Source organism: Patagioenas fasciata, chromosome 2, assembly GCF_037038585.1.
Source record: "Patagioenas fasciata isolate bPatFas1 chromosome 2, bPatFas1.hap1, whole genome shotgun sequence".
Classification (NCBI taxonomy): Eukaryota; Metazoa; Chordata; class Aves; order Columbiformes; family Columbidae; genus Patagioenas; species Patagioenas fasciata.
Window position 1 is genome coordinate 99922943 of NC_092521.1, and position 72089 is coordinate 99995031.

The window sequence follows — 72089 nt, forward strand, 5'->3', positions numbered from 1 at the left end:
AAACCAACTGTCTTTCCCAGTATTTTTATTTTTCTGTCTTTAAGAAAAATATAGTGTGGAAAAGAGTAGAATTTCAGGTTTGATATGGCCATAAGGAGTGGTTATGTTGATGTAAAGTGTGCAAGAGGAAGTTTCCACTCTTGCAGTAATTTTTTACTAGGCTGGAAATATTTCTTATTTTTGCCTGGATGGTCCCATCGATTTCCTCTTTTGCACTTTCAGCTATGAAGGACTGGATACATTGTCCTGCAGTGGTAAAGCAGCTGCTTGAAATTGGTCTTTTTTTGGTATACAAAGGAATAATAGTACTCTGAATATTTGGAGATCCTTAGTTGCATAGTATGTGAACCGCAGCTAGCTTATGCCCTAAATAATTAGACCTTTCTGACTGCTTGCCTAGCTTGTCTTAGTGTTCTCATTTTTGGCTTTTCTGTTTGATTCCCCTCTGGCACTTTACTAAATAGATTCAAGTTCTGGCACTGGCTAATCCAGTGGTCTCCATAGAAAGCAGTTAATCTATATCCACAAAATATTGTGAAGGCACATTGTAAACACATGAGAGTCTAGTGCCTAACACCGCCAGAAGAGGGTAAGCAGAGGTCCACTGTGTTTCCCTTGTTAAAAGCAGAATATCTGTAGGCATCACTGAGTAAAAATCATCCTGCTTTACCTTTTACAGTTAACACAAGAAAGGGAATAGTTTCTCTTAAGAAATAAATCTGTAACAACACCTAGTTCTTTCCTGCTTTCTTAAGTTTCTCTCCAGTCCCAGTGACAACTTGACTGCCTCAGAGGAGCTGGTAAACACATCCCATTTCCAGGAATGACAAGGACTCTTTGCCTTCCATCTCCCCTCCAGCTGCCTCTGTGCTGTGCACACTTGACAGGTATGTGAAATGCCGAAACACTCGTACTGCGAATGCATCCGTGTCAGCAAAGCTGGGCTTTACCCTGCACAGTGAAACTGCTGTCTGGAGCAAAACAAGCTATTCTGTTTAAAGGATAATCGCTAGTTATAAATGCCGCTGCACCAGAGGCTGATCTGGCTTTAGGTTTGCCTGAACTGCATGGGTTTCCCAAAGCTGAAACGGGTGGTACCTGGGTGGCATTGTGGTGATATCTGGACATGCACCTTCTACCTAAACAGCCAATGTTTCCACAAAGATTAAACATGTCTGCCTGTCTTATCTATCTTCCTAAACTAATTCACAACATTATTTCTGATGGCTCATTCCTCTTTATCATAGGGCTTTTTGCTCAGGCTACTTCTCCTGCAATCGACCTAGGTGGAGTGTGGGAGAAGTAGGCGGGCCAAAGAGTTCTACCAATTGACAAGCCCGAGGCACAAAGTAAGCCAGCTACATATGTCAGGAGGTATTGTGGCAGCACATCTAAAATCATTATATTTTTCATTTTGGCCAAAATATTTCAATTTTTTTAGGCATCCGAGTCTCCCACCTCCAAAGGAAAACAAACGCAAATCACGAAACACCAAAAGACCAGAACAATATAACTTAAAACAACATAGAGAATATCTGCTTCTATGTACAATTTCAACTTGTTCAAGACCGACATATTTGTTGATGGTTTTATGGAAGTTTTCAACCATTTGCAATACCATTAGATGGTTCCCAAGAATATGTTGCAGTTTTTGAACTTTTTAGAATCAATAACTTTTCTGGTGATTCCAGGTCCCTGTGAGTAGTTTATCTGGTGCTGTTTTAGCAATCCCGTCATACACTGATGGAAGGGGTATCCCATACAGAAACTATCCTGCAAAAGCATGTAAAACACTTAAGTGCCTTAACTGCAGTAACTAAGTCTCGTAACATCACTATGATGTAGATTAAAAACCTCATCTCACTTTATGGATCACCTAACTCTGACATGATCTGACATGACCAAGGTTACACTGAAAATCCATAAAAGAGCCAGGAGTGGATACAAAACTATTTGCATCTTTGTTGGTTGTTTTAGTCCTCAAAATCCAGACATTTATATGCATCTGTAACACCCATAAGCAGAAGCTCCGTTAATTTCATATTGTGTGATTACCAAGGCACAGAAAGAAAATACATGAGACAGATATTTCAAAATAACAGTATTCCCTCCTTCTTTATTCATTAGTGGATCAAACCAGTGGTATACATAGCAGACATAGAAATATGTATCTATCTATGTATATGTATGTTCAACATTATTAATGAAGAGATTTTCAGTTGTCTGCATTCCCTTTAGCCTGATAGCAGATGTAGATGTAAATATGACACAGTGAGTGTAAAGGAAATGTACTTTTATGAGGATGCATTTAGAAAAAGTATGCAAGTAATATGGAAATAATTACAGGACTTTTTTTCTTTAAAATCTGAAACCATAACCTCAATATGCATGAAGACTATCCATGTGCATTACGGATGAAAACTACAGTATTCAAGAATTTCAAGATGAACTGCCTTAATGAATCCCTCAAGTAAAATCTGCAGGATATGAGGAAATGCTCTTTATGCGTTTACTCTGTGTATGTTATTGGCATTCTCTACATCACTTCTGCATATCATAGTCTGTAGAAGCGAAAAAAATGTCAGTATAGCTTCAGTTGTGAATTTATGCACTTTCAGTATTTATGGCGGCACTGCTTGAGCATACCTGTGATTAATGATCGGTATGACCCCTCTTTGTATAAAAAAAGGCTTCCACAGTGGCAGAAATCCAGCCTATGCAATGGCGCAAATTTCAGATGACAATAACAACCAAGGCCTAGGTTAGCTTTTTCACTTTCATGTTATTCGTATCATGCAACACCACCAGTCATTATAAAAAAAAATTAGTTTTATACGGCATGTAGAAAATACTCACTTAAGGTTTTCCTAAGTTATGGTTTAAATATTACATTCAAAATATTGAAGGCCTCTTCTGAAAATCTGTATTTTACTTTCTGGAGTTTTGGCACAATGTTTTATCCCCAGCCACTTTACCATTTGTACATATGTACCTGTTTCTTAAAACTTGGGATGTAGCTGCTTGACAACTGGGATGAGCTATGGCAAACGAACAAAATTAAATAAATATAGCAACACTCTGAATGCATAGTTGAGTGCTTATAGCTGTCACTGTAGTAAATAATGTTGTAAATATTGTGCTGTCTGAAGTATAGGCATTGTCTAGTCTCTTATGATTTAAAGTACATTGAGGTTTCCTTCCTCCTATAGCACTACTTAAGCCTTCAAAAACATTGAATCAGATATTATTTTGTCATAGAGGACTTACAGACCTTACGTGATGTTTTCAAATCAACAGCACCATGATGAATTAGGAAGCAGTAAATTTATTTAGGGCATAGCTTTGAATATTGGGATTTTACTAGTTTTTACTGTAATAAAGAAGCTTCATCATATTTTACCACAAATACCTATCCATTTGGTCAAAATTTTCCAACCTAAATATATCCAAAAGTGCATTAGTAACAGAGAATAATTTCAAAGGAGGCCTTGTCTCTGTTTAGAAACTAGTATAACACCCATCACCAGAATACCAGTGTTTGTAAGAAGAGATATAGTGTCTTTTTCTTATTCCTAGACACCACGTGTTCACTGGCTATGCATGAGCTTTGCTGACAGAGAATGAAAAGGAAGAGATTAGCTTTGTCTTTATATCTAAACATGAAGATGAATGTGGACAATTTTATCTTCTGCATGCTAGGATCTGGGACATTTCTTCGTCAAACGTATTACGAGGTTGTCTTCAGTACTCCACGGACTTTTGCTATCAGGACAGGTGTCACAGGTTACTGGAGATATTTGTACTTGTGCAAAAGGGTAAAAAATAATCCCCCCATCAGCGCAAAATTGCATTGTGTTCTTGCTCTTCTTCTCAGGGATTTTTCACAAAAAGTGCAATCAGAAAACATGATTTGTGGAGTCCAAAATGCATTGTCTGAGGCTCTCCTTCTATATCAAAGGACATCCTGATGCAGGCCTGAGACCATTAGCTCCTGGACAGGTGTCTACATTCTTCCATTTGTATGGCAGACCTCCAACGTCTCTGTTTAGGCTGAAATACAGAGAATCTAGCAGTGGTAGCTCCCAATTGAATGTATCTCCATCACTTCACACCTGAACTAATAACCCTGTTTAGCAGTGTAGTGGGACATGGGCGTAGCAGCTTCCCTTGTAAGAAAACATGAAAGTTTTGGAAATTAAATTTCATTTTAGGTGAAAATCTGTTTATGCTTTGAAAACAAAAATGTCTGGAATTTTTTTTTTTTTTTGTAATATTGGATAGATTTCTAACTTCTTTAATTCCCATCCCCAATTTCTATTACACTTTTATAAGCTCCGTAATTTAGTCTATAAACAGCAAAACTGTAGACAAATGAGTAACTAAATTAGATATTTATGGGATCCTGTGTCTCATTCTTGTAGTACTCTGGGCACCTGGATGCAAGCCCTCTATCTATCTAGTATTAGTGTTGGATACATGTTGCCTGTGTGAACCCAAACAAAAAGAGGCCTCCCTCTGGCTAAGCCATTCCATGCTGTGCCAAGCTGTATTGCAGCTGGAAGTGGCTTTTTCCATATCTTCCCAATCTCATATGAATTGTTTTCTCTTCCAAAGGTTGTGAAATATCTGGGTCAGCAGGTATAATAGAAAAGCAAATGGAAAAAAAAAAATCAATTTTTGCAGTTCCTGAGCCTCATTCCCAACAATTTATTGAAATAAGATGTCATGCATGCACATGTATCATTGATTTCAGATGTATGGTAAAGTTGCCAAAGATATATTCAGCAGAAATAACTGTAATTTCTTCACATCTGCTCTTTTCCCATCAACTTGGCCTCCAGAACAAGAATTCAGCTCAGAGTGAAACATTTCATACTGCTGGGCACCTGCTGATGTGTCTCCTGTTTCTCAGCTCAGAGGGGACAGAAGGTTTGATGCAGTTATGGTATCTGCCATGAGCTGGACTTGCTCGCTTTGCACTTTACTTTTTTGCAATTCTGATTTCTTTTGTAATCATTGCTTTAGCCCTGCTCCCTATCTGATATTGAACTCTTGTGACACTGATGCAGGAGCAGCGAACAACATGCTATAGTGAGAGAAAAGGCTATTTTTCAGTGCTTTTAGCAATGTGACCTTAAGTATTGATTTATAGCCTGCTGCAGTGCTCTAGTGCAAAAGGGAACTGTTGTAATTAAGTTAGTATCTGTGCTTTCTAAAATAGTGCTGAGCTGCAACAAAAAGAGACCCTTTATTTTTCCTCTCTGCCTCTCAGTGAATGCAGATGCAGGCACTGCCCTTTGACCCTGCTGAGCTTTCTCCAGCTGCAGATTATTTTTCTCTCTCTGTGCCTTTAGGTGCTGATAGATGGAGTAGGACTCATTAATTTTTGTGTCTGACTCTTTTTCTTAGTGCAGGCAATAGAGCAAATTTCTACACTTGTACCTCACTTTTAAAATATTGTGTATCCTTATGCAGGTGAAAAAAGAACAGTGGCCAGGAAATATAGGCAGCATTAGAAAATTCAGCAGGGTGGGTGGTCGTGAAGTGGCTCGGACTTGAAAGCAAAACCTTTTGCATGAAAATTCCCACTTCTCAGCATGACACATTATTTCAAGACTCATGTATAAGGTAACAGGGTAAACACAATGAGAAATCTCTTTTGTATTCCATTACAGTCATCAGAGAAATAGGCCACAAAAGGTAATGGCAATAAAACTGAATACCTTGAAGTAAGGATGCAAATTACATGCTAATATATGCAAATTAGCACACCATGTTCAATGTCCATAAACCTAGAAAATATAGCTAATTAATGGTAGGTAAGTTGCTTCATTTTATATTCACAGAGTTACAGGGGAGGTAGTATATTTTTATAATTGTGGAACATTGGCCTTGGGGAATGCATCAAACATTCAGTTTCCCTCCTCTGGCAAATTCATCCAGTACATTGGAAGTAATTGCCTTTCCACTTCCTCACCCAAGGCCTTACTCTGAGAACGGGCTCCGAAATTAGAAGTAAAACAAAACAAAAAGGCTCCCAGTTTTACAATTACTTTCTTGTTGAGGTAGTTCTTATTAATGTTAATATGTTCTCTGCTCAGAAAAGAACCCAAATGCATTTGATATCCTTGGCATGTCTAAATGGATTTAACAACTGAATCTCCAAACGGATACAGACTTTGTAAAGCCCAGTTTTTTAGGCAATCTGTTCCCAGCAGAATTCACAGTTCAAGGTCTCAATACAATGACAGGGGAAAACAGACCACCTGAGAGGTCCAGCAAAAGCAAAGACCTAAGCATGGAGCAGAGTAACTCATCCAGGCAGAAAGGCGGAGGGAGCATGTGGGTCAAGCCCCACTTCTGGCAGAGACCAATAGCCCAAGCAGACACAAGCTCCTCTGCCCACATTCTTGAATGCTGCACAGGAAACAGCTCTGGTTTGAAAACCATTTCTATCCTGTGCCTGAAATTTATACCCACATCTTTCAGCCTATCCAGCCAACAGAGTGAAAGGAACTGGGTCAAGGTGGAGTGAAGCTCTGTTGAAGACCTGTGTGTGTGTGTGCAACCACAGAGAAAGCTGCAAAGCCAGTTGAATGGAAAAATTAGAATTTGAGGGTACACCTAAATTTCAGTACAAACAATGAGTAGCAGTGGGTGGGAATGCTGTGAAAGCTCTTTTGAGCCCCCTTTTGCTGTAAATGTGCTCACCTTGCAATTTGAAGGAGCAATCTGGGTGGCTGTCTGTTCCTGGCCAGAAGCTCTGTTCTGCCTGTGCAAAGGCAGGTCAGCTCAGCCACTTTGCAGAGCTCCAGGCATCATCCAAGCTGGAAGACATATTCTAGATACACCACCTGTGCCCTTGTACCACAAGAACTACAGGATGTGCTGCTTCCTCCTGCTGTCCTCCTGCTCCTCCTCCAGGAGACCTTCCACTGCAGTGGCTTCTTCGCTCTGCAGAAGTCCACTGCAGCAGAGAAATTAACAGTTTGGAATGAAACCCCACTTACGTGTCGCGGATGAAGACGGGATGTGTTTGTGCAGGGTCTTAGGTACCTGAGGCAGAGGTTATAATTTGCCAAATACTTTTCATGAGCCAGCGGTTCTCCTTCGGAAAAGCTATTCAGTTTCAAACCAAAACATTTGTCTTATATGCATGTATGTGTGTATATACATATATATATATATATCTATATAAAATCTACACCTGTTTGGCAGAGCAGTTGAACTTTGATCAACTTCAGGTAAACGCTTACCGTGCACTTCATGTAAAAATTAACCCCAGTGCTAAACATGTGTTTAAGTGTTTCCTGATTTAAGATGGCGTTCAGGCTTGAGGTCCTAAAGAGGACAAATGAGTGTAGCTGTTTCAGACAAAAGAAAATGGAGGCTGGCAGAAAAGAGACACTACAAAGAAGAAAAAGTACGTGACATTCTGTAAGGACTTTTAAGTAGACAAAGGAAAAGGATGTATGATGAAAGTAACAGCCTTAAAGAGGGAAGCAACATATGAAGACAAATGTCACAATAATAGAATGAGGGAAAAAAAAAAAAAAGGAAATAGAAAGTGCAAGTAAGGGCTACTGGAATGTTAATTTTAAACTTAACAACCCCCCTTAAGTTTATGATTTCAATCACAACATGCTTGACTGATACTCACAAATTCAGCTTCTACTCTTATTTGTACCCATACTGCCTCATATTTTGTCATGCTTCCCTATTTTAGGGAGTTTTGAGAAAATGTGCTTGGAAGCATCATATTGCAGGGACTCTCAATTGCAGGAGGGATACAGAAACACCTCAGAGTGCAGAGCTTTATTTTCTAAGGAATAATTGGGGTGCGGGAATAATTCTAAGGAATGGCTATCTAAGGAATAATTTTGCTCAACACCAGAAGTTTAACTATATGTAAGCTGTTTTTCAGGCTACTGAGAAAGTAAAACTGCCTTGCTGCCAGTGGGCATTGGTGCCTGTCACAGACAGCGCTGTTTGGAGGGCTGCTGATTCAACATGTGATGTGAAAAGGGCTTGAGCTGATGTAACCTAGTGACAGCTATAAAAAGCCTTTAATGACATACATACTGTAGTTTGATAGAAGAAGGAAGAATGAGAGAGAGGAGTAGAAGGATCTAACCATAACCTCCTGCAGGAAAATATTCTAGTACTCAAGCTTTTTTAATGTCTTCAGAAAGCTTCAGGCTAATCAGATACATGGAGTTATTTGCATCAGTTATTTACATCAGAGGCAATCCAGAATTAAAATTTTTTCTCTTCATCTATGTCACCTTTTCATCCTGAACTAAAACTATTAGAAAAGTCAAAGGTCCTTACAAAGGTTGTGAGCATTAACATGGTCCTTTTCTCCCCTCCTCCTCCTTTCCCCTGTTGACCCGAGTTAAATATCTTTGATAGACCACAGCAAATGTAAAACTGATGGCCTTGTTTCTTTTGCTTTTTTGGCCCAGTACAAGCTCAGTATCTGCACAAGAGAGGAGCAGGATCAGCTTGGGAAAGAAACCAGAAAGGTCTTTGCCAAAATAATAATCATAATATTAGCACACAGCTGTAGGGAGACACTTTTAGCATCCAGAGCAAATGCTACCCTCTCTCTCCCCTTCCTGTGTGACCCCATTTCTGCTTTTTATCTTTCCACTGGCTACCAAATTCTCTGCTTCCCTCAGTCACCTCTATATGCCACTAACTACCTCCACAGTCCTATTGTTGCTCCTTGGTGGTGGCAGCAGCAGAAACATCCAAAAGGACTTTGGTGTGTGTGTGTATCTTTGTAGTAATGTGAGTGCAATATTCCTGCAAACTTGAAAAGTGCTTCAAGGACCTGATACAATTATCTTGATCTTGATCTCATTCATTTGAAGGGAGGATAAGGGAGAAAGTGAGGGGGAGAGAGAGAGGGAATGCTGCTCTTGGCAGAAGATGCAGGCAATTGGCTGTTTTATGGCTTTGCCTTGATGTGTGTTTAAAAACCAGCCCAAAATTTGGCACAGAGAGAATTTTCCCACTTGTTTTACTTCTAAATAGTCTTCAAAAGGTTCCCCAGGATATAAAATATTGCTTTGATCAGATTAATATACTTTCTGCTGTTATTTCTAGTTAATACAGACTTCAATTCATATCTGCCAATTTTTTAATTTCAGATTTGATTTCTTTTTTTTCTCTAGTCTGTAGACAATGGAAAAATACAACAATTTCCCTTATGTATCATGTTATTTTACTGATGTGGGTTGAAGTTTTGGAAGATGGGGAAAGAGTGAGTGAACAAAATATTATCAAACTTGCTTCTTCAGCAAAATGTAAGCATGACCAAAAGGCTGGATGTACACAGGGAGTGTACCCCAGATGAAGAGGTTTTGGAAAAGGTTGACAGCTCGAACTTCTTTCAGGTAAAGCCCTCATATTTGCATATGTACCTAATCCTTATCTGAGCTATTTGAACTACTCACTTTTGCGAAAATTTCTGGAAATATCCAGGTATGGGCTGTCACATGTAAGTCACCATGCTTCCTGTTTGTGCTCCTGACAGTAGCCTTTGTCACATTACTTAGGACATTCATGATCTTATTTGGAGCCTAGAATGTAAACACATTGGGTTTTTCCCCTCTATTAGTGCTGGTTTTGAGTATTTCCATTACTCACTGTCCATTAAAGGTCAATAACAAAAAAAGCCCCAACACTTAAACAAATTTTAACAGTGATGCAATGAGTCTGAGCCATGAACACAGAGCTCAGATGTTTGGGACAGCATTTAATGCATGTCTCCTTGCGGTTCAGGCCATGTTACTCTCTTGAGTCTGTTGATCTGATCTTCTCTGTTACCAGCATCTCCACCTTCCACAAAGTGGATTGTTTTCTTCTTCATTCCGCCCCGAGGAGAGGATAACTTGAAAGGCCAAAGGAAGTTGTTCACAACTTTGAAGTTCTTCCCGACAGTGTATATTTCATGGATCACATCCTCCATGCAGATGATCCCAAGCTTTCCAAGGCGTTTCTGAATCAGGGAATTATCAGTAAGAGCGATGCGCTGCTTGTTGATCTTGCCATAACCACGCTTGTAGATCAATTCATGCACAGACTTCAGATTGGGATAACCCCATGCAATGTAGGGTTCAACAATCCGCAACATGTTGATAGAAGCTTTGTTGAGTTTTACAAATGCGCCATTAAAAATCTGACGCAGGCGGAGAAGCTGCAACACCTTGCGGACCTTAGGGCTGACACCATTGGTACCTCTTATCCTGATCACAAATGCCAGTTTTGGTTCTGCTGGAACGTAGTAATTACCAGCTTTCCGGGCCATCCTGGCCATACGGATCTCCTGCCTATACATGTGCCTGTACTCCTTGTGGTAAGCTTGGGCTCTTGCATAGATGAGTTTCCTCTGCGCCTTACGGGCCTTTTTTATAGCCAGAATCTTCTTCTGACGTTTAGCTTTCATAGCCGCATAAGCCTGCCGCTTTTTCAGCAGGCTTTCCGGTACAGATGGCACCTTCTTTGCTTCCTTCTCCGCCATGGTCAGCGCCGGAAGAGAGGTGTGAGGTGGGTTGCAAACTGGCTTAAAGAGAGAAGCCAGAGAGTGGTGGTCAATGGTGCGGAGTCCAGTTGGAGGCCAGTATCTAGTGGAGTGCCTCAGGGGTCAGTACTGGGGCCAATATTATTCAATATATTCATTAATGATTTAGACGAGGGAATAGAGTGTACTATCGGCAAGTTTGCTGATGACACTAAGCTGGGAGGAGTGGCTGACACGCCAGAAGGCTGTGCTGCCATCCAGCGGGACCTGGACAGGCTGGAGAGTTGGGCGGGGGATAATCTGATGGAATTTAACAAGGGAAAGTGTAGAGTCCTGCATCTGGGCAGGAACAATCCCAAGTTCCAGTATAGGTTGGGGCATGACCTATTAGAGAGCAGTGTAGGGGAAAGGGACCTGGGGGTCCTGGTGGACAACAGGATGACCATGAGCCAGCACTGTGCCCTTGTGGCCAGGAAGGCTAATGGCATCCTTGGGTGTATTACAAGGGGGGTGGTCAGTAGATCGAGAGAGGTCCTCCTTCCCCTCTACTCCGCCCTGGTGAGACCCCATCTGGAATATTGTGTCCAGTTCTGGGTCCCTCAGTTCAAGAAGGACAGGGAACTGCTGGAGAGGGTCCAGCGTAGGGCAACAAAGATGATTAAGGGAGTGGAGCATCTCCCTTATGAGGAAAGGCTGAGGGAGCTGGGTCTCTTTAGTTTGGAGAAGAGGAGACTGAGGGGTGACCTTATTAATGTTTATAAATATATAAAGGGTGAGTGCCACGAGGATGGAGTCAGGCTCTTCTCAGTGGCAAACAATGATAGGACAAGGGGCAATGGGATCAAGCTGGAACACAAGAGGTTCCACTTAAATTTGAGAAAGAACTTCTCAGTGAGGGTAACAGAGCACTGGAACAGGCTGCCCAGGGAGGTTGTGGAGTCTCCTTCCCTGGAGACATTCAAAGCCCGCCTGGACACATTCCTGTGCAACCTCACCTAGGCGTTCCTGCTCCAGCAGGGGGATTGGACTAGATGATCTTTTGAGGTCCCTTCCAATCCCAAACATACTGTGATACTGTGATACTCTCTTCTTTGTCACTCTTGCTGTTATGGAAGCCTGTGAGGAAGATTTTCCCTCACAGAGTGGTTCTTCTCACTTATTTGGCAATGCCAGCATTGCAGTTTATGTATCACCTGTGCTTTTTGGTTCATCACAAATTTAACATAGCAGTCATATACTTTTCATAGGTTGCTGAAGTCGACAAGATGCTGTTCTTTCCTGCTGCAGTCCTGGCGGCTGGTGGAATAGAGAGACAGTATTTTCGCTGAAGGACTTCTCCTCAGGGAAAGAAGGACCTTTATTTATTTTGTCTGAGGCAGTTATATATGGGATGGTTTAATATTTAGCTGTGACATCAGTCAGTAGTTCACGTAAAACCATAGTACTGTTGTAACCTAAGAACTGTAGGTCTGCTCTAAGTTTCTACACTGCTAAAGCTCTAAGAGGGAAGAACAGAGATAGGAAAACAGCAATAATAGAAGTAAATCAGTTCCAGAAAATTTCACACTGGCATCTTAAGGAAGAAAACCAGAGTTTAAATGTGTGAGCCTGTATCTTGAAACCAGTGCAAGGTAAATCAGCTGAAAAACGATCAAGCTCAGCTGAAAATTCTCTGTCCATATCTGCTAACTCTGCCAGGCTGTTCCTTAGGAACTTCCTCACAGAGCAATGCAGGGTGTGTGCCATCCACACTGGAAGATTTTCATGAGTCTCCAAGCAAGCTTGTTCTTATTACAAGGGGCTGCTTCAAGCATCTGTGCCCCACAAGCCCTCTGGTATAGTCCTTCCAGACACAAGCCCCAGACCTAATTAATGTCTATCCCACATACGTTATAGACACCGAGCTGCCTCCCTTCATGTGCATCCTACAATGCCATGCTGATCCTCTCATCCAGGGATAAAATGGTTCCTATTGGTCATATTAATGCAGGGGCTGTGATTCAAGACTAACACCCTCAATGAACACCCTGTGACAGAAAACAGTTTGACTTTATTGTGTATATTACAGTGTCCTACAATAGGAATCATGTTGTCCTCCAAATGTGGAAAAACAGAGAGCAAGAAGCTAATTCCAGACATAAAAGGCCACTTCCATGGCCCTTTACAGTAGCTTCAACACAAAGCTTGGAGAGGAAAGCGCATCCACTTCTTAGCTGCCACTCTGATCTCCTCTAAACCTGTGCCACAGCAGTTCAGCATCAACAAGTACACCATTATTTTTGTCCTTGAGGTCTGCAATGTCATGTGCTTGTGATCTGTCCTCAGCTGCCAGATTGAGACAAGTTGAATTGTACAGGCAGCACTGCAGCAGTGGAGAAGCCCAGCTGTGCCAGGGCCATAGGCAGGACAGTGTTTTCTGTTTGGTGCCCACAAGAAGGGAATTCACATTATTTAATGTTTCACCATATGCCAGGACTTTGCTGGTCAGTTCATGAGAATCACCTTGTGCTTTCCAGTATAGATGGGTGGCACACAGATGATGGGTATGCGGAACATGCCTCCTAGCTCAGCCGATCCCATAAAGGAAAGTGATATCTGCCTGGGAGTATGAGTGGTGAGGGGCATCCTGTGCAGACTGATGTTGTACGTGTTTGCAGGTGGAAGATGCTCCAGGCAATGATGCCTGACAAGGAGGTTCAGCCAAATGGTGTGCGGGGGACACTTTGGTGGGTGCTGTGAGAACTGGTTGCTCCTGGTGTTTCCCATGTGGTGTTGCAGTCAGGGCAACTCAGACAAGCTGGGAATAGAAATCAGGGATCGAAACAGCATGGATGCTCAAACCCCAAAACTGCTGCCTGAGGTGCTTTAGTAGGATGGTGTAGGCACAGGCAGCTGTTTGTTCCCAGAAGGCATTACAGATTGCTTTTACCTCTACTTGCACTTGGGGTTTCTGCTGTGGGAGCATAATACATATTTCAACGCCAAAGATATGTCACAGAAAGGTCCTAGTTCCTCCCCTCTCACCCCAGCTTTAAGCCACGGTGACCTCAGAGAGCATGAGACTGTGGTTTTTATTTTTTTTTAATCTTTGTGAAAGGAGTCTTGTTTGCTTGCTGGCCCTTACACACCAAGGCACTGTTGTGTTACTTAAAATTGTAAATTATGTCTGTTTAAGAAAATGTCAGTGTTTTTTAAAACAGAATAACAGAACTAGAAAAGACTTGGCTGTGCTGTTTGTTACACAAGTTGCAGTCAGGCAGAATGATGCATTCATCATCATGAGCAGATTCAAGGAGACTAATGACTGCTATACAATACAGCTTAAGTTCTTTCAAGTAACATGATAGCTGTTTCTTTGCTTGCCAGCAAGATTACCTGAGCAATGTTAATTTTCGTGCACTAACGTATAGAGGAACCATCAATATGGGGCTGTGTCTACCAACAATAACTCCCTGCCCCAAATTGCTAATTAAAATGACCTTTCTATCAGAAAAAAGAGGATTGTAAGATAAATACAGCTTTGATAGTGCAATATGATTTCTCTGACACCTATCATTTTGCATATGGGCACTTCTTGTACATTCCCTAGGAGTTCTGTAAAACAGGTTTTCAGCTTTAGGATAGGAATAAGTTATAATGAGTACTCGTTGTTGCCAGCCTTTGAGAGAATACAAGGAGGCTCTCTCATACTAGGTAATACCAGTAATTGTTCAAAAGCCATGTTGCTTCCAGCCTGGGTACTCACTACAAACCCCAGATCCTTCGAGAGAGAAAGTGAATTAAGAGGGGAGAAAAAAGAAAATATTTTTCTGCTTCACCACTGTCACTTTTCCTCAAAGAAATCCCTCTTCGTCCATCCCTAATGGAGACTTACTGTTCCTCAAATTAGCAATAGCAAAAAAACCCAGCTGGATCTCTGCTGTCAGTGTCTGTTTTATGCGGAACTATATACAAACACTGAGGGGCTTAGAGCAAGAACTGTTGCACTTCACACTTTTTCATCATGAAATGACACATTTGGACTCTTTCCCTGTAGTTGCATGGAGCCTCTAGCTTGGCTTTGATTCACCTTAAATATCCAGAAGAAATGGGAAGAGGTGCACTGACTTTGTAGTGGCTGCTTTGTATATTTTTGTTTGTCCACTGGTTTAGAAATACTGTGCACTGCCTCTGCTTCTCAGGGGAGATGCTGTCTTTCCTGTGTTTTTTCACCAAACGTTGAGGTTAGGCTCTGCTCCTTAGTACTGTCATTTTGGAAGCCCGTAAGTGGGGCTTCAGCCACAAGAAAATAAAAATTAAAAAATAAATAAATAATGAAAAAAAATATTACATTTATATATATGTTTTCTTACTAAATAAGGAAAAACTAACAGAAGACTGCAAACTGGATTTCTCAGTGTGGGCGGACCCTGTTCAATGTGGAACATGTTTACCAAATTTTTTTCCTATGAGAATCAAAATTTTCCCCATCTGACACTCAGGTTTCTCGTCAGAGGAACTCTGCAAATATGCTATTTTAGCCACCATTTTGATGACTCAGAGCTCTGGCCCCTCAAAGACAGTGGGTCTGAACTCTGATCACCCTTTTGTCTTTCACACTTGGCCACAGCGACTTGCCTGGGGCACCAAGGAGTACATTTTTGGTCTCTCTTTCTGCAGGTATAGGTTTTGAAAATTTAAGGTTTTCAGAAGACACCTGAGGCCTTGAAGGTCTAACGCAAGGGATGAGAAAGGGGAAAGGGACTTGACCTTTACTGAATGGTTAGTAATTATTCTTGAAATTCAGACTGCCTTTGAAATCTGAGGTTCAGATTAAATGTCCCAAAATACACCTGAAAAGTTTGGCCATGTATTTGTCTTAAGCTGACATTAGTGGGGCAATGATATGATACTTGTTTCCTAAATATTCTTCCAACCCAGAATATCTTGTCAAATTTTCATTCACAGGTGAAGGGGAAGATCTGTGTTTTTCTTGACAGATTTACAGAAATCACAGTCAACAGTACCAAATCTCCCTGAATATACTGCAAAACAGGGGGAAAAATCTTCTTTCTCTGGATAGCAGCCACCATCTAATTTTGTCTACAATTTTCAGAGGCTGTAGAGTAGGGATCAGTTCTTCCCAAAATGAGATTTTCCCAGCCTTGACCTAGACTGGACCAAGCTGCCATGTTAGTATTCACTGCTAAATTTGTTTGCGTGCAGCTAAAGCCTGATAATCTTAGGTTTCAACTAAGCCAAAGCTCTTTAACTTGTTTTACTCTGCTAGGCCACATTTAAAAAAAAAAAAAAAAAAGACAGAAATCAGCTCATTACACCTTACTATTTAAGCAGAATTGGTCTGGGTGAGTACTTCAGACACAGTATGGATGGTGAAGAAAAGGCCGTTAATGTTTCAAGAAAAGATTGTGCTTCTGGATCCCTACTGAATCAATATTTAAGCATGCCGTTCATACTAAAAAACAGAAAAATAAGGCTCTATTTATGTTTATTTGCATTTCAAGATGATTTTCACATTTTGGGGGACCTAGTTAAAGATACAATTGTATCTTGTTCTTTAAGTTCAGTTTAGGACAGTATTTGGGTATGTGATAAGAGCCTGTGATTTATAGGATGCTTGTATTATAAAGTCCTGATACTGCTCTGTTACTGTGTCTGAATATCATCCCTGCCTCCACATACACAGATGTGTGTGTATATATATATATACACATACATATATAGCTTTCAGTAGGATTCCCAACAGATTAAAGGTTATGTTTATTTTATAAGCATATTTATACTTCTTTTCACGTACAAATAAGTTTCCTCAAACTCCTGTTTGTAATTATCTAAGTAGAACTGAAGACTATAACTGAGACTGCAGATTTATTACATATTTAGAATTACTTTTAGACATGAATGCATTTTTTCCCCTCTTACTTTTTCACCTTGTAGCTGCACTCTTCAAACTATGCTGAACAAAACAGTCCATAAAGCTAGATCATAATTTCTGAAACAGATTTGGAGCATCTTCTAAAGTGCATTAATATGAAAAAAGAAAACAAAAAGAATTGTGCCTTCTGTTTTTTTGCATGGTTCTACTCCCCACCATTTTAATTCTACTTCCATTCGTCACTGAGATCCAGGAGGACATTCAGGTCTTTCATTTTATATGTGTGAAGGAAACAGCTCATATTCAAACAGCTGGCTTTTAGCTTCTTATCTCTGCTCTGACTTCAGTGCCTTGCCTCTGTCATTGGACACAATCATTTTGTTTAACAGAGTGAGAAAGTTCCACAGTTAATTATTCTGCTGTTCAGTCCCCATGTTCTTTAAGTCTGTCGTCTAATAACAAAACCTGGGATCAGACAGCCATGTGAATGCTAACTTCATTCCTCAGCTAAAATACTGTGTTTCATATGGCTGAGGGTGGGATTTCCAAAGGAGCTAAGAAGGTTAGATGGCTGAGTCTCAGTGAGATTCAGCAGACAGCTCCTGTAAAAAAAAAGAAAATCCTATTGTAAACCGCAAATCATGTGGAAATCTTTTGCTCTTGGGAAAAAAAGAGAATGTCCTTGGGAAGCTAAGTCTGATTTAAGTTTTTGACTAAAATCATGGACCACTTGGGGCCCTATTCAAAGTGTTATTTTGAATATAGATAGTCCAAGACTCTGAAAAGCCAGTAACAGGAATAGATAGGACACCAGGGCTGGAGAAAAGGTTCATGCTTGTTTTTCTAACCCCTGCTTTAAAAGTACTGAAAGTCTGTTTCTTTTTCTCTCCAGTAATCACTCTCCTTCGAATAGCTGGTGGAGACTTTTAGAAACGTCCTGCAGGACTCACTTGGGAAAAAGGGAACCTACATAGTAATCATTGGAGCAGCAGCAGGTTCCCCTCTCCCTCTGTCTGTCTGTCTGGTAGGTATCCCCATAAAGATATCAGGGGGATCACCTGTGACAATGAATACTTTTGAAAAAGAGGGTTCAGATAAATAAATATTGTTGATTGAAGTCAGGTGATCAGATGCTCATAGTATGCACATGTGTTTGTGGTTTGCTTTTATTTTTTAAGATGCATTGGCCTCAGCTCTAAGGTTGGAAAGTGCATAAGGAATTTTAATTGCCACTCCTTCTCAAAATCACATTCTTGAGCAAACGTGGCTTACTGGAGAGATTAATTTAATGTATAGACATAAAAACAAAACATGGTTTTCCAACGTTCATCCTTGGAATATGCTTGGCAAGCATATTCCACCATTTTCATTCTTTCCAGGTCAGCATTCCAGTGCTACCCCAGCTATCCCACCACAGCTGAAGAAAACTGGAGCTTAAAAAACAGGCATAAGGCCAGAGTGATATTTAGCTACTAGCCTGAATAGGAGGCAATGTGAAGTAGTCCTGTTTGGTCCACATCTCGAAAAAGGGCTTATGATTTAGGCAGGACACGTGTAATTAGACATGATACATGCTCTCCTTCAGTGACACAGGGGGAACTGCTGGGGATGAGGAGCTGGTTCCTTCCTGTTCTCCTTGGCATGGCTCCAGCTCCCAGGATAGCAGAGGGAAGGACACTGGTGTGGCTCCTGGAGGTTGTGAGGCAGCTGAACAGAGGGCTGGGAAGGGAAATGGAAGGACTGTTCTTGTGCTCCCGCACTCAGCTAGATGCCTTGCTGGGCTCAGGAACATTTAAAGCAGCTTTCTCCTGTGGCTTATTCTGATATCCATACTTCCTCTGATCAGGGGAAGTCTCACTTATGTGCCTCTCTCATCTACTTTCATAATGGTCTGAATTAATAACACATTTATATCATAAGCCTGTTTTAAAAGGTAAACAAATAGGCACTGGCACAGCTCCTAACACTGTATATTTTAGGATTGCTAGCCAAGGAGGGGCATCTTGTTGACCTCGTGAAGGCAGAAAGAAATCCAGCTCAAAAAAAAATTGCCTTGGTTTTGCTTGTTAGAAATTTCTCAAAAAGCTGGGCTGGTAAAACAGAAGTTTTACCAACCCTGGTATCCAAGTGAGCAGCAGCAGTAGCAGCAGCTAACTTCTGCCTGTCCTTTTCTGGGCAGCGACAGCTGTTTGCTAGATAAAGGGCAATCTGTGAAGCCCTTGGTGTGCTTTGCAGAAAGATGAACATCCCAGACTGAGAACAGTTTAAAGCCTTCGCCAGCACTGCACTTTCACTGGGATTCAGCTTCATGACCTTTGTGTAGTGTTAAGAGACTGGAGGGAGGGAGAGAAATGTGAGCAGGAACAGAGAAAGGCCATCCAGTGATGGGACAAGGAGAATCTCACACAATCCCACGTACATCCAGCAAGTGGATCTGTACATCCAGCTTTACCTGAAGTCAAACACCTGGTATGCGCCACAGAGGAGTCAGTACCCCTGCATATAATGGCAAGACTGTGCGTACATGACACACAGGTGTTTCAGTTTAAAGCTGCTCCCAGTCAACAGTCAGGATCTTTTTTTTGAAGGGATTATGAACAGTTGTTTCACAGAAAGAGAGAAAACACTGTTCAGAGGCTCAGAGACTGCCCTTGATGTTCTCATTACCTTGCTGGCCCACCACATCCTCTGCTGTAAATTGCTGAGGCAGATGTGTGCAACACTGAGCTCTTTGTCCTACCACTGGCACCTGAAACAGAGCTGCCAGAGAAGTCTCCCAACACCCTGTATGCATTGTCGCTGGTGATCGGAGTGCCTGCATGCTGAGACCTGTCTAGAGGTTTCTGTAGTTTGGCAGAGGACATGACTTCCTTCTTCACGTGTCCTCTGCTGGTCTTCTAGCCTTCTCAGTATGTGGACACATCTGTCTTTGTGTCCTCCACCAGCAGCCAAAACTGATCTTTATCCTTTCCCTTCCAACCTGCAGGCTGGAAATTACTTCTGGGCCCCTTGGAACCTCTTCTCCAGCTTTCATTTCCCCATCTTGCCTCGTTTCCTGGTGGCTGCGTGTCACCCCTGCTCCACCTGTCTGTGTGCACAGCTGAGAAACAGCTGCAGAGGTGGAAGCACTGCAGGCAGATGGTGCTGACAGAGAAAGAAGAAGAGAGAGTGAGCTGCTGAGCATCTGCCAAGGCAGAAGCGGCACGGAGAAGATTCAGCATAATGCTACAGTGAGAGCTATGTGAAAAAATGTCATTTGAACCTTTTAGAAATGAACACTGTTACAATATGGGGGAGCGGGTGGGGGTGTTCAAACTCAGCTCTATATGATTTCTTCTTTCATCTGGAATTATCTTTTCATTCATATCCATGCAATTGCATTTTTGGGCAAATTTGCAGTTTCTAAAGAACTTGCCAGTCTTTAGCCACAACAAAGTCTTGGGATGTTGGCCCCAGTTCCTGTTGCCTGGTACAAGAGTCTGGAAAACACGCCATCTTTCCAGAGCCAGAGTTTCCATCAGCTCTTTGGTCACAATATTATTGCTTTGATCTCCCTGAACACCCATTTAACTCGGCAATGTGGACAAATACTAATCTGGTGCTCACTGTGTCAACTTACACAAGTGCCTTAGAAGGGCATCTGGCATTTATTGCCGTCAGTAAAGCAAGCACAGAGGTTTGTCATCCTTCCTTTCAGCCTATAGTTAAGGCAGGATTTTTACCATGCAGGTACACTGGTGACTCAGATGAATGTCAGCATAGAACTGTTTTAGGGCACACGGGTAGGAGCTGGCACACGTAGGTTATATACCCAGTTCTGCCATTCACTGGGCCTATAAAACCAGTCCTATTTTCCCACTTCTTGAGAGTGCAATGTCTTCAAAATGAAGACATTTTTTTATTATAGGAAATATGGTAATATTATCAGTGATCTCAGATGAGACACTCTAGGAATTAAATCAATATAAATCAATGCTAATGCAAGTACCCAGAGACAAAATGAAGAAGACAAGGCCTGGAGGCCTTGATTTGTTGGGGATTTTTTTTTGTGGTTTGTTTGTTTGTTGGTTTTTTTTTGATGAGTTCCTAGTATATCTATTCATTTTGGAAAAAATATGGCTAACTATGGTATTCATACAACTATAGCTGCTGCTGTAATTGTTTTCATAGTCCATTTTATTACCTGGATGTTCAAGGATTGTCTGTATAAAACATTAGCTGCAACAATGTCAGTCTGTGATGACAAAGATGGAGGCATGTAGGGCAGGCTATTCCCACCCCCCCGTTTTGTTTTTTTTTTTTTTCCCAGATAATTTATGCTTGTAAACTGAAGAAGAGAAAAAAAAAAAAAAGTAAGGCGGAATAAACGTCATCTGGTCTCACAGTTTTGCATATGAAAATTTTCTCCCTCCAGTGTGCCAAGTGTCTGTTGATCTAATAAATTAATTACACTTTAGGATCAGAAAATCAGATTAGAAAACATTTATGTATGGTTCTCATTCTAGAGGTTAATCCAAAAGAGACAGGATTCTATAAGATTGCTTGAAATACCTGTTCTGATATTTATGCAACTGGTTTCTTATCATGTGGATCCTGCAGTGGTAGTTCTTTTGGATTTCTATGCTTTCTTCTTTACTTCATGTTGTTTAAAAGGATCTCCTCTGTTTTACAGTCTTCAGTGAGTTTACACACACACATATGCATATGTGTGCATGTATACATGCATAATCATTAATATGCATGTATAAGTACATTAATATATTTGTATATATACATGCATAGACACACATATACATTTCCTGCTTTTGAATAGGGCATTATCACATACTGTTTTGTTATATTTATTTGGTCATGGATTCTATAATTCCTAGGACAAAGAACTTTAGTTGAGCTTTATTCCACTCTGGTAAACTCCTGGCAGTGGTCCACGTGGAGGCACAGATACAGGCATGACTGGACATTGAGCGAGGTGTCCAGGTTGCACTGGCAGGCTCAGTATTGCACAAGGCAGCTGTGTGACTGACAGCAGATTCTTGGCTCACATTGCTACAGCTGACCTATTGGTCCTGTTTGTTTTACTCTCTGGTCTTCCAGTATGTGATGCACTTCTTCTCTAGAACTCTAGAAACAGAAAGAGCTGTGAGATCCACCAGATCTCATTTGTCTGGATAGATATACATGCAATAACTTTTCAAAAAGTAATTCAGAGTTAAATTCCTACTCAGTGCAGAGGAATTTATTTTTGTTGTTGCTATTGTTATTTGCATTTTAGGTGACACTACCCAATAACTCCATTTAGCTGGCTAGACATTTACAAATAGCTTGTGCTAGATATTGTATAAATACATAAAAGATAGCTCCTGCTCCAAATAGCTTACATAAATTTCACAGATCTAACTCATTCAACAAACTTTCTGAAATCCTTCTAAAGAAAAATACTGGTGCTTGTGTAGGATCAATAATTTTCTAGCAGTTGATGCTCAGCACTGAAGATGTGTATTTTTAAAAGGTAGGGAAGATATGCACATTTTCTTTCTTTTCATAATTTTTCTTGTCTTTCTAATTTATTCTGAACATCATTTCTGATGGTCTGTTTCCATTAAACCAATGTCCTTTGCTCCATAACCACCCACTGCTTCAACCTGTACCTACATTTTCTATTATATTCTGAGTGAAGACAGAGTATTTATGATAGGTGTAAAATGAGATGCAAACTGAAAACAGGTGAAGCACTTCACACAGAGCAGTGAAAAGTAAATCTTGGTCCCATCTGAGACGATAACCCTGCTCCCTCTTACTCAAGAGCTGCAATGTGTAGGATTCATAGCTCTGTCTTCTCAGTTTTGTCAGGTCTTTTTGGAAAAGAAGTAATCTGTATTAATCAGACAATGGGCCTGGAGGTGGAATAAGAAACATGGCCTTGCTTCCAGCACTTTCTTTTACTACACTGTAATGTTTGTTCTCTGGTTTTGGCTCCTGAATTGGTGTGTATCAGCTCTACAGGATTTCTTGCATGTGTGTTGCTTATATGGGGAAGTCGGGGGAGAACAATACAAGAGAGGCCATCTGAATGAGTCCCTTCAGTTAGTAGCCCCTGTGAAAAGGCTATCTAGATCCAAATAAAAAATTTGGTCCTGAAAAAAAGCAAGACTGAGTAATATATAACTGAGTGTTTATATAACTTTTCTTCAAGAAAGGACCATTAGAGTTCTATGCAAGGAAAGAGTACCAAACTCTGTTCAGATTAGATCAAACAGTAGAAAATATTTCACAGAAGAGCAGTATATTAAATATGCAAGCTTTTCTTTTTTTTTCTTTTTTTTTTCTTTTTTTTTTCTTTTTTTTTTTTCCCATGCATGAGGAAAGACTGCCATAGTAACTAAAGATAACTAATTTTGTTGGGGAGGAGAGTGTTCCTTTTACATTCAGCTCCCTGTGCACTTTCCTTCCATCCAAAACCACAACGCTAAGGAAGATCACTTAGGAAAAAAAGCACTTCTTAAAAGTTTCTAGACTTTTATACCATTTGATATTATTATATAGTACTAATGCTACTTTATGTTATTATAATGGTATGTATCCTCATGCATAAATACAGAAATACATAAATTACATAAATATAATATAGAGAATTTATACAGATTATGAATATTTAGTACCCAGGCTCAACACTTGCAGATGACTTTCAAGATAACATGAACAAGGCTATGTCACTGTAAGGATTCTCATTTTATAGATACCTAAAAGAAATGAAAAGGAAAAAGAAAAAGGAGACATGCAAGACAACCTGAAAATTAGAATGAAGTAAAAATGAAACAGTTTTTAAAGAATGCCAAGAAGCACTCAATGGAAGTGTTTTTTCTCCTGAACAATTCTGCAAAATACCCCTTGACATCCCACCCTCCTTTCAAAATTACATCACTAAGTTGATCACTTAGCTCATGCTGTGGCCCAAGGCAAATATGTTAAGATTAATATTTCAATATTCAGGATTTTACAGAAAAAAAATGTGAATCTTGCACACATTTGCCTACTGACCATCAGGTCAGCTCCTGGACCACTGCATGAGTCCATTCAGGATTCAGGCTGTCAGGTAGGGAGGGAGTTTTCAAGAGTAAGGTTGTTCGTATAGGACATTGTCGAGCTATACCTGATGAAAATTACTGAGGTATTTCATAACATGAGTAAGGACAGTAAGTTGAGAAACTCAGGAGAAGACATGTTTAAATTAAATTTTTACATCCTTAAATTGAAATGGACTTGCTTCCAGTAATGCTAGTGATCTACAGCTCCAACAGATTGATTTATTTCTTCCCTCTCTTGCTTTACCTCAGCTTTTTCTTCCTCAGTCTTACCAAGTTTTATTACTTAGAGGTGAATATGCTTCTACAGTTAATCTACCCACTTACGGTTGTCACCATTAAAAATCTTGTAGTGTTTTTTCTTGAGTGTCAGCTGACAATACTTTAGGAACCTACAGGAAACGCTGACTTCGTAATAGCAGCCAATATATGTATCCATCACAATATAAAAGACCTGACCTTCTGAATAACTCAGTCAGCATAGGCCAGATCCATCTAAATAACATAAAAATATGAATAATAACAATGTATTTTTTTGTTATTCTGAATAAAATTGCTAACCACTACATGCTGATGTTATCAATTGACTTAGAATTACCCTAAAACCTGAAACAAAGAAAATGGCAAACACTAAAGTGGGCCAACATTAGCTTTATTGTCGCAAATACAATGCTAGGTGATGTCCTCAAAAGCAAATACCAAATCATATTTTTCAAAACCAACTGAAACTAATTGAATCCAAAGTATGCAGGAAATTTGTGAACAATTGATGCTTTATGAAAGCAAATGTCTAGTGATTTCTGACCCCTAGTGCTCAGTCTTTTCACCTGAAGAGCCCTGTAGAAGCAGAGAAAATTGCACATTGCTTTTAAGTGCACAAGCATGGGAATTACAATACATTAGTATATCAGGAATTTATGTACTTGTAAGCCTACAGCTATGTTCAGCCCATCCTGAATGAAGTACTCATTGGATTTTCTTCTGAGACTTGACTGTTTCAAAAGAGAATTTTATTTAATTGTTCATTTATCTTTGCAAGCTTTGATAGTGTCTATCATGTCTCTCTTTTTTTTTTTTTTCCTTGAACAATACTGTATATGCACAATACATGCTTTTTAGGCAGTCTTGCAGTAAGAAATATGAAAATAGAAACTAAGGTGACATATATGATTTTTACTTTAGGAGATTTTTCCAGACAAAGAAAAGAAATTGTCAAATTCTATAAGAGTCTTCACATAGCTCACATTCATAGATCAATAGCAATCTTCAGATCTCAACAGTTAAACCTCTGTTTATTTTATTTGCTTAGAGACATTGATCAGGAAAAAGGGTAAAAGGTAAAAGAAAAAAAAAAGAAAGAAATTAAAAGTGTATCTCAGAATTATGAGATTAAATAAAAGAACAGTACTCTTGTTTAATACCAACCTTATAGAGAAAATATTTCTGTTGCTTCTTTTGTCATGCTACCTAGGAAAATGTATTCTTCATCAGAAACCACTTGCAAACAACAGGTTTGCTGTTGAATATGTGATTTTAACGTCACTGGACTAGGACTTTCCATTTATCAGGACTGCCAAGGAATCCAGAAGATGAAACATACAGGTATCTCGATGACATCCAACTTCATTTCTTTTTGGCTGTAGTTATTTCTAATCCAGCCATTTCAAAGCAGAAAATGCTAAAATCAAGTCTGCTTCATCTTCTCTCTTTTTTTTTTTTTTTTTTTTGCTTACCACCAACTTTTTCTTTCTCCACCCTGGATTAAAAGTCCTATTCATCCTGCAGCCATGTGTGAGCAATCACAGTTTGACACAGGGTACTAATAACACCTACTCCAGCCATCTACTTTTAAATTGGAGCATTGCCATTGATGCGTGCTAGCGATTGCTCTGGCTTTATGTATGTTGCATGTGAGCGGCGCTGGGCACCACAGGAGAATTAGGCGTGAGCCCCCATGCTGTGAGGCCAGAAGCAGCACCAGGCTTCTAGAAAATGATGCAAAGCCATCTGAAAATGGAGCGAGGTCAGAGATCACTGCTCGGTCTGATTTTATAAGTGGCCCTAATGTGCTCCATAAGTGTAGATCAGCAAAGGGAGTCTGAGTCAGACCCCAGATTAACATTTGTTTTCATTTTTCAGTGGCTTCAGAACACACAGGGGTCATTGAACTGTTCGTGCTGATGTTATTTAGCATTCATGGTCTGGAAGAAAATAAAGTCCTAACCTCTGACCTTTCATTAGAGTAGAGCACACAGGGGGTTAGAGGTGAGAGAGAAGAAAAAGGGGGGGAAAAAAAGTGTTATTCTCCCTCAGAAAATAAGTGTCTCCTGTTTACAGTGCAAGTCTGCCTTGTCATTAGCACAGGACTGTATTTGCTAACAGGAAAAGTTAGAATGTGATGTGGTACAGTGAAGTACCAAAGAAGATTAATTTTCCTTGATCACAGCTGCAGTAAACCCTTCCTGTGAGCTTAACACTTGTTGAGAAGAATAATAGCATGGCCTGTCAGGATGAGGGTCTGTGCTGAGGAGGTGCTCAAGTCCAAGGCATCTAAGCTCCTAGTTTTGTACAGTGTTCCTCAGTGTCTCATTCTTAAATGGTTTTCACTTTATTTACATTGACCCTTTCCTAAGATATGTGGGTTTTTTTGGCCAAGAAGAACAGTTTGGTTTTATTTTTCACTCAGATGTATTTGCACCCTGTGTGAAAACATGGATTGGTTTCAACGAGTGTTATTAAAATAAATACCATCCATAAATCTCAGTCAATGCTATGTGAAGTTTACTGCTGCCTACTGGAACAAGGGAGTAGACCTGTGTATCCTTCTGCAAGCAAGCAGACGAAAGCAGTTTCAAAACACTTCACATGCATTACAAATATCGACTAACTATTTTAACAAAAGGCCTGACTTTTCCACTGCTTTCCCCAGTCTAGTAATTAACTACCAATGTAAATTGTAAGTAAACTACAGCTTTTGGCTGAAGGCAAATTATGAACTTGCTTTTTCTGTGGTTTCAACGGCTGCATACAGCACAAGGCAATGCGAGGAATGAGAAGAGATTGTCAAGCCAACAAAACAGTTGTGCATCTTATACCTCTTCTGTGAACTAACATAAAAATTAAACTCACATCCCAAAAATACTTCAGTTCCTGAAGCTGGTGGGGCTAGCCCTGGAAAAGAGGCTGCTTCTGAAACTTCCTCTGGGGTTTGCCGTCTTCCTACTGCTCCACTTCACAGCACAAGCCTTCTGGGCCAGAGAAAGTAAATTCAGTTTTCTCTGTACCTGGATGTAGTTAAATGTTTAGGCACAACTCCATGAAGCCCAGGGCAGATATCCAGGGGAATTTAAACCTGCAGTCTGCTGCTAGAAATCTTTTGCCAAAATGAATCTTGCCTAAAACCCACCAGGATGCCATTCCTGATGGCTCCTGTAATATTTCAGAGCTGTTTTGCGTAGAGCAAGAGTGTATTTGTGAGGCTGGTTTAATATAGTGGGAGCTCAAATAGTCTATGGATTAGGTAGAAATACATAAGCTGTGTTTGACAAAAGGATATTTGGATGGACCCAGAGCTGTAGCTTGCTGCCAAGCTCTTTAGCAATAGAGGGATCTGTGTGTATTTCCCTGGCCTCAATTGTATCTACCTCCTTCTGCTGATGAGGTTTTACTGAAAAATCAGTAAGTCTTGCCTGTGGTATATATTTTAAAGCATTCAGTCACAATAGCTTAAAGAAACAGCGCATTTGTTGTAGAACCCATCAATTGTTACATTTAGGGTATTCCAATTTTTAAAGTTTCCTTTTTCAGTCAAATATATACAATGTGTTTGTTAATTATATAATATTGTTTCCTTCCCTCTTTCAGTGGCCAGAGTAATAAGCCAACACAGAAGAAATTTGGAAATCCATATCTGGGTGTAACATGAAAATTTCACTCTGGTATGGTCACACTGTTATGTTGTGCAATCAGGAACAAAAGCAAAACAGTGTGATTTATGTAACTATTCCCACTGAGAACTGTGAGTTATAAATGCAGAAATGAAATCCTCTGAATTGTTAACGTCTGCAGTTGGGCCACGGCTCAGTTGAAATTTGCTGAGGGTGAATGAGATAGGAAGAATTTTATTCCATGGATTTTCACACTGGGGAGCTTGAGTTTGGAAGGATTTGTATGATTTGCATGAAGGTTTGTAGAAACCTTCATGAAGAGATGAAACAAATGTTCCTCTGCCAGCTATTTCCTGAGCTGTAACGGAGAGCCGAGGAGACCTGGTGAAGACTGAGGTGTGTTTGCGTGGGTGTTATGAGCACTTAACCCACAGTGCAGTTGTGGTACATACACAAATAACGGTGAAATTTGTGAGTACTGTAAGCTGGGTGTGGACCAAGGAGTTATTCTTAGCCTTGACCCTGAGTTACTCGAGGGTGTAACTGAGATACTGCTCAGCTCAATGTAAAGGTGTGGCTTCCTAGAGTGAACTTTTTAGGATACGTGAGTTCTAACAGAACTTAACTTATTGCTGTCAAATCTTTCTAACTACTATGAGGTCATGGACCTGTAGGTAAGAGAAAGTACGAGAAGTTGATATTAATTAAAAATGCATGGTGCAAAGTGAAGATAGGCTTGTGCAGCACAGTAAGGAGGGATGCTGTATAACCTTGCCCCTGGAGGAATTAATATGAGAGAAACTACAGATAAATGCTTCTGCAATGAGAACTGCCACTGATTAATTCCTACTCTCTCTACCTTTCTTCTGTGTCAAACTTTCCTACCTGCTTTCAGCTGTGGTCATCATTTATACAAGCTTAACAAGCAACACCACAGTTACACTATATAAATAACTGAGATGGTGTGAAAACACATGAATTTAGCTACATTTTTTTCCAAGATCTGGCCTCACTATTAAAACAGGTGAGACATACTCTTAACCAAGTTTCTAAAAACATTTTCTTAAAGTCAGCTGGGCCCTTAGAGGGAGTTACATTAGGAAAGGCTTTTCTGAATCACACCTGGTTGTAAACTGTAATTAACTTTCTCATTATTTAGGGACAGGAAGTGAGCCCCCAACAAATTCACCTCCATGGCTGAAAGAAGTTCGATTTAGGTTCTTATCTTGGGCTAAAGTACCTTTCTCTGATGCTTTGAGACTATGGTGAGTGCAAGTTACCTTATATTAACTGAGCACACAGACAGCTATCACAGGTCAATTTGAGCTGTATAAATATGAATGTGAGAAAAGGCAGAATATATACAGGTCTTTTTGAGGGAAAGAGAAATGTCAGAGGACTTTTTTTTCTTAGAGGAAAGCAAAACCCAGAAATTCAGGGAAAGTTTAAAATATTTGCCTGTATTATGTGTTTATGAAAATGAAACTTCAATTCTTTAAGACCAAAAGGGTCTGCAGATTTAGATTTGGTAAATATACTTAGTAATTTAGAAAGTACTAGTATAACAAATAAATTCATACAGGTACTTTACTTTTGAATAATAATGGCTGTATCAAATGCTGAAGATTGTGCTTCCCTACGCACCAGTGTTCCCAAGTGTATTTGTTACCTGTCAACACATCCTTAAGATAAGAAGTAAAAATTAAATCTTGAAAATAGAAAGCAAGAGTGGTGCTGATTTTTATACAAACAAGAACTCCGGTGTATGCAGCTTTCAAAGAGAAACCTGGTGACTGGAGTTGTAGCTATATAACAACAGATAGGAAAACTCATTTCCAGAAACAAAGAGGAAGACGAATGTGGGTATCGTTTCCCTAGACAGGATTTCTCTCTGTCTGAGTCCAGGCACTGCCTTTGCTGATCCTTGGCTGAGTCCAGCAACTTTTTGACAGATCCTGGCTTAGTTTTAAAACTGTAGCTTGATTTATCCTTTTGCTCTGAATGATAGGAACTGTTAGACCTGACCTGGTTGTTACAGAAAAAGCTTGTGAGCTTCAGGATTAAACCAAGTCAGGTCATCCACACTTGGAAAAGCTGTCAGGCTCACGGTGGGTTTCCAGGAATTAACAGTGTTCCTGAAACATGGTCAGGGTCCAAGGTCTGTAGTAGTCAGAAACATGGCCTCAAGTTTCTGTTTTATAATCCCTATTTTGCAACATGTCTACCTTGTTCTATCCTACCTTACTGGCTCAGATCTTTCCTCTGCTCTTATCCCCAGCTTTAACCTTGCTAGAGATGTAAAAATTTTGGAAATGTTGCAAGTTTGGAAAGCAAATATTTTACTTGGGAAGTATGGAGGGGGAGGGGATGGAAGATGTTCAGAAAAAAAAAATATCCATTTAGGGAAAAATTCCAGTGTCATTGTAAATATTACTTTAAACATTCTTTCACTGTTCGTTCTGAGACAGAGCATTTCACATGAAACCCTCTTTTTTTTTTTTTCTTTTTCCTCCAAGTTTTCCCTACCAGACCCAAGGAAAAAAACCCTTCCAACACTAAATTTTTCTGTATATGTTTCCAGGATTTATTTTTTTTCCCAGGCTGTTAAGTTTCTAAACACGTTTTAGGCCCTGAACTTGCAAGTGTGTAGGTTGTATGACATGTGAAATTCTGAGTCACCTGCGGGAGTGTATCCATGATGTGCTAAACCTGTGGGAAGTAAGCCCTTCCTTCCTGTGTGAATGTGGGATGAGCTTTCCCAGACTGTTTCAGACTCAGAAAAAGACAGCAGTGGCCAAAAGCCTTCCTGGAATTTCCCCACCCAATTCTGTCAGTTGTTCTGTTGATAGATGTTGCTCCATCCTACCTGCTGTCCTGCACATACCTTTAGACCATGTCAGCTACAAGACCTGAGCAAGATTTTGCAGCAGATGTGATGAAGAGTTGTTTAGTAAGGAGTGTTTGGCTTGCCCTTCTGTAACAAGCCACAGCAGTATAGGGTTGGCTTGCGCTATCTTATGTTGTTTTTCAACTCCATAGTCTTACCTACAGAGAGAGAGAAAGAAAGACAGACTGATCCCCACCAAGCCTCCAGAGATGTGGTAGGACTGGTAGGTATTTTGGGGTGTGTAGGGGTGAATGTTGGTGGGCATCTATTAATGTATTCACAACTGTATCCAGCTGAATGTAACCAGGGAGCACTACTCACACACCCAACAGAAAATGATGTTAGGTTTTTCTTCACCTGCTATTTAAGGTTCTGCTGCATTTTCCTCAATGTGTCTAAAAGTTGCCAGTATTATCCTTCACCTGATGACTGATAGCCCTGGTTTATGTAGCTGAGATGTGGACTCATGCAGCTTGTCCTGCTGTCTGAACAATTCGCCATGCTGTCAAGGGTTCATGATAATGAAGAGATACAGAATGGGAACCTGTCAGCCTGCAGGCACTGGCTGTGCTGCAAGCAATAATGCATATGGCATGCTGGAAACATCCACACCAGCATAGTGAATGCTGCTCTCTCCCAGTCTGACTCACATACACACAAATACACACACAGGCATTTAGATTAAGTAGTATTTAGCCCTATAGATAGGGGAGAAGAGATACAGATAAGAATAAATATTCTGTATGTAGTAGAATGCAGCTTGAACTACCATGCACTTAAATATGTCAGGCTTTCTAATAACATCTTGCAAAAAAGCAAAGTGTAGAACCTGAAAATGGTTTCTACATGTAACTTTATGTATTATCCTGCACTTTTACTGAGACAACATTTCTACTCTTCCAAACAAGATTTTTGAAAGCCCAGTACTTCAACATCTACGTTGGAGGAGGAAAAATAAACAAACAAACAGAGACCACCCACAACTTCAGAACATTATATGATGTTTTGAATGATCAGAGATCTAGCTTTCCTGTCCGCATTCCTTTTTCTATAGGGTTTATATGTTTCCCTGAGAGGAACCTGCACCAGCAAGCCAGAACAATAAAGACTTTGATGTGGAGCCCCGCTACACAGCCAGCTGGGTAGCGAGATCCAGCAGCACCATGGTCAGAGAGGCGATGGGTCAGCTCAGAGCTCCAGGTTGGCTCTCGGGGCCTCCCCAGAGCCTGGTAGCCAAAGCATGGTGTAGTTTGCTACAGTATTTCATTAGGGTGCAAATCAAATCATTTGACCAGCAGCAAAGCTCTTTGTTGCCCTCTGCAGGGACAGGAACCAGGAATCTTATTCATCAGATACTGGAGGGAAAAAAAAAAAAAAAAAGGAAAATGAAAATTAAAAAAAAGTGGTTGAAGGAGTATTGAAAGAATATACACACATGGCAGTAAATCTTGATGCTTTTCTGGTACTTTAAGAACCCTTCCATTGTTCAGTGATTTATATAACAGGCTGTATTTTAAAGAACTGATGTCTTTAATTCTTTAGAGTGGTAAGGGATTTCTGCTCAAGAAAAAGGAGTGTGTGTCCTTTTTTTCATGAGTTTTTCTGGATGAGATAGTGTGGTGTTTGATGTAAAGATGTTACATTAGTTATGTATATGTGTCTAAAATGTATGTTGTTCATCATTAAGTTACTCACAATTACTTAATTCCTGCTGCACAAATAGAGATACTTGACTCTGAAATCAGAGCAGGGGAAAAAGAAAAAATACATTTTTAAAAAGGAGATACTGTCTAGACCCAGGTTATTGAGGAATGTTCTGATCCAGTTTTCTCAAGGGATTTCTAGAAACACAAAGTATTTTATTCAGCTATGTTATAGTTATTTTTAAATTTCAAAGTAGCTGAAAAAACTAAAAGGCAGAAAGAAAATCATTAGGTAGGAAGCAAAAATAGAACTAGAGCTCCATTAGCAAAGTACCTTTCTCTGCTGTCTCAGCTTTTCAAGGCTGATGGAATGACAGCTTCTTGTTTAAGTTTTCACAGATTTCTTTACAACTATGTAACCCATGAACTTATGACTGAGATATGTACATTATACATGCAACATTGATCAGCCTTTGGAATTATGATGATGAGCTCATGCTTCTTATGTTCCTTGAATACTGACATCATCTTGCAAAATCAAATGTATTTAGATGTGTCATATGTTTTACAGGGTATTTCTGTCTTCTGCCATTCAAAGACCTCAGAATCATAATCTTTGCTGAAGAAGGAGATAGGATGGAGTAGAGATTTCTTTAAGTTTTATTAATCCACCATGTTATGATTTGCCATGCAATTCTGCCATGGAACATAAGGAGGGAAAAATACGATAAATAGGAAGGAAAAAAAAAACATACCACAAGGCTTGCATTTTTTGGCTAATACTATGCCTTGGAAGATAACAGCAGAGCTCCCATTGCCTTCAGTGGATGTATACTAGGAGAGCAGAAAATAGATGCAAAAGATTTTAGGTCTATATTTTGGTTTAGGTCAATATTTTGGTTTACAACTATATTTTGGTTTATGACATGTTTCAATGGACAGGTGATGCTGAAAATGCCCCAGTGTTCACCATATCGGAGGCTCTAGAGGCACATGTCCTCCATGCCACAGGCAGGATGCATCTCCCTCTCTTACAAGGTAACTGGTCAGGCTGGTCTGACCACAGCATCTCTCCCTTCTCACACACAATAAATGTTCCTCCCAGCCCTGTCTTGAGCAAAACCGTCGAGGTGCTCCCTGCTTCCCTGCGGGAGCAGAGGTTGGGACAGGGACCAGCCAGCCCGACAGCTGCTGCTGTGGGGGAGTGGGAGGAGCTGTGGCTCAGTCTGTCAAGAAACTGCACCCCCAGCAGCTGCCGTTCATCTCTGTGCTGGGTTACGAGTGACTGTAGCTGAGCCATATGGGTGGCATTTGCTTCTTGAACAGCTATTCCCGGACTCCTCGGGGAAAAGAGAGCAGGCCAGGCAGGAGTGCTTTATTAACCAGATCTGGCACATTGGCTGGCAGTTAATGTAGAAGTGTCAGAATGTCCTTCTTGCTCAGACCAAAGGGTCCTGTGGAGCAGGATTCTGTCTCTGGCAGCAGCAGGGGACAGATGTGTCAAGAAGGCAACAAGAACAGGCAAGGGTATAGCAATGCACTCCTGGTAACCTTCCCTCACCTCCTGCTGCCCGTGGCTCAGACACATCCTGCAACAGCGACCGTGCCTTTGTGCTCGGTAGCCTTTGGTTGGCTTTTCTCACCTTATCTGCTCTAATCACTTCTTGGAGCTGTGCAAGCTTTTGGCATCCGCAACATCCTGTGGTAATGAATTTCCATAGTGTAATGGGTTAAAAAAAGGTACTTCCTTTTGTTTGTTTTAAACCTGCCACCTGTTAATTTCATTTGAATTCCCCTAGCTCTTGTGACAAGCTCAGTCTCTGTGCACCTTCTCTGTGGTGTTCTCAATTAGACAGACCTGTGTGTATGTCCTTTCTACTTATTAACTCTTCCTTTTAGGAAAGCTGTCCCTTACAAGGTGGTATGGGCCTTGCAAATGTTCACAGCTTCACTGATGCAGAAAATGATGAATGCTTTAAAAATCCGACACGTGTTGCAACATGCCTCCTAAATACTGTCTTTTTTTTCTTTCTTGAGAGATTTAATCTTGTTATAATCCAGGTAGCATCAGTTGCAAGTCTTCTCCTGACTTTAACTTACTGCTGGCTGATTACAAATACATAACAATTAAATGACATCTTTTGCGGAGATGAGACAATATGAACATACACCTGATCTGTCACTACTGTAGCCAAATTCTCTTACATTCAGGTCACCCTCTGTTAAAATAACTCTTAATTAGCATGAAAAAAAATCTTGTTTCTTATTTTTAATATATGGAATACTTTCAAAGATCAACATGAAGAAAGTTGCAATTGCCTGCAGCATCTACTGCAAAGGAATACTCAAGTTTAATGTCTCTTTTGTATTTTAAATCCATACTATATACAGGCCCAAAAGTGACAGGGAGAGACAAACTTGATAAATTACTGATTATACCAGGTGAACAAAAATACTGGGACCTACAAAGCTATCATAGAGACTTGCTGGGAGGGGGAAGGAAGCTGAGTAGTTGGCTGGCTCCTTCTCTTCTGCTTAAAACTGCTGTTCAGTCCCTAAAATTGCCAGCTTGTCTGTTTGATGGCTTGGCAGGGATCTGTCAGGAAATGTGTAAATTGCAGCTTGTGGGAACAAGGGAAAAATACAGAAACTAGACTAATGTGGAAGAAGAGCATCTAACCTCACAAAATCAGTTTTTAACCTGGAACTGCCAGGCCTGGTTAAGGAGAAGGATTGGTTTCTTGTAACTTTAATCACATTTGAAGTAGTTAGCCTATTAAGTCTTGTTTATTCCATGATTCCATTAGCAGCTTTGATCCATGTCTGCAGCTCTTCCCCACGTAAGGGGCTGTATAACGTGTGGCTGCACAGAAAGAAGTGGAAGGAAACCCTTTGCGCAGCGCTGCAATAAAATAGCTGCCTTGTGTACGGCTCAGAGGGGCTGATGAAGCACTGCCCTGCTCCGGGCATGTGACACTAGGCTCTGGGAAGGAGGATCAGCAAAGGAAGTAAACATTGCTTGGCTGAGTCTGACAGTCACATCTCTTAAATAACCATCCTGGAAGAACAGACTTCAGCCAGCCAGTGGTCAGGGAAAGCAGAAGTATCCTGGTTTTGGCTGGGCCAGAAATATTGCAAGTACCGGAATATGTGAGATGTTTTGATACTTCTGCTGTCCCTTTCAGCCAAAGCCTGGAAGGGCAGTGGTATGGGGAATGTGCAAAAGAAACCAGACCTAACTTTTGATCTAAAAAAAAATATTCATGCCACTTTATTAATCCAAACCCACAGGCTTCAACTTTATAAGGACACTTAGGGTTTTCCTTTTTTCCTGTGGTTAGACTGCCACGGTAGAATTAAAGAGTTCTGCTTACACTGTACAAGCTCCAATTGAATACCAATTAAATATCCTGTAGATGGTTGAAAAAGTGTTCTGTATTCAAATTGTCTTGTTTCGTGATGAATATATATATATTCATTATTCATTTAGTCACTCAACAGTCTGAAGTTTGTTGCAGCTATATGATGAATGACTCTTCTTCTGTTCCCCTCGAAGTTTTGCAGGACCTGGGCAATCTAACTGCCAACCATTCCTCCCGTGTAATGCAAATACAAAATTATAACCAGAAGGTTTGTAGCAGATACAGTTAAGTTACCAGATTCTGCTCTAAATCGCAAATCAGATTCTGTTCTGCAAACCTGAACATATCCTGAAACTGGAGCTCAAGCATTATGTTTTGTGGGGTAAGAGCTGTGACAGAAGCAGGACCCTCTTTCATGTGACCATCTGGCTAAGAGCTATTGTATAATTTCATAGTTAATGAAGAAATATTTTTCAACAGGGCTTCAATATGGATAGGAACTGGTCCTGACACCCTGGAACCTACACTCCTGTTTCTCAGTTACCTCATTTGTAATGTGGGTGAATGGTATTTATTGCCCAAAGGTGCAAAGTCTTTACTTATAAAAGCATTTTCTTAGCCCAAGGCTGTTACTCTTCCTCTGGGGTTTTGTCCAATCCACAGCTCTTCTGTGAAGTTGTGAGTCTGCCGGCAACAGGAATCATGTCTTATGGCTTGGGAAGCATGTATAATACTCCACAATACTGTATGCCACTTTTCTCAGCAAATTCAAGACAGGCCTTATCCCTCTCTCAGGATTCCTATCTGCTGACCTTCAGATCTTTGTCTTCCTTACTTGTTTGCTCTCCTTTTTGTCCGTGCACCATCACATTATTTTTTTATTCTTTATCTCCAGCATTCAGTTATCTTTAGCTTTTAAAACTTCTCCTGAATTGCAGATTCACATGTCACATTAAAGGCCTGGGAGCTAATCCTTCAAGGTCATAAAGAAAAGCTGGATCCAGGAGACCAGGGTGGATACCATGAAAACAGAAAATTGACAAATATTGAACTTTATGTAATTCTTGCCTTGAAGCAGAAGTATCCCAGCACAGACCCTTCACCTCCAACAGATAGTAACTTGTTCATAAAAAGCTCTACTGAATGGGCTCTACAGAGTCCCCATGTGGTCCACCCCCAGCTGTCCTCATAACTGGCATTTTTGGCTAGTATCTTTCAGGCAAAGAAAACAAATGTCTCTTTCTTTCAGTTGACTTGAACAACTGATCACCATCTGCTTTATAACATTCCTTTTTTACATGTATGTTGACTTTCCATCTGCTGTACTTCTACCTAGTTCATGCCTGTTTTTAAAAGAGGTTGTAGAGAATATTGATGTACTCTTCCTTGTAAAAGCATCATTCAAATAAGCCCTGTAACACAGAGCTACAACTGGAAGAGGTAGAGAGGGGTGGGAAGGTGAGGCAGTAGCAGCAACCATGCAAATGTCAAACATTTTGAGAGTTTCTGTGTACTTCTTTATCTCTGATGACCTACACAGAAAATAATTCTGTGAATTTTAATTTTACATAATACTAGTTTGGTCAATTTCTGGTAAATTTTTTACTTCTTGAGGGATTATGTTCCTATATTCTGTCAGAATTGGTCAATTTTTCTATAGCTGTGTTAATTTATATATAACACTACCTTCAGAAAATAAGTCTACAGTCATAAGGTTGATAATATGCTCCTACTAAATCTGATTTGTAAAAGTTCCCATCATATTAGTTTGGGGAATATACCTGCTCATATATTTCTTTTCCTCAACAAGACTTAAGAGATGAAGCCAGGCTTTTAATGGTTGTGTTTGGTGGGAAGACAAGAAGCCATAAGTTAAACACAACAAGGGCATTAAGTTTAAAACAAGAGAGGTTTAGACAATACATAAGGATAAACTGTTTTTGCATGAAGACAGTCAATCAGCGGAGCAGAAGCACAGGGAGACTGTGCAGTCTCCATCCTTCGAGGTTTTCAAGACCCACCTGGATAAAGCCCTGAGCAACTTGGTCCGATCCTGCAGCTGGCTCTGTTTTAGGCAGAAAGTTGGGTTAGAGACACCTGAGATCCTTTCCAGCCTGAACATGTCTGTGATCTTGTGACTCACAGACATGAAACCAGAAGATAGACAAATAAGACACAGAAGCAAACAAGGGATTCTGACAAGTTTAGTGAACCTCTCCTTGAGTGAGAGCTCTTCAGTCCTAGCACTCCCTTTCTTCTAGGGAATTAGTCAGCCAGAAAGTCAAACCACTACAATCATTTCTCCAAACACAAATATTAATGATACTTATATTCTTTTTTAAAAGACACATTTAATATGGTTGTGTCTGCTTGGGTGTTCTTGATCTCTGAAGGTCTTGGGCATTCTCAGAAACAGAACAGATCACCTGTCTTCCTGCCTGAATTTCTGGTACCTTCAGAGTTTTAATTTCCTGGTGTTCTGCTGGTGAGAACTTATAGGAAGTATAGTGCAAACATTAGATATGTCCTAACAGATGCAACTCTGTGTTTATTGACACAGAGACGGGGGCCTGGAGGAGCTGAGAGGACCCTTCAATGTGTACTGTCTTTCATTGTTATGATTTGACATACGTGCCACTGATTTCAGGAGAGTCCATCAGGCAGAAAATTAAACTGGAGAGTGCATTTGTAGGGCAAATACCAGAAAGAGGTTAACAAGGAAATGCTTTGACTTGTTGCAGATTCTGGATCATGTTTTCCATTAACTAAGTGATCTCTCAAAAGGCTGGTTGCTGCTGAACACCCTTCACCTTGTCTTGCCAACTCCCTCACTGGTGACCCATTTACCATGACAGCAGCTGGATGCTTTCTCACTCTCAAAGGAGTCACACAGTTATGCTTCCAGCTAGGATGTGCTGTTTTGTAGACACCAGAAAGCAGAGCCATGTGGCCCAAACCTCTGTTCCAACTCAATGGTAGAAGCTTTTGGACTGTCTCTTGCTCAGGTTGGTTCTTCTTCAAAAAGCTGAATTATATGTGTGTACATGCATGCATATAAAGCCTAAGTTGTAACTACTCTGTGCTAGATGCAAACGTTTGTGGTTCTATTTTGTGTACGTGTGGGCCAGTTCGCAAAGTTTGCCATAGCAATTCAACAGTCAAAAGTGGCAATGCCTAAACATTGCTCTGTTTTCAAAAGTATATTTTAAATTAATGTGGTTTCCAGAGCTAGGTGCTAATGCCCCTAAAGAATACTCAAATACTTCACTTCTCTTGCAAGTCTGTTAGTCGATAATAGAGTTGCTTGAGGAGTAAGACTTGACTCACTGTGAGTAAAGTCATCAGTATCTGGCCCCAAGTTACCAATAAATAGAGGTAAAAGACAATGTATCAGGTAGTGTGTTTCCCACCTACATATAGTTGTTTACATTTTTTTGTAAGAAGAAAATTATGTGTACTCTAGTTGCAGCTTTTATTTTTAATTGTTATTTTTATTTTTCTCAAGCAATAAAAATAACTTTGTCTATGATATGAAAAAAAAGCCTCAGACTTATTAGATTTGAAATTTGAAAAATTAGTTTTCATTCTTGTGGTAGAAAACCGGCTTCCGCAACACAGAGTTTGAGGTTTGAGGTTGGATTTTCCCAAAAGGCTAACCAAAATCTCCCACTGCAACTGCATCCCTTCCTCCTCCTCCTCAGAGATTCCTTCCTCTGCAATGTGCAAGCCATGAGTTGCTGTGGACAACGAAAAACTGGAATATAGAGGTAGGCTTGCCCAAATATTAGGCTGAGTGTTTCCCCTCAATTCATAGATTAAACTTTATGGAGAGCAAGGGAACCCTAAAGCCCCTCAAACCACCACTGTGACTTAGAATGTTGTACCTAGTATGTGCTTGAGATTCTGACGGTAGCTTTCTGTCTTATCAGTAACGTGTAGCTAAATTTCTTTTCTTATTCTTCCACAGTCTAAAATGTAATCCTTTAAATGCACAAAGCCTTTATTTTTTCTTCTCTCTTGCTTTACAAGTATAGCTTTCCCCATAAATCCCATCCACCGTTACAGTTAAGTGGTCTCTGTCTACAACATGTATGCAAGACAAAAGATTTTTTTTTTAATGGAGCATGGAAAATCTTCACAGAAAGCATCTCTCTGGTTTACAAAAGAATGTAATGTGCAGGACCAAACTTGTCAGCTCTTGCTCATTTCAGCTGTGACTTGTTCATTTTCAAGAAGCTTTTTACAGCACACTATCTCATTCCAGCAAGGAGAAAATTTCGTGGTGTGATTCAGTGAGATTTCTCGCTCATTTAACCATCATCACATGAGAATTACTGTCTGGTGAACAAAGGTAACGGGAAGGTGCTGTCTGTGAGACCTCTCAGCTTTGTGAGCTGTGCTACATCCAGTGGGGGACGAGAGAAAGTTCTCCTCCAAGAGAAAGAGTCCCTGCTCTGAGCCAGCAGGAGCTTCTCCATTTCCAGCAGTGGGCAGAAAAACTATATTCCAGCTGTAAAATAAGTACATTTTTAAGAAAACATCTGCACAGTAGTGGAGGTCTGTAGCAGGCTGAGGTCAAAGAAAATATGCATGATTTTGCCTTTGTTAGTCCTGTATATTCTCTGCTGTCAATAAATGTCTTTTGAGCAAAACTTGCTCAATTCTTTAACTCTGCTAATAAGTATTTAACAAGAAAGGAAACATCACTCAGAAAAAAAACCCCAAGTAAATAAATATCCGCATTTAGTCAAGGATAATAACATACATGCTATGATATAAAATATTGCAAAAACCTGTTCATGAAAAAAAAGTCAGAGGAAGTAAGGCAAAAGCAAGCTAGTTTTACAGAGCAATGTATTCAGGGACCAGGAAGCCTTTTATAGCTCCTAGTGTCTCTGACAAAGAACCTTAACATTGCTGGCATCTCAGAAACGTGGTCCATGTTACCCAAATGGCAATATATCCCACTGCAGCTGTGACTGCAGGCAATCTAAGATGTGAAAATGGGTGCAAAAGTCCCTAGTGGTTTGTAAAAGTGTATGCCCTATGTGGGATCGTGGCAATGATTCTCTCTGTGTTGAATGGAGATCTTTCCCTTGTCTACCCATTCTGAACCTGGCAAAGAGCTACACTTACGAAAACTGAATCGACTGCGCAGGCTGGGGAGAGTATGTGAGCACATTTTCCTTCACAAATGACCAGCTTTACTCACCTACCATCTGCCACTTAAAGGTTGGACCACACTTCAGCACAGACGACAAGTGAAATTTGCAATAGCTCTTGGTGCTGCTCTTGCTCTTGTTCTCCCCCTTCTCCTATATGCCAAGGAACTGCAAGTGTGTCCTTGAACTCTATGCTGATCTGACAAAGAAGCAAGTCTATGCTTTCTTTTCTCATTTTGTTGTTTCCATGCTGGGCTAGCCAGGATTTAACCTTTAGTAAGACTTGTCAAGCAGTGTCTGGATCCAACTATTTTCTTTCTTTCACCAGTTAACTGGTTGTCTGTGCTTGCCATTTCAGTGAGAACTGTGATTACGCTGGTTGTTTTTAACTGATAAGCTTTCTTTAGGACAATATAGTCTGAAAGCATTTAGAGAGAAGAGGAAGAGCTCTGTGTATGGTCACAAATACGACAGACGCACCCGTAAACATGCCGCATGGGGGGCATGATGTCTTCTCCCCAGTGGGAAGACTCCTCACACCCTGGCAGCTGAGAATTTATTCCATCATATTGAGAAATTTCCTCAACCAACACTTCAGCCATCTGTGCTACCAGAAACATGATCAATCCTAGCCAGTAAACCATAGCACCCCAGTCTTCTGGGCAACACAAACTCTTCAGTATGTTAAAACATTATTGAATGTTGACAGTGGGACAGGGTGTGTGAGGTCTTTCATGGTCAATCTCTATTTAAATAGCTGATAAATTACAATCTGAGAAGTTCTGGTACACCTGTTGTTTAAAAGCAGTTGTGTTTTTAACAGGTTCCTATACTTTTTACAGTAGGAGCTTTGAAATCTGAGCTATAACACACACAAGCTGTATAAGCTCTTCTTTCACAGGTCATACATGATGGATACCTGTATTCATAGCATATGTTTGCTTTCCTTTATTTCTGATCATATTGCAGACCACCAATTTGGATGGTTTTTCTGAGTTGCAACTAAGAACATTTTTCCACAGTAGATTGTTCTCTCGTTTATCCGATTTTTAGTTTTTCAGTTGTCAAGTAAGAACTTTTTAGATAAATAAACATGTTTTGTTTTGTTTTGTTTTTTCCAGCTTCCCTGCTATTCTCTGTTAGGTAACAATAACAAGCAGAGGTCATGAAAACCAGACACTGATAGCTGCATGGTGTCTCAGACCAGAAAAGAGACATTCTTCTGGCTGGCTGCGAGACACAAGTAAAAAGCCATGTCCTTTCAGTTCTTCTGACTTCTAGATCCCAACTGAAGGGAAATGTATAGCTCAGCCTGTCCCAGAGCTGCTCAATCTAGCATCAGCTTTCTGCGGTGCTGCAAAAGCAGGGAACCCAACCTTTCTCCATGCAAGGCTGCCAGACATCAAAGAGCGTATCCCATAAATCCCTCAGCTTTGTATCTTCACCTGCCAATATGGCATCTTGACACTGTTGACTACCAGGACCAGTTAGAGCAATACTTGGTGTGCTGTGCTTTAGAGTAAAACACTAAAGGAACCTTTCAAGAAAACCATTCTGGGTGGAGTGGTATAAAACTTCTATTGGAACACCTGAATTGTGCTCCTCTGTGCAGAAGTGTGCACCTGAACCCATGTTTGGCTTATGCCTGAGTTTTGGTGGATAAAAGGCAGTATCACTGCAGGACCATCTTGTGTTGGAACAGGCTCGAATGGTTTACAGGCTTGGCAATGAAAGATTTGGGATGTGTGCATGCCAAGCTGGCAAACAGCACTCTTCATAGGCTCAATAGCTGGTCAGCAGCTTGAGTTGGGTTGTGCTAGTGAACATAATCCAGCCTATGATGTGAAATGTATGTTTCATTGTAACAGTCTCTTTCAACAGGTAAGTGACTGAAGAAGCAGCAAATTAAACTGTCCATTAGCCCTGTTTGTAGGGTTTACTGCTGTGCAGTCACTGAAGAATGCACTGACAAATGTGTCTTAGACAATACGTACGACTCGCCTCCAGAGTTGAATTTTAAATTTCTTCTCCAGCACTGTGCAGAATTGTGTCCCACAGGTGAACCAGGCTGACGAAAAGGTTTGAAAGCTTGATGAGACAAATCTCTGAATGAGGGAGAGAAGAGAGCAAGAGCAAAGTTATATCCTGGGGACCGGGGAGTTGAGGAAGTCAGAATTGTAAAAAGCTCTTCAGGAGAACAGTTAAATTCCAGGCAGGAAAGACAAACATGTCAAAGTTTCCGTGTCTCTTCGTTTTGATACCGTGGCTTAAATTTAGACTGAAGTACTCCTACACTGTAAGAAGGCTGCCTGGCTTTGTTTTTCTCCTCGACCATCACAAGCTGCTTGAAGCAACTTTGAGTAGAGAGCGATGGATCTGCAAGGTCACCCAGCTCAGTCTCCTGCTGTTGCAGGAAGCCATGCTCTGTGATCTCCTTCAGAAACATGCCCAGTTCTGTCTTCAAGATACTGAAAAAATATGCTGCTTATGCTGCTTGTTCTGCATACTGGGATCTGCATCTCCAGACACTGGTGTTTAGAAACGTTCTCCTGCTTCCCAGCATGGCTGTATCTGTGGCCCCCTTCTGCCCCTATGTTCTGCTGCCAGGATTGTCTGATAACTTCAGTATTTCTCATCCAGCTTTGCATTTATCTTCAGCAATCATATTTCCTTAAAGCTTTCATTTACCTAGGCTAAGCAGGCCTAGGTCTTTTAATCTTTCTTGCATGATGATCCTCCTGTTCTTGTGATCAGTTACATGTCTCCTCTATTCCCAATTTAATTCCTTGTAAGTGTGGATTGTCAGAATGCTATGTGTAGCATTCACATTGGTATGCTATCAACATCTTCTTATAAGGGCATGAATGATTTCTTTCCTCTGCTGAAGATAGTTGCCATGTATTTCCAAGGGTCAGACATGTTTTTCATACCCGAATTATAGTGCTAGCTCCAACCATCTTGTATGTGACTTATCTGGACACACCTATCCTTTCTGTTTTTCACCAGATTCCATCTCATAAAAGATACTACTAGTTCTTAATATGCATGATTTTATATTTCTGCCTCTTCAATCTGAAAGGGCAGTAAGGTCTTCTTCCATTCATCTTCCATTTTGACAGTGTTTTCTGTCCTTACTAATGGCTAATTAGCACTCGCACTCCTACTTTTGTATCGGTAAATAATAAGATCAGTCCCAGACTTGCTCCTTGAGGAACTCCCCTTGATGAACTAGGTCTCCTGGAGGGAGGTTGAGCAAATCCCAGTTGTACTGCCCAAAGCAATCAAACTCAATTTGCAAGACAGCTGTGGAGCTGGGGCAAGAGTAGGAGCCAGAGCAAGAACAATGTGAGTCTGCCCAGGGAGTCTCAGGAGGTTGAAGTGGGGGAGTTGTTGAGAGCTGCACCCAGAGCAGCCAGAGAATGGCACAGATGTAGAACCAGCATCTAGACAGTGGGATCCTCCTGTCAGGTAAAAGCACTTTCAGCATCTTTGAAACCACTTGATCATGGGGGCATGGACCAATGTTCCTTGTGCTGGGGACTGAGGGAACACGAGGAGCACTGCTGGAGGGCATACACCTCACAGCACAGGAATGTCTGCCAGTTTTAAAAGTTTCCACGGGGGCAGGTTTTCAGAACAGATGCTGCTTTCTGCTGTTCAAGACCCAAACATTGCCACATTGTGCTCTCACATGAGAACCAGAATGCTACACGGGGCAGGAGTATGTTTGTTTGCTTATTCTCATTTTCTGAGAACAGAATTTTGCCAAAATAAATGGTGAGCAGCTAGCAAGATTTAAAAATATTTTTCTTATATATTTCAAAGTGTCAGTGATAAAAGTTTCATGTGCATATAGGCACACACTCCCTTTCTATATTTCTATTTCTAACAGTTTTTCTTGAAAGAAACCCTTACTCTTAAAAGTGTACGAGCAATTTTTTTACTCTGTTTGAAGAATTTTATTTGTGTTAAAAAATCAAAATGAGATAAACATATCCTACAACAAAATGCAGGCTCTCTGCTTCTCATATTACTTATTCTGTCAGACCTGTTAGAGTTTACTGTTAACCAAAGTTGTCCTATTTACACTCCAGGACAAATTTGTTTGAAATACAATCCTGAACTTCATCCCAGACTGCAAGAAAACATCCATCCACATTTGAAGAGGATTACATGCGAGCTCTCAAAAGCCCCGTCTATCTATCAGCATCCCTAAAAAGCCTATCACTATAGTGTCTAGACACTGAGATAACCCCCCTGATGGAAGCAGATGGTAAAGACCTCTCCACATCATGGATTTCCATGAAAGATATAATGACACAAGGTTAGATTAATAGTTTCTTGGCAAAGCTTTTCATATGAAAAAAAAAGACACTACCATATTTAGATACACACAACAGAAGGAAGTCAATAGTGTTTTTTTTTAAATTCACCCAGGCTTAAAATTGATGAACCTGAGACTAGATGATTAGCAATAAATGAAGACTAAGAAAGAGAAGGAAAAAAGCTGTGACAGGGCATCCAGAGCAGATTTATATCTCAGGAAATGAAATCGAGGAAACCAAAATGGATGCATTTCCTTGAAATAAACAGATATGGATATGTTTTTATTCCGGTGAAAGAACCCTTCCTGAACACTGGATGCAAGAGGAGTCAGTGTCTCATTTAAGACTTAGTAAGAATAAAATGTATGACCTCCATGACACTAGGTGTGTACAAAGTGGAATGATTAATAGGCCTAGATCCTAAATTCTCTGAAACTCCTTATTTACTCAAGCAAGGTCCATTAACCCGAACAGTTTGACTGAGTGTAGCACTTGGACCTTTGTTCTCCAAGTCCCCAGATGAGCACAGTCCTTCAATCAGATTTCTCGCTGTATAAAGGAAAAGGATCATAAAAAAAAAATACTTTATTTTACTTTTTCACCTTCTCAAACCTCTGCTTACCCCACTGATCCTAGGTGGGCTGATCCTAGGCTGGCTCCATCCTCAGTATTTTGGATGTGTCATTGCTCAATGGGACGTTGCTGTGGCATAGACTGTGGTGTTTTAAAACATTTTCCTCAGAATGGAAGACAGGTAGACAGGTTTCTGGGCCTCTGTAACACAAAATACAGAGAAAATATCTGGGAATCAAGACTATATGAGGTAATCTTACCAAGTTTGCAGCTGCTTTTAAGTTTATAGTGAGTAAATGGGTCCAGAAAGCAGTGGTTCCCACATGTTAAAATGGGAAAGTCTCAAAAACAATAACAATTCCAAGACTTGATTCTTGTCAAAAATATAATAATAATGTGCATACGTTTGTTAGGAAATGAGGGTTGGGGCTGGGAAAAAACAAACAAACAAAAAAAAAGAAACTAAGAAATTTTATTATGGAATGATCAGAAAAAAACCTTTTAAGCCAAGTGAGATGACACTCAGATAATTCACCAAAGTAACTTCCTATAAGAAGAATATCTGTGCTGCTGTACCATCAGCAGGGCAAACTGTTGTACCACGAGGAAACCCTCTGCAGCTTTCCAGGTTGGAATGGGCGTGGAAAATGGCTTTTAGAGAATGGGCTGAACTAATGGTGAACAAAGCTGAACAAAAAAGCATGATTTTTTAATCGGACAAAATAAAGGCAGAGGGGGTGATGTGATTAGTCAAATATATTAGGAGAACAGACAGCTACAGTCAATATTAGTTTTAAAAGTTAGAGACAATATTGACATAATAACAAGTAGAACATAATTGTGGATACATGCAGACTCAAAAAGGCTATCGTATCAGAAAAATGTGACTAGCTATCAGAGGGTGTGTTTGTTAGAACACACTTCTACAAGGAGTAAAATGACCTAAAAGACCCAGAATGGCTTTATTTATTGAAGAGGGACTTGCTATCATTGTAACAACATTGATATACCTGGTTTGTTACACTGAAATATTTATTGTAATTGATTTTAAATTAATCTAAATGTTGATTATGGGATGCAATATATAAACTAAATATAACAAATTTATCTGAAGAACTTCCGTTCCAACAGCAAGTTATATAAAATCTGAGTATCAGTCATTATTAACGATGTAATATATTTTCAGGATGCTTCATTAGTTGGCTAAAAAGAGATGCTTTTCCTGCAGGTGGTACCTTTCAGGATGAGAGAGTCTCCTTGTCTGATAGGAGAGCATCAGCCCATTGCAGAGTAATTCCAGGGGCACAGACCTGCAAAGCAATTGTTCTCACCCATTTTTCCTCTATAGATTGACCTTCCTTACCCCTTCCTCCCAGCCAACACAACACAGCTACTCTTTGATTTTTTTCTTACTAGCGCAAGCACATGGTTGGGTCCTCCAAGATTAAAGATGGAGTAAGTCTCACACCGTTTACCAGCCAGCCAAGAAGCTTTTGTGGGACAAAACCTGATGGCTTGAATTCTTCCTTTGAGTGATATTTACTTAGAAATTAATTAGAGATTTTACCTGAGCTCAAAGCCACAGTGCACTAAGTGCTGTGTGAATACACACAACTTCACTCCAGAGAGTGAACAAGCTAAAAGAACCCAGATGGACAGAATAGGTACAATAAAACAAAAGAAATTAATTATTTACTCAAGCCGTGCCCTGGATTAATCAAAAAAATCCAGGAAAGGAGCCAAGGAAGCCTGATGTTTTATGAAAAGAATAATTTTGCTTTGGATGTGTAACGGCCTCTGGACTGTGATTAAGCAGAAACTGTAACTACATCCATAGATTCCTTACCAGCCTATATGTACAGAGATTGCGACCATTTATTTCCCATTCCATCTAAAGAAATACCAGTAATTTACAAATTTATTTTAATGTTCACATTCGACTGGTAGGAAGCTCAGAGAGTTCAACAAATTAAATAACCATATCAATATAAAAAAGGTAGTTTAAACCCCTCTCTTAAATTATGCTGTCCCAGCATTCTCTTAGTTTACAAACTATATCACAAGGACCTCTATAAAAAAGGTAAATAGGTAACAGAAGGCTTCTTTTTCCTTTATAACATATAGTGTAAAAAGGAGAAAAAACAGTCAGTGTTCTGAGATATTCAGAATAAAACTAGGGAATAAAGCAAAGATACCAGATGCTCTACAATAGGGAAGGCATTGGTACAAGTGTCCCTGTCTTTTATTTTCTGGAATAATTAAGATGTCTATTACCCGCATGAAAGTAGCGTGTGAGTAGAGAGTGCTTAGGCAAAGTGCAATAGCATAAGAAATACAAAATTCACATTTAAACTAGTGTCACATTCAGAAAAGTCCAAACCAAAATAAGAGAAAAAAAGTCCCTGTGGGATACTAGGGGAATGACTGAAAGTGTTTGCTGGACTCTCATGTGCCTTGCAGCTCTGGGATCACTCTATCAGTTGTGGCCATGTAAAACAGGAGTTGCTCTGTGGTGGTTGCATTTTCTGCAGCCTCACTGTCACAAGGATTTACCCCTTTTGTGCAACAGAAGATGACATTTCCTGATTTTGCATCAAGAAATAAGGTGGGTAGAGAGAAAACGAACAGTAGGAGGAATGCAAACCTGTGTGCACTAACATGTAACAATTCCCTGAAGAGGAAGGCAACAGCACAGTACTTTTTTTTTTTTTTTTTTTCCTCTTGGGGTTAAAAAAATAGTTACAAAGCTCTGGGGATAGGAGAAGAAAGGGCAAAATACTCAAGGGAACATCTCTTCAAAGCATGCCAACGGAAATGTGCTACTTCAAAAGAGACATGTGGAAGGGAGGAGAGGAAGCAACCCTGAGACGGGTAACAAATCAACAAAGGACAAACTTTTGAAATTTACTGCTTTCCCTAGTGGCAGAGACTCACCAGCCATGGATTAGAAATGGCAGTAATTCACATCAGGAAACTATCTCTCCATCTGCACAGTTAACACCAGTATGTATGGATACAGGTGCATGTCAGGAGCTTAATGGGTGGCAGCATCATCAGCTGGAGCTTGGAACAAAAACATTAGTGTTTCTGGGGGTACTGAGACCATGTTTCTGAAATTGTTACAGAAATAGTCAAGTTCTGCATGTTCCTCACAGATGACTATGCCAGACACCCAGGGAGAAAGGATCTGCAAACACATGGATGTGTGTTAGGGCAGGGCTGAGATACCAAGGTTGAGGACTACCACATGTAAGAGGCCATGCTGTGGTGATATTCTATCTAATTTCCCTTTTCAAGGAGAGTGAAGAGACCCTGCAAAAATTGGGCTACAGCTTTTCTTAATTTCCTCACCTCTGGTTAACCTCTATTTCTTTTCATGTGAGGCTTTTTTTAAGTAAGTTGGCCCTGATAGATGCAAAAGAGCTTCCTTGCTCACACTTTCCTTCACAGGATGTGGCCTTGTGATGCTCCACAGTAGCATTTGGCTTTCAGATAGGTACTGAAAGCTTGACATTAGGGACAATGTTAGGTGAAAGTGATGGGAAGGAGAGGAAGGTAACCACACTGGCTTGTAGTGGTAGTTCACCAGTGGCTTGATAGGAAGGAAAAAAAAGTGTTTTACTTTGAGTTGGAAGGAGGAGGAGGGGAGATTGTGGGACCTTAGAAGAGCTGTGCTGACTGCCTTAGCACGTGGTGTTAGCTCTGCTATGATCTTTAGAAATGTTTTCCATGGAAGATATAATGATATTCACATCACTTCTTCACTGCTTGTGGTGTACTAAAAAGATGGCAGTATCAGAGAGGGTTGAGACAGAACTGTGTTTTCCTAACATATTGTTGGAAAGGATGGTGGGTATGAAGTGTAGTGGGTGGGTGGTAGAGAAATGGAAGAGAATCTTGTAAATGCTTTCTCACAACTGTAAAAAATTGTATGTAATTCGATCCTTTCTGAAGATTTTTCTAATACCTAAAAAGAGCGATAATCCTTAGCTCAGCATAAAATGTTTGAGGGGATTAGCTGTACTTCTCGATCAGACAGATAGTGATAATTCACATTTCACAAGTCTCCAAGTAGCTAGTCTCTAATAACTTCAGTAAGGTTAATAATTATCCTATAAAATTACCTGGAAGTTGAATTGGCAACCAGTTTTACTCCCTGGAGGTGACTGTTAAACAATCTGTGTCTATTGGCAAGCATCACTGCACGTATACCCTTGCAAACCCCTTCCCCCACAATGGGTATGCGAATTGCAAGGCATGTTCACCACACTAATTACTTATTTTTTATATCCTGCCTGTGTTCATCACCTCAGATACCAGAGGATATATGAAGTGTGTCCTCCAAGGCAACATCCACTCGCGCTTGGCACCATGAGCAGAAATAGGTCATTGGTATCTGTGACTTTGTCAAACTCAAATGAGGTCAAACAGTGTAAACTTGGGCTTTAAATCATAGACACGAGGAAGATATTTATCACTACTGCTTTAGACATCTCTGTGCTATGCCCTGGTTCAAAACCTGCTTTTGACATGCTTCAAATGTGAGCATATGCTGTGTATTGTTCAGTCTTGATCACTTTGCCTCAGAAGCCAATGGCAGGAGCATTTGGTGAGAAACTGCATGGTTTTTGCAAGAGGAAGATAGGATATTATCTAGACAATTGTTTTATTCGAGACGTTTGTGTGTATTCTAAAAGAGGCATTCATAATTAGTGATGGTGTGACTGACACTTTTTGCTTTTATTAGCTAGGAAGACTATGATTTGATTTTGAATAAACTGGCTGGTGCTGCTCAAGCAGGTGGTAGATCACCCATATCTCCGGTGGAAAAACCACAAATGCTGATAGCAACTTACTTTCCATAGGCTAAAATCTGAGTGTGTTGATTTCTAATCTCCATTCTGGTATGGAGATTTCTGCTTGCCACAGGCTCTTTCCACATTTGACTTATCTCTGTAAGATGAGATCTCTCAGCATCAGCAAATGCTTGGGGCTGACCTTTGCACCACAGGAATCAAAGCTGATAAGCCATCTCAGTTTTGGTGATTGTGACTTCCTCACTACATTCAGTTTCCAGATTGAGGGTCATCATTCCAATGGATGCAAAGGAACAGAAGAGAGAACAGCTCCAGTGAACCTTGTCATTTCTGAGCACCCAATGGGAAAAATCTGCCTGCAGGGAATATTAGGTGATAGCAGCACAGGCTCTTGCAGATAGTAACAAGTGGAAAGGATGAGCCAGTTCTCAGAATATTTGCTATATTTTATTGTCATTATTGCACATTTATGAAGGGCTTATTTAGTAATATGATTCTCAAACCTGCATGCAAATTTACATTGACATATGGTGATAATATGTGGTCACATCCCTGTGCTCATGTAAAACCAGGTCCAGGACCAGGATTATAGACAAGAGATGAGGTATACCCTTTTAGACGTTAGCTGACCGATGTTAATTGATTAATCTGAGAAGAGTTAGTTACAAACAGGACTCAAATGCATTCTAATCTGGAGCTGCATGCCAAAACACAATGTTTGGAGGAATTTTGAATTCAAGTTTTTGGTTTTTTTTATTTTGATTTAGCACTAGTTCTTAATGCCAGGCCACAAAAAGGGTCTGTTCCTCTTGCCCATTGCAAGGATAGAAACAGTCCAGTGCTGTTTACCTCTGAAATACAAAATCATTTGTCACGGGTGGATTCTTTGCCTGCTCTTAGAATGCAATGGAGCTGAGTGACACACATCCTTGTGGCATGGATACTTTTAGCATTAATTAGAGCTAAAATGTCAGTAGCAATTAAACAATATTAGTCTACAAAATCAGGGTAAAAGGGTTTGAGTGCTCAAGGCTGCTAAAGTTGCATAGACACAATGAAACATTTATGTATTTCCCTTGTAATTCTTCACATGTATGAAGATAGGCTCCTAGTATGAGGTTGACTGAGCCTGAATCAGCAAAATATTGCATACTTGACTCTGTGTGGAAAGATAGTTTTGTTTTGAAAATTTACCTCTGAAATTAGTTTTCTTACTTTTAGTCACTTAACTTGAGAGATTTTTTTATGTCGGCTGAAGATGCCTTTTAGTGCTTCTCCTGACTATGACATTCTTGGTAGAAAATTTTCTTCCTTGCACAAATGGTTTTCCTTGTTCAAAAGTGCTTGAGGGAGAGTTTCACTGGTAAATTTGCAGTATGAATATGTATGAATGTCAGCTGCTTGCAGGGGTTCTTCTGTAGTCTACAGGATGATGGGGACAGGCAGGTTGGCTGCTCTTCGCAGCTTGCTATGCAGTCTGTTGTAAGATCACAGGAAAGCCCACTTAAACTCTCTGCTCATCAGTGTACTTACAACAGATGAAGAAGGACATCACCTTTTGTCTGGGGCTGTGCAAGCTCCCAGGAAAATTCTTGATAAGACCTCCAGCTTAAAAAGTGTCTTGTCTGGATTTTGCTGTATTGTAGTCAGACACCTCAGAACTTGGCAGTTTTGAGACCTCCAAGATCTAAATATTATTATGGCCCAACAGAAGGATGGATAGTGCAAACTAAGCCCTAACTGAGAGTATTACAAGTTGGATTTGTACCATCATAGTGTGGGTCATGGCAGAACTTGAAGGACTGATATTTCTTCCCAAGGGAGTGAACCAACTAGGGATTTGGCCTGGAGGCTGAAAACACACCTAACACAGTCAGCAATCTTTTAGAAATGTGTTGCTTGTTGCTTCTCATTTCTTAATTAAAAGAAGTGTCAGACATTTCTGAAAAGACAGCAGGTGAATTCTCAAATGAAAATAAAAGAGAGAAAACAATTTCAAAAAGGGAGAAAGTCAATGTAAATAACAATATCCATCCTTTTCTACATTAAACCACCGCTATGAGAATTTTAAGTGATTTTTTTTGTATGGCATTTTAAAATGAAATTATATTCTCTTGTTCATTCTCTGGCAATATGCTCTGAAATATTCCATTAAGTATTTTCACTTACGTGCCACTCCCAATAGGATCTCAGTAAGAGGTTTTAAAAAGGTATCTTATCTAGTACATTATCTGAAGCAGTTTGAATGTTATCAACGTTGTAATAAATAAAGATAAATTAAGTAATATAAAAAAAACTGTTGTAGCTTTGAATCAGTAGACGGGGTAGTAGCTGGGGAGATGCACATATGTACTCTTCTTACAGAAAGGTTTCAGGACTAGACACTGGAACAAGATTTGTATTTAATATGTCATTTCCACTGTCTTGTATCAATGCCTATTTCAGGAATAAAAACCAAATTGAAACTTAAACTACGTTATTATTTCTGAAAGCTTAGATGAGTATATTTTTGAAACATATGGATCTACATTATCTGTATTATGACACAAACTACTGTGCAAAGGCTGAGTGGAAGAGCCTGCTGAATGATGGAACTAACAGCACACTTGAACACTTTGCTGTTCCGTGCAGCACCTGAGTAGAAGGTGGTGTGCACATGTGTGTGCCTGTGCAGATGCACGTGCTAACATGCTGGCTGTTTGTATTGCTACCAATGGAGCTGATCACGTTGTTCATTCTAGATAATTCATTTGACAAATTTATCCCATTCCTTCAAACACTTCAGCATGCACATCATTTTACTGATATGAATTATTGTATTTTAGCAAAGGAAACCTCTTTATCAATGTAAACTGTTCACAAGATCAGATTTTGAAGCTGTCTTTATTTCTTATTCCAGGCTGCTCACAATAACTGTGCTCTTTAGCTTGACTATGTGTTTGGTTCTAATGGTGGCTGGAGTGGAGGTGTGGGAGAGCCCGAATAATACCACATGGCATTACTTCTCTGATTTGATGTCTTGAATATTAAACATCAGTTGGAATTCCCTTTAGAATGGTTATTTTAAAATCACTGTAATAATCTTGTGTAGGAATGGTGTGAACAAACAAGCTAACTAATTTTCAGATGAGACTTAATTGCTTGTGAATATAATTGCATGATACGATGGTACCAGCTCTGTTGACCCTAGTTACTTCCTGGGCCCACGATTTATGTCTCTGTCAGGATCCTAAGATCAGTTTGCTCTATTTTGCCTTTCTCATGGCCTGGCTGTGATCCTTTGAAGTCCATACTTAAACCCTTCATCCTGGGAGCCCCTTAGCCTTCACAGTGAGAAGCTGCAAAAAATCATCATTGTTTTTATATTTCACAGAACCATAGAATCATTTTGGTTGGAAGAGACCCACAGGATCATTGAGTCCAATCATAACCTAACTCTAGCACCAAACCATGTCCCTAAGAACCTCGTCTAAATGTCTTTTAAACACCTCCAGGGATGGTGACTCCACCACTTCTCTGGGTAGCCTGTTCCAATGCTTCACAACCATTTCCATGAAGAAATTTTTCCTAATATCCAATCTGAACCTTCCCTCATGCAACTTGAGACCATTTCCTCTAATCCTATCACTTGCTACTTCGGAGAAGAGACCAACACCCTCCATGCTACAACCTCCTTTCATCTAGCTGTAGACAGCAATCAGGTCTCCCCCCAGCCTCCTTTTCTCCAGGATAAACAGCCCCAGTTCCCTCAGCTGCTCCTCATAAAATTTGATGACAGGCTGGCTGTTGGAAAATGAAGGTAAAGAAAGGAGAACTCCATCACTGTCCAATTTACTTGGTTGCAAGCTTCTTAGCTTTGTGTCATTTTTTAACAAAGATTTATAACATGCTGACTGGCTAAGGCCCCAGGGTTCCTGGAAGTGAATGGTGGGGGGAGGGAACAAAAGCTACTAATAGAAATGTAACATTACATTATGATAATTAGCATGAAATGTGAAGATTTTTATAAATTGCTTATCTGTTTTAATTATTCTTGTGACATCTGTAATATTAATGCATGGATAAAGAACAGTTAATTGGAAAATAAATGAGAGTTCTAAATGTATTTTTCCCCCTGTGTATATCAAGGGAAGCCTGGATATTAAATCTTGAACTTGCAAATTCTTGTTGTTATATTGTAGAAATGTATAAATTAATCAAACATTTATTACGTAAACCAAGCCTTGTCAAATCCCAATTCTGATGGATTAACTGGTGAAGGAGTCCTAATGTGAAAATGCTATAGTTTGTTTCATTTTTTTAAACAATTCCTTTGTCACGGCCATCACCAGCAAAACCTATATGTAAGTAACTTTTCTCTAAACGACATTTCCCTTCTTTTCCTCTCTTTCTGCATGTTTCACAAATGTGAATTTTCCATACAGACAACAACATGCTTTAAGCATGAATGAAATGACTACTCGATGTCAGTAAGTTTCCATTAAGTCTGCTTGGGAGACACTAGAAAGCACAACTATATGTGTGTCCCAACTGTCTGCATATATTAATGTGTTATGTATGTACACACATGCTTCACCATTGAAGAAAAAATGCAAAAAACAATTAACTGTATGAGTAGTCAGAGAGATAAAATTGAAAAGATAAAAGGAGAATAAAACCTGAGAAATGTAGCAGATACAGAGGTAAATATCTTCAAATCAAAAGCAGGTCTTAGACTTTCTGCTCTGCTGCAGTTTCATGTTTATTAAAAGGATTTATCCTGGAATCATCAAGACTGAGGCCACTAGCTGTTCAGTTCTCCACAATTTATCTTATTGATTTCCAAATTATGAGGATTACAAAATCCAGTCATGCAAACCTCCCTCCAAAGTGTTTTGTAGACTCCACGGAAAACACATTCTGCAAACACCACAGAGTTCACTCTTCCTTCTTTCCTACTTCTAACTCTCCCTCCTCTCTAATTTTTCTTGCAATATGAGTGCACAGCTAATGCTTATCAGGCAATATCTCTTTCATATAAATACCATTATTTCTTCTGTAAATTTTTATTTTTTCTTACCTCCTACCCCCATGGGGTGGGGAGGGTAATATAGAGAAAATCCTCAGAAAAGCAGGGAGATTAATGTACAGATTAATGTATATGCTAACATATGTGGAGCCTATTAACTGCAGGATGCATAATTACTAATCACTCAAGTGCAAGTTCTGCTTTCAGACTGACATATTTCTGAGCTTTGTCTTAGAAATTGTCTTCCTTTGTGGGTCATTTTAAAGAAGGAATCCAGTCACCATGAAGGAAGTATATACCATGTTTTGGACTGGGAAGGTTACAGTTGTTAATGTTGAAATGTGAGTTTCTTCTGTAATTGCCTATTTATGTGCTATGAATAACTGCAAGTTGAAGAATTGCTTTCCATGAGACTAATATAGCTTGCCCTCTGCATGCCTCAGTGATTTGAGGTTTGATATGCTGATATAGATGTTTTCCTGTTGACATCAGTGGAGGACTCCATGAGGTTGTAGCAGTTTCACCCCCGCTGAAAGGACCAGAGAAACTGGCACACCTGCTTCAGACCTCACTAGGAGGAGATGCATGAGAGTAACATCCAGGAACAAAGTGAGCTGGGTGATGAAGTTATGGGGTCACGTCTGGTTTTGGAGTGGTGGAGGACCTTGCTTGGCCTTGTAGGACTAAACAGGCACATGCGGAGAAGACTGAGCTTGAGAGAGACTCATTCCTTCACCACTGTTGTGGTTTAACCCCACTTGGCAACTAAGCACAACACAGCCACTCGCTCACTCCAACCTGGTGGGATGAGGGAGAAAATGACAGGAGAAAACTTGTGGGTTGAGATGAGGACAGTTTAACAAGTAAAGCAATAGCCACACACACAAGCAAAGCAAAACAAGGGATTCATTCACCACTTCCCATGGGCAGGCAGGTGTTCAGCCATTGCCAGGAAAGCTGGGCTCCATCACATGTAATGGTGACTTGGGAAGACAAAGAGCATCAGCAGCTACTTTGAGCAGACCCTGACTGTCTTACAGATTCCCAGGTTGTTTTTGTTTACTCTACTTGTTAAGGACACATGCAATTATAGCGAGCGTATTAATAAAGTCATGGCTAAAGAAGCAGCATCCCTTAACTATGGTGTAACTGAAACTAATACTTGTGGGCTAGGCACTCATCCTAGAAGTGTTAAGACATGTAACTCACAATTTTATGACATTGTTGTAACAGGTATTTTGGTTTTTATTGGTCATGCACAAAATTCTGGTTATTTTTATTATTGTTTTCTGTTTTGCTTGGTATAGTCACTGATGTTGTAAATTAATATTGGGGTGGTTTGAATAACAGACACTGCTCATACATTTAATTTCACAATAATGAAAGATTTATTCTGGGCAGTGCAGTAGAATAATAAAGTCATATTTACAAATGTTATGTAGTGGGCATTCCTTCTCTAGTGCACCTATTAAACTGTAATGCCTGTGTTTTTTGTTATTTGTGTAACAGTTTTTTTCATGTAACAAATGGCAAATACCTTAAAGAGATGCTTCTACCAAACTGAAATCTGGTAAAGACAGTTACTAAGGCCATCTCCTTAACAAGACGTTAATTGATCTTCATTTTCCAGTGTTATATGAAGTGGATCACTTTACATTCCAGGTAAGAATAATAAAGCACCCATCTTATAGAGGATTTGGAAATTATGTGAAGGAGTGAATGTGTTTCCTTCTAGTTTTCTGCTAACTGTTTGTTTGGGTACATCCTCAAAGTGAGACACACCTGGACTGGAGCCCCATGACAGGAATGAGGTCTGACTTATGGGAAGAGGCTACTTCAGATAGTTCAGAGGTGCCTGGGGAGCTCTTTGATATGACCCCCATCTGTAGGTGACAAGATGTGATATGAGACCTTCTGTTCAAACTACTCCCTTGAGCTGGGTTTTGTGTGGGAAGAAACCAGACTAATAAAAGAGGCTCACAAAAATCCCCTGTGGATAGACTCAACACTTGGAGGCAATCTGCCTTCTTCCAACTCACTTGGCACTAGGGCTTGGAGAGTGGGCAGTGATCAAGGCAGTGGAGTAGAAGAAGCCCTGTGTGTGGTAGTTTTTGAATGCCGAACATATCCATGAGCACAATATTTCAGACAGAGGAGTGTAGTTTAATATAGTACAAAACAAAAGATACTATATGTATAGACCTAAAGCAGTAGGGGAAACATATTTTGAATAGTTATTAATTATATCCAAAGCATCTGAGCAAGAAAGCAAAATTAAGATTGCAATTTGCTGGAATAGCGAGAGATGTATTACCTAGCCAGATACTTGAATAAAAAATGCAAATAAGTGGGAGATTTGAGCAGTGGCTTATGAAACTGCATTTTCCTTTTTCCCATGTGGCTACTTTCAGTTTGCCTGCCTGTCTTTTTTCAGGCTTAGCCTAATTATCTTTATTCCCATGGGTAAGATATTGTAAATGCACATAGAGGATGTAGCACAGACCATGTGTGTATGTTTACTTGTGCATAGAAATATCCATGAATTCATTCATGTATACATATGTATGACCCCTTTATGTTTGTGTTTATGTGCGTACACATACACATTCACTCAGCATATCCAATATTTTAAGTCACTAGGGATTTGTTTTAAGCACACACATTTCCAGAATGATTCCTTCGGCTATCAGCCACAGTAGTAAGCCTTCCTCTCTCTGCTCTGTTCTGATAAAGCTGCCCTGCCATCTTTGACCTGAAATTTCAGTGAGCTGATGGGTAGATCTTGTTTTTGATATGCATTTTGATGAGCCTTCAGTACAAATCTAATCTGGGTTGCAAGCTAGCTGATGCATGGCTGGCCTTCTGTTCCTTATTTAACACAACCACATTTTTCTCATTCGATATACCAAATTCTGTTTAAGGGTTTCTGTTCAGCCTAAATCTGAAAACAAAATATTCTTCAGCTAATATGAAGAATCTGTACACAAGAGCAAGTGAAAAGAAAGAACTGCACACATTTTCGCCCATAATTTAGTTCACAGATGGTAATGATAGGAGGTGTTGGTTGCAAGAAATGAGTTACTCAGGAAGATTTGCTCAGCTGAATTTTGATTTTGTTTCCAGCAGACCTCCTCACATGGTATTGTTTATGCAAATATACCCCCTTTTCAAAAAGCGTCTGGCTTCAGAAAACCCCTGGCAGTAGAGCACAAAAACTAAGTTGTACAGCAGCTAGCAGACCTGAAAAGAGAGGCTGAATGGAGCAATGGATGCAATATGCAGGCAGCGAGGCAAACAGAAGAACCATTATTTTCTGGGTACCAGTAGTGTGCGGAGAAGGCAGCCTACCCCAGAGCAAGAAAGAAAAGGCCCTGAGAGGGGAGTGACTGTGCTGCTCCTACGGAAAAAAAAAAAAAGCAAAAAAAAAAAAAAAAAGCTATAGGGACCAGAGCCAAGTATTGTAGATGGAGCTATGGTTAAGACATAAAATTGCTTTAATCCACTTTTAGGATCTCTTGTGGTGTTGCTAACTTTGCCAAGGGAAAATTAATCGGAAATTTGCTTGTAGGTAGGGAAGATGAAAACGAGGAAAGTAAGGCAATTCTTAGAGGAACTTCCTACCTGTAGGAAAGATTTAAGAGCTTTTCTTTTTGCTGTTAGCTTTAGCAAATAAGGACACTGGCAAATACTTTTCCAACAGCCAACATTTAGCTGAGATGGAGTCTCTGTACACAAATAAAATTACATGCAGTCACATATGGACAGAGAGAGCAAGTGAGCACTAGTACAAGGATGTTACATAGTGCAATATGTGCATAATAGGAAATACTGAAGTTTTTAAATGCAATTTAATCGTGTATATATGTACTTTTCACCCAGCAAATGTTTTATTTCTGCTTGTAATCTAAAAGCTTTGTAGAACCTAAACATTATGTAGTGAAAAAACATCTATATATAACACTCTCTTATAACATCAGCATTACCATATTATTTGACAAAATCACTGGTGTTGGTGTCCAATATCTTTGTATGTCTCTTTAAATATTTGAGATAATACTTCACAAAATTCCCCCCCTTGCCTTTTTAAAGAAAAATGTTTTAGTGTTAGTTTTCTAATAGAATAATGTTTTACATATCTTTTCCCAAGTGTTGCATATAGGTACAGCAGGTGTGTTTAGCACACAAAACACATACAACCTCAGAAACAATGTTATGTTGTAGGCATAACTGCAAATTCAACTTTAGATATATTTAATCTAATTTACTTGGTGTTTTTAAGGGGTTTCATATGCTACGAAGAAACCATCAGCTCTGTTAGGTGAAATTTTTTCCAGGTCATTCCTATGTTGTATATATGAATAATGTATTTTTAATTTCAGTATTTCTGGATTGTCATCTTTTAAATGAAAGAACAAGTCTAGAATGGTTGTTTTAAAGGCCAGTCACAGAGATAGCATAAACAGCACAGAGAAAGCTTCTTGAATTGCAGTTGTGCAAAAACTGGTCATTAATTCAACCTTATATCTTATTCTTTTTGTGTCACAAAATCTGAAAACTGAGTACAAGAGAGGATGGCATCATCTGCATTTCAGTGGCCTGCATTCAATATAAAAGCTATCTTCTTATCTCTCTTTTTTGTCCCCCTACAAGAACAGTAGCAGAGACAAGGCTTTTTTGGAGGGTTTGGTGTTAGAGTGAGGGATTATTTGCCATCTGCCATCAGCTTGTAGTTTGCATATCAATAAAAATATTAATAAACTAATTTCAAGCATATATGATACAGTTAATGTGGAAGGCCCATTGTTAGGGGAGAAATAGTATATTCTTATCAGTGGCTTTAAACAGCTATTCATCACTTCTAAAGGGCAATTATTTGGAATCTATTAAACTAGAATTCATAATACCCCTGCATACTGAATTTTAAATAGAAATCTGTATTTAGATGAAGGAATACATTAGTATAAGTCATTAAAGCACTGAAAATCCATGACTTGTTCATTTTTCACTCACTTTTTTTTTTTTCTCAGAGAATATGAAGTGCCGAGCATCCGAGCATTTAAAGAAAACTCCCCAAAGACTGCCCTTTTTGGGGAGAGTTTTGGATAATAGCATATTCAACCATTTATTCACTTCGTTTCAGATGTTGCAAATTTCTGCTGAGAAAATAAACTGTCAGGAAAATGTTTCTGTAAGGAAACAGGAGACAGGACACAGACAGACAGACAGATAGATGGGTACATCTGTATCTAGCTGTTGGACAGTCCAGAGGTAAAGCACTTGGTTTGAAAATGTTTGCTTAAGATAGTAAGAAAACCCATCAAAGGACAGGGGACAGATGTTTCTTGTCAAATGTTTTGTAATGGATGTTTCATTTTAATGTGCTGGTTATCCAAAATTGTTTTTACGAGGTGGATATCAATTAATAAAAATAATTTATTCAAAAAACGTAATAGAAAATGATAAGAGGACTGGAGAATAGAAACTGTTTACAACTCAGTAAATGCTAATTCATCTTCTATCAAGAGGCTCACAAACAAGTAAAGCAAGGAAAAATACAAGACTCAACAGAGATAAATAGATAAGCTAAAAATTACCATCACATACAGCACATATTTTCACAGTAAATCTGGTTTAAGGTACAAAAAAGCACAGTATGTGGATATCTTTCATCTTCTTTTGAACTGTGTGAACATCATTTGCCCCAGAAAACTGTCAAAACATCACTTCTCACAGGAAGCTGTTCAATACACACATGCACACACACACATGTCTGTGCACACACACACGAGCGTGTGCACACACATGTGCATGCCTTTGTACCAAGAAATTTCCCAGCAAGAGTGTTAGTCTGCTAAATTTGATGTATAGTAAACAACTAACTAATAACATGAGAATATGAGCTCCATATATGCTGCTCTTTAGGATCTTGCTGCTCGGTAATATATAGACACAATAAAATGACTGTGTGGAAGTAAAGGTCATGCTTCAGCCTGATCCTTCCTTATTTTTGCAAGGATGATATTGTCATTCTGTTTCTGTAGAAACAGATAGAAATTACACAGAAACAGGAAGACATTAAATAAGATTTCTAGGCTCCTTGATGCAGCACTGTGGATGGGTGGAGAGGACAGATGTTGCACATTTCATGCCCTGGGTGGCCACTATCCTCACCAAACCTCCCACAGGGAGAGCAGGACTCCCACCACAAGACCAAGAAACTGCCATAGCCTTGGAGCATTTTAGTATAGAGAGTGGAATGGGCTGAAACAGAGGAAAATTTTTTATGTTCCCTGAAAAAAACCAAGCTGCTAATTTATGGCAAGCTTTTTTATTGCCTTGTTAAAATAGCTCTTCATTATGTCTTTAGAGAGGGAGAGATGTATTTGTCACTCTGCCTCTGTGGTTTTGGGTTGGGCAGAGCATGCTAGATGCTGTCAAGCAAGACTGCATTTTTGTCTCAAAGAACTTTTCTGAACTGATTTTCAACCCTGTGGTCTATGTTCTTTCTTTCAGTAGGAAGCAGAAAGCCACCGGTGCAAGTGGTTCTAGGTGCAGAACTGGATAACAGTCTTGCAAGAGCGTTCATAAACCAGACCTCCGATAAACTAGATTTCACTAGGTGAGGCTCCCTGCAGCTGGGCTTGTGCCATGTTTGGCTGCCTGTTGCTGTTTGTCACGCTGTTACTGCTTGTGATGCTATTACTGTTGCATGATACATGATTACATGATGTATTAATCTAAGCAGAGACTTGTGTACACAAGAAACTTGCATGAACTTGGCATAAATGGGTCTCAGAAGTATTTTATAAGGTGTGTAATTTAGCAGCTGTGGATTGACAACATTTGAGCTTTTTCATTGTGATCATGATAATGGGCAGACGTACACTAATTATCATGGTAAATTCAACATAATCTGTCTATGCTCAAATTGCAGTGAAATAAATTTAGGTTTTAGTTTATTACATAACTTATGCCCCATACTTAAGAGAAAAAACACAGACACAAGGGGCTTGTGATACCTTTCTTCTTGTGCTATCCCACATCAGGACAGACACAGTTCATGTGATGTGCGATAATAGGGAAAGTCAAGAAGATTGTTTGGATATACACATCTCACCTGAGCTTAAGGCAAAACCTCTACATAGTTTTCACCATGGCTTCTTTAGGTTTCCCCTAACTTGCTGAAAAGAAGTTAGTTCTAACTAATGTCAAGGTAGTCCAAAACACATCGTTTGCATAGTGGCAGTTGCAGAAGTTTGGGAAATGGAGCTTTAGTTAAACATACAGAAAGGGAAGGAAGATTTAGATGGGACTCTTTGATCTAAATGACTTACCTGGAAGCCAACCAACAAGATATTGGATAAGATAATTAAATTGTTGTGGTAGAAAAACTACTGAAAGGGGTGCCTACTCCTGCCTTGCTACAGCAAAGCAGTTGAGTACATGTTGAACCTGAGAGCACAATAACAATCTTTGTGTTAAATTGAACTATTCCTGTGGCTTCACGTTAGGCATGTGCATAAGAAGCACTTGCAGAATTGCGTCCAGAGTGCTCATCCCTTTACAAAATAAATCCTGGCATGAGTGGCTTGAGATCAGGTCAATATCATTAGTAGCTCTCAATCCCAATTAAGAAACTTAGATAGAGAACAGTTCAGATTGCAAAAGAATTTATGTTCATATTTTAAATGTATGCTTGAAACACATCCAGAAAGCCATGTTCTCCATTAATTGTCATCTTGTTAAGTTTAATACAGTAATGACTTCTCTGTCTTGTGCAGTGTTCAGCACATCAGAGAGAACATCACCACAGAACTGTCTACCCTGTCAGCAGTACAAGCTGCAGAATGAATTGCTACTGAATCTAAATTTAGGTATCAGGAGAGGATACGCTGAGCAAGTGAAAACACAGAAGCAAAGTGACATGCCATGGCTTTGCCGGTATGCAGATACAAGCAATCATGACTTAACAGACACAGGTAAGCTGGTGAATAGACAGAGGTCCTGAACTTGATCGTGACTTGTGTGAAGATCAAGAATCTAAATATACCCAATCAAACACAATGAATAATCAAATTGTCAAGTGAACTTAAGTACAAGTGGAAATGCCATTTATCTTCTGAAGCCTACAGAGAGATTTCTTGAATTTGTTGTGGTGTTTAAGTGCTAAAGAGTGAAAGGAATGGCTTTCCAGTAGTGGAAGGTAATGAAAAAGGAATATTCTTTCTCCCACCCGATGCATTTTCACTCCAGCTCCAGCTAAATTTATGTATGTATATATGTTTGTTTTTTTTTTTTTTTCCCAGAGAAATAAGTCATCCTAGTTACAGCATAGTTGAGAGGTATCGCTTTCCTCTTCACTTTACCCGGCTTCACAAATGAATCTCTGCCTGCAGATCACACAATGCGGAGGAGTAGTGAGTGACAGAGGCGATTCTCTACCAATAGCAGCATCAGGAGCAGCTGCACTGTGCAGAAAAGGCACCCACTGCCTTCTCTCCCTGATTTTGGGGCCTTGTTTTCAGAGGATTCTTCAAAAGGATTGTATGAGTGGCAGAGGCTTAAAACCCTACTTAAAATCAAGGAGATGGTGTGTTTTAATAAGCAAACCCACCTTCCATCTTCCTCCAAACCCCAAAAGTGAGGATAAAGCAGCCTGGCAGGCTGCATTCTTATTGTGCCATCTCTCAAACATTTAGAAGGAGAAGAAGCTGTGGCATAATTAATATATAGGACAGCTGAAGGTATTACTGAATTGTTAAACTGGAGTAGAAACTGCAGTTAAAATATTTTTAGTGCCTGAGTCTTTATCATTGTATAGTCATCACCAGTTGTTTTGGATAAACTATAGAAAAAGGACTATACATCTTCCTGAAATTTACAGTGAAGAATGTAATTCAGCATATAGTTTTCCCCTGCTCATGGAATTGTAATAATCAATACTGTATTATGCTATTGCTGGAGTGCATAGTGACATTTCTTGTTTGCCACAGTAAAGGTACTGGGCAGAATAGTGAAGGTTACCCAGGTAATTTTCTTCTAAACTTTTGGGTTCCCTATGGAAGTCCTTTGGGGGACTGTAGGAAACACTGCTCTGTATGTTTTCTTTTTGTTGAAAATTGTAATACATCCATTAGGGGAAACAAACAAACAAAACAAAGCAAAATTAATAACAAACTTTTGCTGACAAGACTGGTCCCTATACCTAGACAGATGTTTTTTGCCTTTATTATTTGACACTTATATCATCATATTGGAAGGAACATACATACCATGTTTCAGTTGCCCCTACTGGCTTAGGTAGTGAAACTATGCTTGTGTTCCTTTTGTGGAAAGAGATGCATGTGTAGTCATCCAAAATTGAAACCAGGGAAAATCTTTATGGGTGTCTTCACAGAGAGGCTGATAATGTATGGCACAAAGCACCTTCTTTCTTTGCCAACTTTGGAGATTTCATTTTAGATCCTTTAAGTGAAAGTGGACTACTCTACTGTGTTTTTCAGATTGCAAATATTCATATTTGCATTATGCTAAACCTGGCACTCAAATCGTCTTACTAAATTAATAATCTGCACAGTAGATCCGGTGTGCTTGATATGCACTGTACTTAATAAGAATGAACATATTGTTTCATGTGTTGTAGGTAAGCCAGAAAATTGAAGAGCTCTTGGGACTTAATTTTGGTCCATGATATCTCAGACAGAATTCTGTTACCCCAACCTGGAATTAATGGTGGGCAAATAAGAGCAATTGTGAGGCCACTTCTTTCAAATTCACTTTTGTAGCATCTCCACAAAGGAACTTCTTCCTGTGATATGGGTCAAATTGATAATTTGTGTAGTCACTGAAGTGAAAATAAAACAAAGCTATCCTTCAAGAAGCTGAAACAAGGGGTTTGGTTGGGTCAACGTTTTTCTAAATACATTCAGAAATATATATATAACCCAGATCTCTATTTAGCAGAACGTATCATGCTAGTATCAATAGCTAAACACCATCTTGGTCTGTTTCATTAATATGGACAGTTCTTAATTTTCAAGAGATTTTGTAGTTTTATGTGCTTTATCAAAAGCAGATGAATAGAGATTTTAAGTAGTAATTACATTCAATAAACAAAAAAAAAAAAAAAAAAAGAGAGGGAGAAAGGACAGATCATTCTTTATGCCATGTATAAGAGCCTACAAGGAGTTATGACTTGTTACTGAGTAGGAGACACCTGAAACTTTCATGAAGAGCTGTTTGAAAAACCAATGAAGAAAGGCAGATAAAATCCCCATTATTAACTAATGTAATCATACGAATTTCAGCATGCAGCTTGCTTGCTACAGATAGTCATGGTTTATTGTTACAGTGAATTAATAACATTGTCACAATGGATAACATCACATATTCTAGCTGAGTGATAGGAAAACCATTAGGATTTCACAATAACAGGGGCGCTTTAAAATAAAAAATACAAATCCGAAACCAAACCAGAAAAACCAAACCCACCAACATCAAGTTAAATTCTTCCTTGAGTGGTGAGCAATGCTAGCTAGTGCAATTTTTGCTCCTATATAAAAAATCTTGGTGCCACTTCATAGACTTTTGCTTCTCATCAGTGCCTACAAAACTTAATACCAAATTCGTCTATAATAATGCATGCCATTTTTCAAAAGTATAGATATTATTTCAAATATAAAAAATATGATTTCTCAAAGAATAGCCTAGATTACTCTTCACCACTTAAAAATTAGTGAGACAAAGTTAGTTAATTTAAGTGGGTTTAAGGAATGTTTTGTCAACTGAGGGACTTAGAATCCGCACCTGACATGTAGTGATTATGGATTCTTTATGTACCTGGGAGAAAAGCAGGATTTTTCACTTTCTTTTAGGAAAAAAAACCAACCAAACAAACAACAAAAACCCACAAACAATGCAAATGAGTGTTTTCTGGTAAATTGTTTATTGATATTAGATTTTCATTGCTACTGAGAAAAAAAGAGGGAAAGGACTTTAAATAATGTACATAGTCCAGAGGAGGTGCTGCTCCATATTGTTATTATATTAATAATTATAAACTCTTTCAAGCATGAATAAACATATTGAGCATTAGAGAAATTAATCCACCATTACATCGCTATACACACTGAATGCATCCGACGGTGATTATATTACTTGTCTTTTGATGTGTCTTTCACTTACGCATCATTAAAATGCTGAAAATACCTGAAATAAAGTCAACATACTGACCTGAGGGCAAGAAATTCAGGATTTGTACAGGTTTAGGTGGCATGTAAACAGGATTTGGAAGTTGGAATTCCGACACAAACCCTACATATTTCTGTTAAAAAAGACATGTCTTGGAATACTAATATGACATTATTATGTTTTTTCCACAGAGGCTGTGAAATCTCCATCCTTGGAGAATTTCAAAGCTCAGCGGAGCAGAGCCCTGAGCAACCTCCTGTAACTTTGAAGATTGCCCTGCTTGGAGTAGGAGGGTGGACTAAGTGATCTCCAGAATTCCCTTTCAGCTTCATTTATTCTATTATTCACTGAGCAGTTAACCCAATACAATATTAAGAAAGAATTATAAATTCAGTAAATTCAGTATTTAAACCTGCAATCTAAAGTAATAGAAATAATCACATTCTGTAAGTTATGAAATACAATGCCCCCCTTCAAAATATTTGAAATTATAGAACTAATTTGATGGATTGAAATGTTTATAAAAATGAACTCACTGTTCTCATTGACAGAAAATATTTCATATGAAACCTTCTAAACCACCTCCTTCAGTCTTCTGCTTTTTCTACAACAGACCTCGAAAGGTTTGTTTGGTTGGTTGATTTGTTTTTCTGTACAGTTTCAGTTGTTTTCTTCCCTGAACCTTATGTCTTTAATTCACACCATCTTTTAATAGCACTAAATTTGATCCAATATTACACAAACTACTTTACAACATGCATTCTTTTTTCACTTTTACAAGTAAATAAAATGTGTCCCTTTTCCTGTGAAACACATTAATTATGCATTTCTCATTGTTTTGTTTCTTTGTAGAAAACTTTATGAAAAGCATTATTTCCCATGAATATATTGACTTCATTGCATTAAAACAAAACAAAACAAAACAAAACAAAAACACACACACAAAAAACTCCAAACCAAACTATCGGTTTAGGTAATAGAATCTGTAGCGATGAATTAAGAATATTCCCCATAGAAATCATTTGCTTTCTTTGCACTGAAGAAAAAACAAAATCATCAAGCCCCCCTACTACCAAGGGTGCTTTCAATCTCCAAAGACACTTTTTTATTAATAATTTTCAAACTCTGACATAGATTGCAACTTCCCTTTGGTGTTCATTAGTAAATTATACATTATTTTTCTTTTCAGAAGAGTCAGAATATTTTCATAAAAGCTTTAAGTATATTATATCCATATGAAATTTTATGGCCATTAAAGATGGTGAAAGAATGTAAACACATTGAGTAAACAAATGCCATGTAATCCCTATTGATGGGTTAAAGTACAGTGTCTTTTTGAAATCTGAATTTACCTTTTGTGTCCTGTGCACAGAATGTGAGACCTCACGGATAGAGGCACAAATGAAATATTTTTATTATAGCTGACTTCTTATTCAAAATTGATGAAAACAACAAACTGTATATCTCTTTCCATTGATTTACTTGTTTATGAATTTTAAGATATTTTTAATTGAAAATTTATCAGTCTGCCCATAAGCCCTGCTGGATATTGAGCAATATTCAAGTGTATTTTTCCAAGATGTGTAACAACCTTCATAATACTATTATTATTATTATCATTACTGTTCTGAAAAGCCTGCATTATGTTTTGGTAGCAAACAGTTTCTTCTGCAGTCTGCTTTTGAATTGAAATATTCACAAAGAACAAATAATAACCAATGCAATGAGGCCAAGTAAACCTAGCATAAATGAAAGGTTGTAAATATCTGCAGTCTTTCTTTTTGCTTTTCAGCAAGTCTATAACTGCTGTGTAGGGCTCCTGTTTAACTGGCTGGCTGAGAAGGCAACCAAATATCTACATGGTCTTTGAGGTATGATGGTGCCTAATGTGAAGGCAAGGCCATACCAGAAAGAAATCTCCCAATTGTGTGGGGAATCTGAAAGCAACAGATGATCTTGCAGGGTACTCATACTACTTACTGCAAAAAACATTAATGGTGAAGTTGTTATTTCACCTTGTGGCATGCCTGCAAATATTTTTGTAACTACTTGTGTGAAATGTCTAATTTAGGTAATATTTCCATTAGTTTTTGCTGATGAAATTCCATGCATCAAATATACTTGAAAAAGCTGTGTCTATATCTAGGGGCTGGAAGCATAATGGCTAGCACCTCTGCTCAGCTCTGCCTGTTATATTTTTGAGCCTCAGGATTCTCCTGATTCATAGGGCGCTCTCAAGTGCTGTTTCAGTCATAGAGTCCCAAGCTTGGAACAATTCCTCTATGTCAATGTTTCAGACCTCTAGGGCATCTCTAGGACATCTGGGTGCATCTATATGGCATGCAAAACTGACTGGCTTTGGAGTGTCACCTACCCTTTAAACTTTTGGTGATCGTCCTAACAAGAGATATCTAGCAGTCACAGTATTCCTTCAATGTCTGCAATGTGCTGACATCAGAACCCATCATATAACAAAATATTGAATTCATATTGCACACATTTCTCTAAACCAAGAATTTACCAGCAAGGTCAAGAAAGAAAGGTAAAAGAACAGGAAGAATTCTCATGGGCAAGGCTGTCCTAGTCATCTTCCAGATCATGCTACCTTCACTGATACCAGAAAGTGAGTCAGAAATCTTCTGAAAAATTGCTGCCAAGTTCAGTTTCATTCTATCATGGTAGTCATGACTTTGCCTAATGAGCAGGCTGTCGAAGGATGGCTACAAGAGAACTGTTAATTTACAGGTGTGGTTTAATGGCATTTCACAAGAAACAAGTACCACATCAAAGAGATACAACACCTATGCTGGATTGTACAGCTTCTGGGTATAGCAATTTCTGCACTGGAAAGTTCACTGCTGTGGGAGGTGTGACACAGCCCATTTGCTGCTTTGTCATGGCTGCCTGCTGTTTGTGATAAACCCATGCCCATCGCAGCTGCCCAGAGGAACAGAATGCTCGACTGTGTTGGGTTTATCCTTGTGACAAATATGCCCAGCATCCACTCAGAGGAACCCTGCCCTTAGTGCAGTCACGGAGGATATCATTGCATCTTTGTCTATGCCTAATGGTCATGGGGTCCTGGTCCATGCTGCATGTCAGTCCCACAAACTGAACATCAGTAGTCTGAAAATAACCCTCTCCCCTGATGTCAGTATGGCTTGTTTGCAAGTGGCCTCTCAAGGATGAATCCAAGATGTTCTTCAACTTTATAGTCAACTCCTGGTGAGTTTAGGCAGCTCTGAATTTGTTCACACTGCCTTCAAGATTGCTTTCACAACAAATCAGATAATGTCTGCAGGCGAACAGTTACCTGCCACACAAGTGGTGCCTGTGAGGACAATGATAAAACATCTAGGAAAGCAGTCACACTGGAAGCCTGACCTGCAGCTCAGCGATGGCATTGTGTGTTTCCTTGTACATATGCATTCATAAAAACAGTTTCCTCTGTTCACATATAATGATTGTGATTCCATTTGTCTTTGTCCTGCCTTAAAAATAAATAAATAAATAAAAAATTCCTACCTTCCCCAAGACATGTCAGAGTCTGGCTGTCAAATTCACCTACATAAAACACTAAGTATCTTGTATTCTCTTAAAATTCCTAATTGATGACTGGATTTTTTTTTTTTTTTTTTTTTTAAAGCAAAAAGTGACCGAGGACATTCGCAAGAGGGAGGCAGAAGCTACTGTGGATCTGCCATTTCACTGTTTGGCTGTCATAGTACCTAGACATGAGAACTGAGACCCTGGAGACTTTTCCTTGTGCCTGCTGCAGTGAACAGTGAAGGATGAAGAATAAGAAAGGAAATGACAGAATGATAAACTAGACTAGGGGAAAAAACAAAGTGGAAGGCAGGTAAGAGAGGGAGAGAGAGGGAAAGGAGCAGAGATGGCAAATAACAATGTGAGGTTACATTGTTGTAGTAAAAACTGAAACAAAACACAGACTTGTGGTGTAAAGCATATGCATAAAGGGTTTGAATTAAGTTTTCCAGACCTATCAATTATTTATTGTTTTAAATGCTGGCACTTTGAAATCTCAGTGCTTGGTGTTTAACCTTACTCTTCCTTTAATGCAATCTTTGTAGCAATTATACTATATAAATTCAGTGTTAGCCAGCAGAAGTCCTGGCTTGATCCTGAACTGAACATACCTGCAGCTCTGAATGATCCACATATTCAGATAGCTTAAGACATTGATGTATATGACTGATGTTCAGCTAATTACGAAAGGAGGCGGAACAGGATGGTTATAGAGATACCTGGGAGCTGAAATACAGACTAAGTCCTCACTGACTTGCTCCATCTTTTGGCTAACAAGAATGTAGGTTTTCAATCAAATACAGTGAAGTATAAAAGCAAATATCTTCTTTTCACTTGTCATAGATAGAAGAAACTCATTTATCATATTGCACAAATAATAGCATCTCAGTTGATATAATAGTGATATCTGCACAGGAACCAAACTTTCATCATTAAAAAAATAGGTTTTTTTCTTTGAAAATATATCTCTTTCGCATTTATCTTTCAGCAGCCGTCTATTATCCAGTTACAACGTTCAATTTCATTGACATTATCTCCTAAATTGAATCATAAATGTGGGAGAGACCTGTAACATAATAGGCAAATTGGGTGTTACCCTGAATGAAGTGGAATTTCAGTTCCTGTCTTTGCTGACAGTTTTGTTCATTAAAAGGGAAACACAGTCCGTGTCTAAGTGCGCTCATCTAGTGGAAGTTTTTGAGCAGCAGATGCTCCTGTAGCCACCTGAATACTTTCTATTCAGGACAACTCAGTACCATATCACAGTATACTGTGGAGTTTATCCTTGGTTCATACTCAGTAGTGTGCTTTGGCAGAAGAGCACTCTGGAAGTTTAAGCTGTCTTTTGTGACTCCAACATCACCAAGAAAGATGATAACTGTCTCTCTGATTTTGGGGAGCTCACATACACAAATTAAGGAACACTGTAACCCAGGAACTCATGAACACATGTTACAGAATGATTTACATCTCCTCATGATTCTCCTCAATGCTGTGCAAACCTCTCCAGTATTGGAACCATTTCTAAAACAAAAACCTTTCTTTGTTATTGCCAAACTTATTGCAGTGAGCACAGAAGCATTCTTGGAGACACAAAATATTACTCTTCCTTTAGGATCTTCAATGTGCTGTCATTTGACTAGAGGATTCTGTAGAATGAATTACAGCTACATGACATGTTTCTGAATCTGTATCACCTTAAATGTAGCGTGACATGGGGGAAGAGAGAGGTCAACAAGATGCCCACTGCCTCTTAAATGTTACAAGTACTGGTTTTCACAAGGACAAGTAACAAGGCTTAAATATGCTCCAGGGCATCTCTTAACCTCCATTTAAAATTCAGCCTCCCCCATTGCCTGGGGAACTGCTGAGGGAGAGCCAGAGGTGGAAGGTATTTTCAAAACATCCCATTACCTTTCTTTAAAATGAAGTATATCCAATTTGGAATCAGATTGGTATGTGAGAAAAAAAGTATTGACACTGTTATGAATAAGTATATACCTGCCTTATATTTTCTTCAGGTTCAGTATAGGCCCAGAGGTCTGCTGGCACTTGACTCTTGCATGCACAGACCAGAGAGTAGAAATTCATTTTCTTCAAGGAAAGGATGTGGAGCTAGAGCTTAATGCCACTGTTTAGCAAGACGAACTGTACCAACAGTCCAGATGTGCTTCCCAGACACTGAAAAACATCAGCTGACATTG

General features: G+C 39.5%; 1 pseudogene; it reads right to left on the minus strand.

Moving 5' to 3' along the window:
• Nucleotides 1-9763: 9763 nt before the first annotated feature.
• Nucleotides 9764-10549, minus strand: LOC136097752 (large ribosomal subunit protein uL30 pseudogene; annotated as a pseudogene).
• Nucleotides 10550-72089: the final 61540 nt, after the last annotated feature.